The sequence below is a fragment of the Triturus cristatus genome, chromosome 5_2 (genome assembly GCF_964204655.1).
Source record: "Triturus cristatus chromosome 5_2, aTriCri1.1, whole genome shotgun sequence".
Classification (NCBI taxonomy): Eukaryota; Metazoa; Chordata; class Amphibia; order Caudata; family Salamandridae; genus Triturus; species Triturus cristatus.
Window position 1 is genome coordinate 462402736 of NC_140588.1, and position 72089 is coordinate 462474824.

The window sequence follows — 72089 nt, forward strand, 5'->3', positions numbered from 1 at the left end:
CTTAAAACGTGCCACAGGGCGTTTGCAAACGTCACCTCAGGCCCCGTCCCCTCCCTTCACCACTGTGTAAACGCGCCCTGTGTCCGTTTTTTAAGTTTTGAGAATAAGTCCCCTTGAATCCTGAGGGTCCCTAGGGGCAAAATAGCCCACTAGGTATGTCCAGTAAGCGCCATTGCAGAGAGGTGTAAAAAGGGGAGCGGCCTGCACCACCTCTCTGCAACGCAGAGCAGTGGCGCTTACTGGAAGCACCTGGTGGGCTAGTTGGCCCCCAGGGTCCCTCAGGATTGAAAGGGAATTATTTCCCCAACTTAAAACGCGCCACAGGGCGTGTTTGCACACGTCACCTCAGGCCCCGTCCCCTCCCTTCACCACTGTGTAAACGCGCCCTGTGGCCGTTCTAAGTTGAGAGATTAAGTCCCCTTGAATCATAAGGGTCCCTAGGGTCAAACTAGCCCACTAGGTACCTCCAGTAAGCGCAACAGAGCTGCGGTGCATAGAGGTGTAAAAAGGGGCGTGGCCTCAGAACACCTGTCTGCAACGCATCTTCCTGGCGCATACTGGAGATACCTGTTGGGCTAGTTGGCCCTCATGGACCCTCAGTATTGAAGGGGAATTAATTCCCCAACTTACAACTGGCCAGGGGGCGCGTTTGCAGAGTGCTGCAAGGAGGGTGCGTGGCCTCCGGCGCAATGCCGGTCTTTTATTTATTTTATTTTTTTAAGAAGAAGGGGTGTGTGGCCCCCCTTCTTTTTCGAATTTTTTGGCCCTGGGGACCCCATCCCCTAGGGCTTGCACCCTAATTTTTTTTGTTAAAAAAAAAAAAATTTGGCCCTCCCAAGGCCTTAATCGGCCCCGGGGACCCCAACCCCCGGGTCATGGCCTTTTTTTTTTTTTTTTAATACTTTAGGAGGGGGGCTGCGTTGCCCCCCTCCTCAGGCCACTTATGGCCCCGGGGACCCCATCCCCTGGGGCCGGCCTTTGTTTTTTATTATTTAAAAAAAATATATATTTATAGAAACACCTAGGACATGCTGGACAAACCGTATGTACCTATCACCATGACAATTTGTGTGATATTCATTAAAAGGCGACTATGCATACAATGAATCCACGTGGAATGTATTTACACCGCTAATGAAGCTCTGACGTGTCTGATGCCCTACCATGCCTCATCCCGGGGCCCCCACCGGTGGATACTCTCCAAGTAGACACCCTTGTCGTTTATTTATACAAACATGGGTAGCTATTGACGGGCACATTTAATACACACGCACACCAAGCCATTCAAAGGGGATTCGACAAAAATTCGACCAAACTATGCAAGAAACCCCCCTCACGGTTAACAAAACACACATCCACCGCCGTATGTGTAATACTTTTTATTTTACTCTCTGGAAAGGAGACGAACCTCACATGAGAGTCACAGCGTGCTCCTGGCTGAGCCCAATGCTGTGTTACACCCACCAGTGCCCGCAGAGTGCCACACACCTCTGTGTTGTATTCCACCAGCTAGTGCGTATGCTATGACACTCTCTAGCCCATGTGTACTGTAACACCACCCCGTGAATATGTCATGCCACACTTGCCTTCGCACGGGTTATATTGCCCCATCTAATGTGCCTTCCTCGATTCCTATGTTATAACGCACAGCACTATGCCATACATATTTCAATCTGGGATCCATATCTTTGTCACAGTGCATATGCAACGTTACACTCCCCAGCACATATTTTATATTACAACTTTAGAGACTAGTTAGGTTACACAACACTGCCCTGTGCATATTACACTCCAAGGCACATATTGCCTAGCACGCGCTAGTGCCTGTGCTATCTCACGCTCTCCAATGAATATGTCATTGCGCACAATGTATTGCATATTATATTTCACGCCCCGGTTCATCTTATATCACACTTTTTGGTGCATAGTTTATACTATATACTATATCTAGTTTTCATTTTCAATCGTGCTCTCAGGACTATGTTCTCTATAACACTGCGTCCACCTACCCTTTTCACGGGCATTACATTTTGCGATGGGGGTGGAGGGTCAGGGGGTGTTTCTGCCAAGTGAGCCCGGAGTCACAGTCACAAACGTCCTCTTCTTCCTGAATAAAAGTGAGCTTATGCTGCATACTTGTTCATATTTTAAATAGTTCGCACAGACACACATTTTAAAAACAATAAAGTTCCTAATACCCACCTTCTCTGAACAGTTAGCTTGCTGCCCCATCCACCTCCTCCCTATCCTCTGTTGTTTGAATCCATGGACTAGCCTACTCTCTCCTGCCATGCATGGTCTGATGCGCTGCCAATGCCCTCCACTTAGCATGATGTACCAGTCCACTCCTCCTGCCCTCCATTGCCCATTTCTATGGCCCATCATTTACCTCCTGCTTAGCCTCTGTGCTTAGCTTGCTGTCCCTATTCTCCTTCCCCCTGCCCTCCGATGTCTTTGTGCATGCCCCTGCTCCATCATTTTTGCCCACCATGTTCCATGGACCTGCCACTCCTATCTACTCTGAGTGTTCTTTTGAGCTGCCACTCCCCTCCCACCTGCCTTGCATTGTCAGATGACTGTAACCTGTACCTGCCACCTCCACCCTGACTGTCCACATGCCATGCCCCTATCCCCTTCCTCCTGTCCTCCATGGTCCATTTTGCTGCCACACCCTTGTGCCCTCCCTAGTCTGTTGTACTGCAACTGCTCCTCCTGCCTGACCAGTGCGGTCTGTTGTGAGGCCCCTTCCCCTGAACTCTCTTGTCTGTGCTCAGGTCCTGACCCTCCCTTCTATCCTCCATGGTCCTTTGTGCATGCCCCTGCACCCTCCTTCTTGCCCATCATAGCCATTGTGCTGCCACTAACCCTCCCGCTTGCCATGCATGGTCTTCTGTGCTGCCATGGCCCCTCCCACCTTCCCTGTGTGGTCAGCTAGCTTCCCCTGACCCCCTCCCACCTTCCATCCATGGTCTGTGTGTATGCCATCATAGTCTCATTGTTGCTCTCCATGGTGTGTCTTGTTTCTAGTGCCCATCCTGCCTGACCTCCATGGTCATCTTGCTGCTCCTGCCCTGCCCCCTTGCCCCCAGCCCTCTGTTTCCATGTGCAGACCCCTATTCCCTCCCTCCTGACTTGTCTGTTCCATTGTAATGCCCCTGATCCGTCCCTCCTGCCCTTTATGGTCTGTTATGCTGCAGCTTTCTCTCCTGTCTGTCCATTATGGTCAGCTAGCTACCATTGCCTCTTTCCCCTCTGTTCTCTGTTGTCCATGTGCATGGTCCTGTCCCCTCCCTATTGCTTTCTATGGATTGTTGTGCTGCACTCACGTCCCGCATGCCCTGTGTGGTGTATTGTGCTGCTGCAAACCCTGATGCCTGCCCTGTAGGGTCAGTTTGGTGCACCTCTCCATGTCCCTCCTTTCCTATGTTATCTGAGTCCATGTCCCTACCCCAATTCCTCCTGCCTACCATGATCCAATGTACCATACTTGCGAACATTTTGAACTTGGTAAGAGGGAGATTTTGAAAAGAAACTGGGGTATTGATTTTCCCCTTTGAGTTACATTGAAAAAGAGGAGATTGTAGACAGGAGACAGATCAAATAAAGCCCATTTGAGCTTAAAAACATTGGACGTTTCCTGGCTGAAACGGGTCTGTTGGCATGTATGGTTGTACTACCGCTGCCTCTTCCTTCTGCCCACAATGGTCTATTATATTGTCACAGCTTCTCTTGCCATTCCTGTATTGTTGGTTTGTTGCCCCTGCCCCCTTTTCCACTGCCCTCCATAGTCTGTTGTGCTGCCACTGCCCTTCCTGCCTGCCCAGTGTGGTCAAATTGTTGCCTCTGCACTCTCCTACCTGCCTTCAATTTTCAGAATCCGTGCCCCTGGCCTCTGCCTCTCAACAGTTTCCCAATGAACAACTAGATCGCTAACATTCTATATTTATTACAAAAGTGTGGAACGGCTGACGTCATCTTGATGTAATCAAAACTGTAATACCTAGAGCATTTCCTTTAGAAATTACATATATGAGAGGGTCTTATTTGCATCAAAATTATGGTTAGTGCTCTAAAAAACTAAAATGAGGACATATTTTCTGAGTTTTCAAATAGCGACAAAGAACTTTTAAATTATTTGTAATCTTTATGTTTTTTTATCCAGTTGACCACTTGATTAATTGTTGCACCTAGGGGAGAGGATGTGGTGTTACTTCCAGAGCTGCAGACTTTGCAACTGGGGAACCAGCTTGGAGTTTCTGCTTCAGCTCAACATTCTGTGATTCTGGTCAAATCACTTAATCTCCTCATGTCTACAACCAAAATAAATTTGATCTTGTGTGATGTAAACAATGCTCATGTAAAGCACTCCAATACCTGACAATTCTGCACTATATAAAATTGCAAATACACAAAAAATGAGTGTTTTGCACACTTCTGTCATTGGGCTACATGTGGGCTACATCTGGGTGATATTTGTGCTGCATTTGGGCTCTTTTGTCTCTGGTGGCCATCTTGGGAGATTTATTTGTTATGAAGTTTCCACTTTATTCCAATCAAGATGGCTTCAGGTGTGCCATACTTTTGTCACAAGTAAGACTGTTAGCGCTCTAGTTGTTCGTTTGAACACTTTGGGACATTCTGTCATTGGGCTATACTTGGACTACATCTGGGCTACATTTGGGCTCTTTTGTCTCTGGTGGCCATTTTGGGAGACTTATTTGTTATGAAGTTTCCTAATTTCCTCATTTACTACAGTCTCCTCAGTAGGAAATACTTTCAGTGTTTTACTTTGATTCCATCAAGAAGGCATTCAGATGTGTCACACATTTGCCATACATTCAGAATGTTAGCACTCTAGTTGCTTATTAGATCACTGTAGTAAAGCTACTGATCACCAGGGAAGTCTGCTGCTGGTATTGAAAGTGAATGTTTCAGTCTGCATGTCAGAATTTTTTAATGAAATAGGAGAGGATTTGAGAAGTCACTCAAAATGTGCCCTAATTTTTCTTTCTGCAGCACTAATCATACTTTCTATGGCAAAATGAACCCCCTCATTTTGTTCCTTTTTAAATTAAATATTTTAGAGTTACCACTTTATTCCAATCAGGATGGCTTCAGGTGTGCAATACGTTTGTCATAAGTAGGACTGTTAGCGCTCTAGTTGTTCTTTAGAACACTCTGGGAAGCTGCAGTAGAACACAAAGGAATCAGCTGACAGTCTTTGCCCTTGTTGGATGTACATGTTTTACTGAGAATGTCAGACTTCATTCTCACATGACTGAGAAAGATAATGTGAATTTACAGAAAATATGCTCTCAGTTTAGCTTATAGATCACCTTCCAAACCTCTGTGGGAAAATCATGAGAAAATAGTTTTCTCTCAAACATGATTCATGATATCACAGCAGAAGGCTTTTTCACATGGTAAAATCACCTTAGAACACACCACAATTCCTAAAACGAGTATGGTACCATCAACAAATGATTTATAATGTATCTAAAGTCTAAAAACCTTCTATTAACTGCAATTCTTTTTAATGAGGTGCTATCATGTATATTGGGCCCAAGATGGCTGCTAACACTTCTTGGATGAAGTACTGACAGCCAATCAGATCTCACGATGAGATGTGTGGTTAGGCTCCGCCCATATATATCTATCTTTTTAACTCTAATTTTCTCAGGAACTACTGAATGGATTTACACCATTTAAGCAAAAGGCACGAGTCTGAACTGAGGACTACCGATTTGCCAAATTTGGTGTAATTCCGTTCAGCAGTTCGGGCTGTAGCTGCGTCAACAGGTCCCATGGGAAAATGCATGGGGAAAACGTGTTTTGGGACCCCCCTTTTTTCTCGGCCCCCGCTTGACGAATCACTGTGAAATTTTCAGGATAGGAGCGTACCGGAGCTAGCCAAAGTTTGGAAAATTTCGCGAAGATTCGTCAATCGGCGCCAACGTTATTCCAAATAGAATGTTGCGGATTTCCTATGGAAAATAGGTCCTAACCATAACTACCTACTGGCGACTGCCAGTAGGTAATATATATATATATATATATCTACTGAAAAAACTGGTTACAGGAACAATATAGTTAGGAAATATCATTTAAAATCAAAGGTTACAGGGACTCTATAGCTAGGCTCAGGTTTCTCTCGTAGACAACCAGAGGTGTTCAGCAGTTCTAGTTAGCTTAGCTAACTATAACTCATGCCCCTGAGAATGCACTGCTTATGACCTCACATATTACATCACTCATGAAATGGTCAGTGACATCACTGATGACATCAATGATGACATCTCAAATGACATCACTGATGACACCATCCAGTGACTGTGTGTATGAGTGTTAAGTATATATACACACCAAGGTATATTGGTGAATCAGTGGGTGGGTGACTGACTGTATAAGTGAGTGATTAGGTGTCTCAGTGAATGTATGGGTGAGTGACAGGTTGTGTGAATGTGTGTATCAGGTTGTCAATTAGTGTCTAAGCAGTGGTGTAGCAAAGGGGGGCGTGATAAGCTTTGGTGCGGCGCCCCCACTCTTACCTGTGCCACGTGGGGTGGAAAAGGCTGGAATCGATCACCAGCAACCCTCGCTCTTACGCTGTCGCGGGGTGGCAAAGTCTGGTACCGCCATGGGCATCAAAAGACCTAACTACGCCACTGTGTCTAAGTGGCTGCATGGGTGTGTGAGTGAGTATGTGAGTGGCTGTATGGGTGAGTGATTGGTTGGCTGAGTACCTGTATGGTTGTCTGAGTGTCTGTGTGGGTGGGTGAGGGGGGTGTGACAGCATGTATGGATGGGTGAGTCAGTGGCTGTATGGGTTAATGAGTGCATGTGTGAGGGGCTGTATGTGTGAGTGAGTGTATGTGTGAGTAAGTGGATGTGTCGGTTAGGTATATGGGTGAGCAATTAGGTATATGAAAGACAGTATAGGCGAGTGGTTGGTATATCAGTGAGTGAGTGAATGTGATAGTGGCTGTGTGGGTGAGTGTGTGATATTGTCAGTGACTGTATAGGTAAGTGAGTACATGTTAGTATCTATATGAGTAAGTGAGTGGGTGGTGTGGTGTGTATCTGTGTGGGTGGGTTAGTGGCTGTGTGATTGACTGTATGGGTGGGTGACTAGGTGTGTGAGTAGTTCAGTTCAGTTCGTTTTTATTTCGATAATTAAAAATCATCATAAAAATACAATTTATCACATTTCATTCCTGAACTTCAACAATTTAAAAAGAGAAGGATTAAAAACATATACTAGGGACATGATTTGTGGGTCAGGGGCAGAAAGGACATGTAAATACGATTATATTAGTTCCTTGTATTCCTAAGTCTAACAGTAACCTTTAGGAAATTTGAGATAGCATAGAGAGTATACATATCATTTGCTTTTTGTAAAAACAACAGGGCTGCTTTTGCTTGGCGTATTTTCTGGTTTTTCAGTATTTGGACCAGGAAGCGGCGCCTTGGAAATTGATAAAATGGACATAAAAGTACAAAATGAAGGGTGTCCTGCGGAGACTTATTGTCGCAGCCGCAGGCACCCTTCTGCTCAATCGTTGTGGTGAACCCCGCGGGGTAAGCTAAAATGTTAGGTAAAAGATTGAGCCTAAAACGGCACATTAAAAATCTGTCCTGTTGGTTGTACATTAAAAACAAATATGGTTCCATGCCTGCCCTGTTTGCTACCAAGCCATGTGCAGTTACTGTTCTCTTAAGTTGGCCCACTTTGAGTCTAGCACTTGCAAAGTTTTCCAGTAACAGTTTCTTTACTATGAGTTTAGACATGGTTGTAATCTGCGTATGATCCAAGAACAAATGTGTCTGATGAATACTTTTCAAGGTATTTTTAACATATTTCAACCATGGAATTTCAAGTGCGTTTTCCCTTAGCAAACAGTCTTTAACAATTTCCCTGGTTAATTCCGCCTCTGGGTTGGTCCATACTCTTGTCCACATAGTAATTGGTCTGATCTTTACCTCGTCAGAGATATAGCCCATCCCCTGTTCAAGATGAGCAATGTCCGCAGGGGTGGATTTTGGGATTCTGAGAATTCGGCGGAGGAACTTATCTTCTTCGATTTGCAATTTAGTCACATCCGTAAATCCCCACACCTCTGCCCCGTATAGGGCCTTTGACTTAGTGATGGACCCATAGAGTGTCATGATCTGTTCCGGGCTCCACCGACCCAGTCTGTGTGCAAAGCTTAAAATTGCCCCATTGGATGATGTAAGTTTTGAACAATGTTCGTCTACCAAAGGCTTAAAGTACATGTTAGAGTCCAGGAGCAGGCCCAGGTAAGGGAAAGTATTTACCGTTTCCAGGACATGTTGACCTATCTTGAACAGTGGTTTCTTAGCTGGTTTTTTCCCTGCTACCAAGACAAATGATTTTTTCAAGTTCACTGCCAGATCTAGGTCAGCCATTAATTCAACAAACCCATTCACCAAGATTTGTAGACTCCTTGGTGTGCGGGCCAGCAGGACCGCGTCGTCCGCGTACAAAAGGACAGGTATTTGTCGTGATCCTACTCTTGGACAATCTGCGGCTAGAGAGATGAGGTGTCGTTCCAGGCCATTTATGTATAGCGAGAAAAGAAAAGGAGCAAGGATGCATCCTTGTCTTACTCCTCCTGTGCAGGGGAAAGCATCCGTGCAGCCCCCATCCGAGGTGAAACGTACTTTAGCCGTAGTATTCCAATGGAGTTCCTTTAGAATGTTAATCAACTCCGCCTCCATACCCAGGTTAAACATCATGGCCCAGAGTTTAGTTCTATTGACATTGTCAAAAGCAGCTGCCAAATCCATGAACCCCATGAAAACTGTTCCAGTGGAGGCTTTGGTGTATTTAGCTGTTAACAAATACAGATTCAGGCACTGGTCGCTTGTTGACCTCCCCCCTCTGAAACCATACTGGGTGTCCACTAAAGTGCAATGTTCCTCTGTCCAGTTTGTTAGCCTGCGCAATATCACCCGTCCCAGAATTTTCGCTGAGACGTCGATTAGAGAAATCGGCCTGTAGCATTTCGGGTCTTCTCGGCTCCCTTTCTTGAAGATAGGTACTATTAGGGCGGTGGACCAGGAGCATGGTAGACCAGACCTAATCGCCGCATTTAGGACCCTTGTTAAAATAGGGGCCCACAGGTCTATATTGCTTCTATACAGGTCTGGAGGTGTCCCATCTGGTCCCGGTGCTTTGTTGGGGGTGAGCCCTTGAATTGCTAATTTGAGCTCTTCCAGGGAGAAAGTTAAATCTACACTCCTATCCCCTTCCCACCTACCCTCTTGCAATGCCCCCTTCGCATTATTGTACAGTCCCTCGAAGTGACTAACCCATTGTTCTGGGAGAATGTTAGTGCTAATAGTTGGGGCGGAGCTATCTTGAAAACAAGGCCTATTTACTATTTTCCAGAATTCACAATAGTCCCGGTTTTCTCCTGCCTCTCTCAAATCTGCCCATACCTCTGCCTGTACTACTGATTTTCTCTCCTTAATTTTGGCCTTGTAGGTTTGCCTCAGTTTGGCCACTATTGCCGTGTCCCTTGGTTTGCTTTTTAGTGCTTGTTTCAAATTCCTTAAAGCTTTCGAACAGTTGGAGTCAAACCACCGTGGGTTAGTTGATATCTTGCTGGGGCCTTTTATTTCTAAAAGTGTGTCTGCTAATTTTGTTAGTGATTCAAAGGAGGACACTAGATCTGAACCTTCTATTTGGAGGTCTAAGCAATCCTCTACGTATTTCCCCCCTTTCAAAATTAGAGTTTTATAGAAGTCCTGTGGGTTTATTTTCATCCACTTCAGGCGCCTTCCTCGAGCTTCAGGCTGCAACCTCCCCTCCCTTTCATTCGTGTTGTTCCTACGGTCCATGTGTGTCAGTTTTATAGTTAAAGGGTTATGATCACTAAAGGGACTCCATTTTGTTTTTACCTTAGTGACTTTAGATAAACCGAAGGTTGATAAAATTATATAATCAATTGTGGAGGAACAACCTCTGCCTTTAAATGTGGGGATATATGAGTCCTCCCCCACCCGAGGTATCATGTCCATTGTGTGCGCCAGTGAGTAGGTAGCCAACATTGAGGATAATAGTGTGCCCTCCTGCGTATGCTCAAAATGCGGTCCTTTATGCTGCGGACAGCTGTCCCAGTCTTTTTCTAAAGTGGCGAGGTGAGGGCAAAGGTGACAATTAAAGTCCCCTAGCAAAAAGATGATTGGATTTCCCCCCTTATTTGTCTGTTCTACCTGTTCCCTCAGTTTGCTATCTAATTCCCTTAATACTGGATTTTCCCCTAGTGTGGGCCCAGGATTATAGAGGTTAAAGAATTGTGATTTGTGCCTTCTACCCTGGTGCTTGAGTACCTGGAGAGTATGTGATGTCCAGTGTGGAATTGTCCACTTCCCTTCCAGGGTTAAATCGACATAGATAGATAACCCACCTCTCGCTCTTCCTGATCTACTTTCTTGTGCGGGGACCCCAAAGCACTTATAGCCCTCTATTTGATACCTTGCCGGATCAACTGCCCAGGTCTCTTGGAAAACTAATATATTATAACCCTGCAAATCCTTCCTCCATTCCTGATCTTCAAATTTACCAGCTAGCCCTGCAATGTTCCAAGATAGGATTTCTGTCTTGGTCTCCTGGATACTACTTCCGACTTGGCCCTGTTGTGCTGGGCTTATACAATTCCCTGACCCCGCTTTTATAGCGTTAAGCGTCGGGGCATCTGGTACTTGCTTCATTTCTGGGTTCATACGTTCCATAGATCCTATCACTATACTCCTCCCTCCATTATCAGTAGCTATGCTAGGCCTTCCTGGAGACCCTAGTCATTCTGTTCCATCGAGTGAGTACAAGGGGGTATATCTATTTGTCCACTGAGGGCCTAGTTGATGTGGGTAGTACTGTGTACTGGTGTCATTTTGCCTTGCCCAATACTCGTCCCCATGTCTGTCTCTATTCCCCTGTTTTGGATTTTGTGGATAAGCCCCCAATTTTCTGGGATAGAAGTAGGCTACCGGCATGGTCCTAATTGTGCTTGTGGCATTCCTATTGCAGTTCTCTAATATGTACTCCACCAAATTTGGGTTTTTGAAATGTGCGATGACGCAGTTACCCTCCCTGTCTTTCCTTCTAGAGCCTACCCAGTAAACCCTTCTCACGTGTTGGATTTCTCCCTCTTGGCCAGGTTGTAGGGGTCTGTGAAAATTTAGCCAATTAGCAATTTTACCCTTCAATTCCAGTTGTGATTCTCTCTGTCCTATTCTATTTTCAGGGACCCCTGTAAATATAACTACAAAAGGGCTTGCTTCCGGGGGGAGGTTGACTAATGGGAGGTGAGCTTGGTGTCTCTTGTGATCTTTGGAATCATGTTTAAATGCAGCAGAGGGTCCTATTGGTAAGGGCGTAACTAATTCCTGTCTTGGTGGTAGCTCACTTCCCCCATTCCCTTGGTGTTTCCCTATTCCCTCAGTACCCCTCTCTTCTGCTGTGTTTGGCTCAGTGTGTACCTGTACGATGCTACACTTGGCAGTGCTTACGCAATTATTTATCTGCCGGGGTCGTTGCAATGGGGCATTCGTATCTGGTGTGATCGTACCTCCCTGGTTTGAGGTTTGTATGTCCTTCACTTTAGCCTGTTTCTGGATTTCATGTGTTATTTTGTCAAGTTTGCTAATCAGTGGTTTAATTTGATTGGCTATAAATGCCTCTAGATGGTTTTTTAGGTCTAAGACTATCTCATTTAGCCAACCTGGGGGGACAAAACGGGCATTCGTTTCTTGTCTGGAGTGCTCGTGCTCCATAGTTCTCTGTTTGGAGCTTCTAACGGGGCGCTTCTGATGACGTGTTTTTGTGTTTTTCCTCCCATCTTTCCTCCCTTTCGTCGCCGGGGCTACAGTCCCTTCCCTGTTTGTCAAAGGGTCCTCTTCCCTGACTGGCTGGGCACATGGAACCTCGTCACCTGGTTCCTCATGACTGACCCCATGCATTAGGAGACTCGAGTTCTCAGCCCCCGGCTGGGTAGGTGAAAGTGGCACAGTGATTAGCGACATAGATATGCGTTTTTCCGTTCTCTCTATCTCCCCCGCCACCTTCTGTAACATTAGGTCTATTGCAGTGGGGGTACTCTTGTGTGGAGAGGCAATTACATTCTCAGACACTGACTTTTTGGATTTTGCTGGGGTCACTAATTTGCTTTTGGTTGACCTGGTTTTGGGTTTAGTAGACATAGTTGTTGAAAGCACAGTGTTATCCTCCTTACTCCTTGAGTCTCCCTGGGTCTTTAACAATATTTCACTAACCTCTTGCACTGGCGAAAATGGGTTTTAGTGTCACTGTCACAATTACTACCAGATGCGGAGTTTAACCCTCGAGTTATCAGAGTGTGGATACCTGTGCAAGATGTGTTCCGATTCAACCAGGATTCGCGGCCCGTCCCGTCCACCATCGTCCACGGACGGCCACAGACGGCCCGCCCTATGCCCGGGCTTACCCCCGGGCACGGCCCCGCGCTCGGTCCCACGACACGGAGGTAGCGTCGCCTGTTATGTAGCACCTCCGGGCGCGCTGGTACAAGAGACCGGCAGTGCCCCCAAAGCTCTCTGGGAGCTGTAGTCTCTAGCCGCAGGATGCAGCAAAGCGGCGAGACTATCAGCGTGGCCCACCCAGGAGCAGCTCACAGCATCGGCAGGGCAGCAAGTAGGTCCCCGTCACTCCTCCGGCGTTGTTTCCCCCGCCAGCAGGGGTTAGTGGCTGTGTGATTGACTGTATGGGTGGGTGACTAGGTGTGTGAGTAGTTATATGGGTGACTGACTCAGTGTGTTAGTTGCTGTATGGGTTTATGAGTAGATATGTCAGTGGCTGTATTAGTGAGTGAGTGGGTGTGTGAGTAACGGTGTGAGGGTCTATCATGCTTTAGTGGATTTCTCTGTTTGCTCGAGGCCTGCTCTGACTCCTCCATTTTGTGAGTCCCTTAGACCTTGCTGGTCCCAACGTTTGCTCCTTTTCATCTTCCATGCCAGTTGCGGCTACCAAGACTTGGTGGTGCTCCTGCCGGACATCGACCACCTAGACACTGACATCTGACATGGGACAACATGTGCACGGCTCTTGGTCTTCCTCAGCATCTCCTGGTACTCACAGCTGCAGCTACAAGGTTACCGTTAATGCTTCAGAAACTCTTGACATCAGTGTGCATTGTTCTTCTGTGACTCCTGGTCACCTCCGACTCTGTACCCTCTGCTTGCAGGTTCTTAACTTCCAGAATCCACCCTTGGTTTCAACCGGACTCCTTCGCCATCTTCTCCAGAGGCATCTTCTTTGAAGTCTCCCATTGCTGTCTATGTCAGGTTCTGACGTCAATTCGCCTCTATACACCCTGCTTCCTTCTTGCAGATAACCTGGTTCCTGGGGCATCCACGTCTTCCAAAGGGTTTCATTCGGGTCCTCCAGGAAGGGTCCTTCTTCTTTAAAACTGCAACCTCGACTTCTCCATTGACTTCCATTGCTCACGCAGCTGTGGTTCCACTCTACACACAGCCTCCGTGGGGTTCCTGGGTACTTATCTTGGGTAGTTCCTTGTATGCCCTGCTCCTCTGGGTATTATGGCCCAAGCCCCATTCTCCTTTGCAGTTCGCCTTTACTTTCTTAATATATGGTTTGGTCTCCTCCTTGAGAGCAGTGTATATTTGTGCTACTTACCTGATTAATGCAAAGTATTCATGTGTATTGTGTTGATATCTCAGGCTGGAGATATACCAATGTGTTAGCGATAGTGTGTTTAAAGAATTAAACCTATTTTTAGAATCACTGTGTGGTTTCTTTTCATCTAGCTTACATTACAGATTAAAGTTGGTAAAACAAGTTGCTGTACACTCCTTCAGGATACGCCTGAAGGCTGCTCTCCACAGCTACCACTTTGAGAGCTTTCAAAGGCTATCAAAGACTACTAATACCATCCTAAGGGTTGTCTGGATTAGTGCAAGGTGCATCACTTAAACAAGTGCCCCTCATATACTAAGCCAGTCTCCTACATTGGTGTGCAATGGTTAGGATTAAAGACTGCACTGTTTTACCATTTAATCTAGGTAAAGTTTACATGAAGAACCATCACTAGCTAGACACAAATACAATACTTTTATTGTCAATAAGTTCTACTGAACTTTTTGGATTGGTAGTTAAGGGTCTAGCACAACCCTTTCTCCAATGTTTGGAAATGTAGTTTTCACTAGGATAGGTAGGTGCAACACCACACTACACCTAGCACCATGTCTTTAGTTGCTGATTCCAGTGAAGTCTCACATCTCTGGATACAGTGGTCCTAAGTTACAGAAACTTAGGATCCTGGGTACATCCAGAAAATATAAGATAGGTAGCAAACCTAATACAAAGCAGCTCTTAGAGTTGCTCCTGAAGGATGACCTCCAGAATCCTGATAGGTCAGGAGAGTAGAACAATGTGGGTATGGGTGGTGTGGCTGCAGAAAAAGAGTCAGGGGAGTCTCACCCCAGTGACCCCAATTCTAAGCCTGACCAGGAGGAGTCTGGAGACCCATCACTGGTGAACTCTAATCCCCCAGGGAATAGCTATAGAAACACAGAAGGAGGCCCTAGAGTTGGACTCCCTGTATTCCTTTTGGGAGGGTGGAGTGTCCAGGGAAGGTCCAAGTCCTCATCTGTAAATAACCAGAGGGAGGACTCCTTAGAAAGGGAATACCATCTGCTCAAGCTTGAGAGAGCCAAGCTCAGAATCAAGCAGAAACAGTTGGCCCTACACAAGGAGACCCTGGAATTTCAGAGGGCTAGGAGGAATTTGGTATTAGGATCCCTTGGTGGCTGCACTAGTGAACCCAGGATTGGGGAACACTCCTTTGGCACTAGGAACTTGAGCAGGATAGTCTCTCTGTACCAAGAGGAGGATGACATCCATAAATGGATCACTGCTTTAGAGAGGGCCCCAGGGGGAGTGGGTAGCTATCATGTGGTTCTCCTTTGCTAACAAAGGTAGAGATAAACTTCTCACTGTAAGGGAGGAAGATGCAGATAATTATACAGTCTTGAAGAATGCCATCATAGATGGGTTTGGTGTAACCACTGAGCAATACAGGGTTACGTTTAGGTACACACAGAAGGCACACACTGAAGACTGGGCAAGTTTTGTAGATAATGCTATTTAGGCCCTGGAAGGCTGGCTTTATGGAATTAATGTGCATGATGCCATTTGCTCTACGTCTAACACCAAGGACACTACTACTGCTTCTGAAGCCCATAGTCCCCCTGGTAATAGCACTGGTAGTAGTACTGCCCCCAAGAGTTTACTCGGGTTAATCTTAGATACTGAAGTGGGGTCTGGCCTAGTCAGGACTCCCATTCAGGCTGTGTTAGTTTGTGATGGTGGCATGGAACATGCCACCTTACTTGTAAGGCCCACTAACTTGGGCAAGTGCAGACAGCAGCCTCTCGTAAATGGTCAGACACCTGTAGCTTACAGGGACACATGGGCCAGTGTCACTATGGTGATAGAGAAACTTGGGTCTCCAGAGTAAATCCTACTTGGTCAAATTTACCAAGTGACCAGTGCTTGCAATGTCAGGACAGATCATTCCATGGCAGTTGTTAATCTAAGCTGAGGAGGGGTAACTGGCCCAAAGAGAGTGGTGGCTTCCCCAGACCTACGTGTGTACTGTCTGCTGGGCAATGATTTAGAAACGTCAGCCTGGTCTGAAGTGGAGTTCAGAATGCATGCATAGATGATGGGAATCTCAGCCAGTGCTTTTGGTGTCACCAGGGCTCAAGCCATAGAGTTAAGCACTGAAGGAGCTCTGCATCCTGAAAGAATGGACCAGTCAGCTCCCAAGAGAAAGAGCAGGAAGGGTAAGGATTTCTCCTCCTCATAAACTCCCAGTGAGAATCAGCCTCCTGAATGAGATGATTTCAGTACCTGTGAAGGAATTGTCCCAGAGGAGTTTGGGCTGCCAATGCAGAGCTGCTGGGAGCAGTGGGACCTTTCAGGGAAGACTTGAGTTTGGAGCAGAAACCCTGCCCCTCTCCTCAAAAACTCATACAGCAGCTTCTGCTGAGTAGACAGGGAATGTCAGTGGGTTCAATAGGACTTATTTGGAAAATGGTCTCCTGTATTCTGAGAGTAGGGACCCCAAGTCTGGTGCCACCAGGATGTTGGTCATACCTCAGTAATTTAGGGTTCTCTATTAATCCTAGCACACGACATTCCCCTTGCAGGACATCCTGGGCAAAGCAAGTCTTGGGACAACCTTATCCCTCACTTTCACTGGCTCCACATGTCTGAAGATTCTAAGGAGTTTTGTCACTCCTGTGTCACCTGCCAAGCCAGTGGTAAGTCAGGTGGCACTACAAAGGCTTCCTCAATTCCACTCCCAGTGGTTGGAGTTCCCTTTGACAGGGTAGGGCCTGAGGAGAAACATTTATCCACTTGAGGAGCGTGCCAGATTCCTGCATTACAGTCTCTTTCCTCTGGGGGAGGGGGGATAGTGATTTCACACTCGTGAAGGTGCTGCCGGGTGCCTGATGACCTAATCTGGAGGGACGAAACTAAGTAACTTTTTCCTTCCACTTTAGGTGGTCCTGGTAATCTATTCCTTCAATTTGCTGGTTTATGGATTTTTAACATACTTTAAAATATTTATATATGATATTTTTATTATATGATGTTTTGTCAACATCAATTTGTACTTTTATGTGTTTTTTTAGATCAAATAAAGTGTTTTGACTGACTGACTATCTAATCAGCGTGTCATCTGTGGGTGCAACGTGTATCATTGGCTGGTGTAGTTTGAGTGGTTGAGGGACTGGGTCACGAAGTGTAGTCAAAACCTGTGATTTCTTGGCCATTACAACAACTGTACAGGGTATGCGATATTGGAAATGTGTTTTATGCTCATCTGTTAGCAGGAAAGTAGAATACCTCTGAACAGCCTGCGTATGTGTTTCTGTCACTTTTGATGTGAGGGGATTGCTTGAATCGTAAACACCTTGGGGAAGTACGCATATGGGTTTATGTTCCTTACGAGGCTGGCCAGATAACGGGGCAAGTGAACTCCTACAACTAGTACATATAGGTTCATACCGTTCTGCTGCTAATGGGTGAGTTTGACAATTGCATATAACTTTAAAGTATATATCCAATGTGTATATCATTTTGATTTCAATATGTGTGTAATACAAAGACCAGTGATTTATATGGATCACTGACATAATGTCGTCAGTCAGAATATCGAGGTACCAGAATATCGTGTCTAAAATATCGATGGACAATATATTGACTTCCTATCTCCATAAAGGTAAGCACCAAAATATCGATACCAAAATATCGTTGTTAAAAATATAGTTGTATAAAATATCGAGTTTTTTAAATGTCTTAAAAATAATATAAAACGTATTAAATTATAATTATATTTAAATAAAACAAAGTTAGTTATTTAAAAAATGTTAACATTAATAAGTATTAAATGGAATGTAAATAAATATTAAACATGCATAATGTATTTTTAATATATATTAACTTAATAATATTAGTAGATCATTATTAAACTATTTAAAATTAAAATTAAAAATGTAATTATAAAATGTTAAAAACATAATTAAAATTATAATTACATATATATATAAATAAACCTGTAAAAAAAAAAAAAAAAAAAATATATATATATATATATATATATATATATATATATATATATATATATATTCACTGAAAAAACCAAAGGTTTCAAAAACGTTATAGTTAGGAATTAGCATTTAAAAAACCTTTGAAATTCACTGAAAAAACCATGGGTTTCACACACGTTATAGTTAGGAATTAGCATTTATAAAACCTTAGAAATTCAATGAAAAAAACCAAAGGTTTCACACATGTTATAGTTAGCTGGACATTTCACTCGTAAAAAACCAATGAAATTCCCCCGTTATAGTTAGTTCAGCTAACTATAACTCGCGCGCCCGCAATGCACTACTGATGACGTCACATATTACATCACTCATGACATGGTCAGTGACATCACTCATGACATCACTGATGACATCTCAAATGACATCACTCATGACATCATCCAGTGAATGTGTGTTTTTCTGAAAATTAAATATGTTTTATATATGTATATCTCAAGGTCGATGGAAGAATAAATGAGTATATAAGTGTCTAAATTGATGATTTGTTTCTGAAAAATTGATTGTATAACTGACTGATTAAGTGTATCTTTTTTAATACATGGCTTAGTGAGTAATGTTTAAATGTGTAAATACCTGTATCAGTCTCTCACTTTGTATATAAGTGGCTGCATGGGTTGGTGAGTAGCTACATGAGTGTCTATATAGGTTAATAGTTGGTTTTTTGAGTATCAGTATGAGTGTCTGAGTGTCTGCATGGTGCGGTGGGGGGTATTACGTAGTGCATAGATGCATGAATGAGTGACTCACTGTTTGTATGTGTTGAAGACAGCATGTGTGCAGGACTGTATGGGTGGATGAGTGTGTGCATGGGTGTGTTAGTGAGTGAATGACTGTCTCAATAGTGTCTTCATAAGTAACTATATATGTTTTAAACTAGTATATGTGACTATTGGTGTATACAAGTGAGTATATGTGAGAGTGAGAGATTGGTAGACTTCCTGTATGAATAAGTATGTGTTTCTATAAGTGATTGTTTAAAAGACTAAGTATGTGTAAGTTTCTGTAAAAGTAAGTGTGGTGGTGTGTGTATAACTGTATATGCAAGTAAATGGATGTTTGATTCTTTATTAGCATGAGTGACTATGTGTGAGTAACTCTATGGATGAGTGGCATTGTGTAACAGGATGTATAGGTGTATGAGTACATATGATGTGTGAGTACATGTATGAGTGACTGTATAGGATTGTTGGTGGATGAGTGGATGTGTATGTGGATCTTAGAATTACTGAATAGGTTGTTGTAACTGTTATTGGTATGTCCATTTTTTTGAAAACTTTTGTCTCTATTTTTGAATGTTTATATCAAAGGTTATATTAGGGTGAGAGGAGGTCTACCACTCTGTCACAAGGATAATGTCATCAGTGATGTCATTTGAGATGTCATCAGTGATGTCATGAGTGATGTCACTGACCATGTCATGAGTGATGTAATATGTGACGTCATCAGTAGTGCATTGCGGGCGCGCGAGTTATAGTTAGCTGAACTAACTATAACGGGGGAATTTTATTGGTTTTTTACGAGTGAAATGTCCAGCTAACTATAACATGTGTGAAACCTTTGGTTTTTTCATTGAATTTCTAAGGTTTTTTAAATGCTAATTCCTAACTATAACGTGTGTGAAACCCATGGTTTTTTCAGTGAATTTCAAAGGTTTTTTAAATGCTAATTCCTAACTATAACGTTTTTGAAACCTTTGGTTTTTTCAGTGAATTTGTACGGTTTTTTATATGCTAATTTTTGTATTATTTAATTAATGATATTTATTTTTGTATTATTTAATTAATGATATTTATTTTTAAAAAAAAATAAAATTCCTATATATTCATTTATATATTATCTGTATCTTTTTTTTTTTTTTTTTTTTTAAATTTCAATTAGGATAATTTTTTTTTTTATTATTAATTTTTTTAATTATTTTTTTCCACTTTTTTTTTTTTATATAAATTCTTGGGGTGCGCGCTCTGAGCGCGCTCCTAGTACTATTTCATAAGTTTTTTATGAATTCCGTCGTACGTTATTTACGTACACAGATATACGTCATAGTGCGCGCTGGGAGCGCGCACCCAGTACGTATGTGTGCGTACGTACGTACGCATGCGTGCATGTGTCCTACGCGCTCTACGCGGTTTACTTCCGCATACGCTAAAATTACGCGCAATAACGGTCGCGTATACGCGTGTTCAACGTATGCGCGCTAGGTACGCGCATATGACGTATGCACATACGCTCTTACGCGTTCGCGAATACGTAATCACGAGGTGCGCGCTCGGAGCTTGCGCAGTGCGCGCACCTCGGGTTTATGCATAATAAAACAATATTTCTTATTGGTTATCATTACTTTCAGTTTCTAATTGTTTCAACACCACACCCAATCCCCTCATGGCAAGTCATGTGATCAAGAATCATCACTTTTGATTGGTTTGAAGTACTTTCAGTTCCAGATTCTTCCCAAACCACACCTACTCCCCTCATTATTAGTTCTGATTCCTTTGGAGAAGGAGCTATTCTGTTGTTGAGAGACAATGGCTGAACAGCAACCAACTTCAGACAGTGACCAGGACACTCTTGAGAGGCAGAGGAACAGGAAGCAGAAAGACAGCTTTATATGGCAGTTTTTCACTTTTCCAGAAGGTCTGAAAAAGGTAAATGCACCGAAAGTTACATGTGTACTTTGTAATAAAGTCTTATCTCGTGGGAATCCTAACAAGAAATATTCTTTTAGCATTCACACTATGTTGAGACATGTTAACAAAATGCATCCAGTAACTTTTCGTCGAGCTTCTGGAGGAAACCCTCCACCTGCTCAGCCGACGACATCAGCAGCAGCTCAGCCAAGCACATCTTCGGCAGCTCAGGGGAGCACTTCAGCTGCGATGGTGCCTTCACCTGTTTCTACACCTCTTGTTGGTCCACCTTGTTTGGCGAGGTTGTCTACATGGTGCACTGATTGCGGTTCTCTTATTTCTGTGGGGGACACCAGTCTTGATCTCCTTCAGAGAAAATTTGATGCGCATCCGTGCACTAGGCCATAGATGTTTTTTCTTTTTTTGCGTTTTTCTCTTCCTGTTTCCCTCCATTAACTCAAGGGCTCTTTTAAGAGCCACTTATAAACTAAACCCCCCAAATTTTTTTTTGAGATATTTTTTTTTGAATTTTTTTTTGAGGTGCGCGCACCCTGCGCGCACCCAAGGTTTTTAAATTTTTTTTTTTTTTTTTTTAAATTAATATACAAAAAGAGGTGAAGAAATGGAACCACACAGAGTCATGCCATCATTTTGAGCACATAACACAGGCTGCCCCTTTCATGGGCTGCATTTCTTTCAGAACAACAACTTCACAAATTAAATCTCTGCCCACAATTCCTGTGCGCACACAGACTCATGCGATGTTTTTTTGAACAAAACAGTGTCCCTGAATAGTACCAAATTACTGTTACAGCCTGATACATTTCCCTTATTATTTACAGAAGCAGAAAACTGCAGGGATGTATGTAACAGTGCATGTGTGCTAAAGGATAATTTGTGTAAACACAACAGGCTGCCCCTTCCATGGGACTGCATTTCTTACTGAACAACATCTTCACAAATTAAATCTCTGCCCACAATTCCTGTGTGCACACAGAGTCATGCCATCATTTTAGGCACATAACACAGGCTGCCCCTTTCATGGGACTGCATTTCTTACTGAACAACATCTTCACAAATTAAATCTCTGCCCACAATTTCTGTGCGCACACAGACTCATGCTATGTTTTTTGGAACAAAACAGTGTCTCTGAATAGTACCAAATTACTGTTACAGCCTGATACATTTCCCTTATTATTTACAGAAGCAGAAAACAGCACATTTCCTAACTGCTCCTTAAGACCATGTCCATATGTTACAGAGTGAGTGATTAAACAAGATCAATTTAAATGAGGCCTTGGTGACGTTGAATGTGTTTGCATTACACAGTGCTATCTGAAACAGCACACAGAGCTGTGTACTACACATGAGAGTGTTGGAGAAGCTGCTGCGTGTGTGCCAAGAGTGTGTTTCTGAACACTGTGGATTGTCTGGTGCTTGACAGATGAGCAAAGAGACTTCCAGAACTGCACGAAGACTGCAGGGATGTATGTAACAGTGCATGTGTGCATGCTTTTTTCAAATGTGCTGCCATTTTCCTCTCTTTTTTTTCAAAGTGATTTCTGCTAAATGCTAACCATTACAATTAAAAAGAAGCTGTCCTTTTCTTTCAACTGCAAGTCTTACTTTTCAACAGCAACACAAATTAAATCTCTGCCCACAATTCTTCTCTGCACACAGACTCATGGTTTGATGGTAGTCACAAAACAGTATTCCTCATTGTTACCAGTACACATTATCTTATGTTGAAAACATACTCCATAATATTTTACATATTCAAAACAGTTAAATATCTTGCAAAACTGAAAATGTATATCACAACTGTAAACAAATAATCATAATTTTTTTTATATATCAAAATTAACCACAAACACCCCCTCTCAAACTCATAACTCACCTTTAAAATTAGTTAGTTGTGAAAGAAATGTAGCAGTCACACAGCAGTTTATCAGACCAGAATCACTGAGCTCCACACATCTCTCCTCTCAGCAGAACCAGTTAATGGCACAGTTTCCCTCTCTTTTTTCACACATATACATGTTAATTTTCAATCTCAGTACTTCCCAAATTTTTTCAAATGAAATCACACATTTCTATTGGATGAAAACTTCAACCCCTTTCCAAATGTACCCTTCCCCCAACTTAACTTCTGCCTGCTACCATAGCAACAGGTCATAGAACACAGGTGTGAGCAGAGAGGTCAGAAGTTCAACAGACAATGTTTCATTTCCAAAGAGCAAGAGTGCTTGACTTTTCAAACCTAACAGCAAATCCAAACTAATGTTCTTTTTTCACACTTTTTTCTGAACCAATGCAATACATGCTTTTTAAAATTTAAACATACAGCCTAGTTTTTAGTGTAGAATGGTTTGAAACAGCCAATGAGTTCTTTTTATAAAAAAAGTATGTGTGCCTCCATTTCCAAACTGTCTTTCATTTCTTTTTGCCATTCTACTGAAAGACACCTCCTGAGTGCATCCAGATCTCCTTGGAAGATGTTCACAGTGTGGATTGTAGGACACAGCTATGTCTTCTGGAGTGAAAAATTTGCAGAAAAAAGAGGTATGGTGAGAGACCTTGCTTTGCCAAATGTAGACATTAAATGGATTGGTCAGAGAGGGTTAAAGTGGCACCAATTAATGCCTTTGGTGAAAACCTTTCTACATCTCCCACAGCCTAACCTTATTATTGTGCACTGTGGTGGAAATGACCTAGGCACTTTAACTGGGGTAGGTCTGGAAATGCTTATTAAGGACACCTTTGTGCAATTGATGACGCTTTTTCCACAAACTGCCTTCGTATATTCTAACATATGCCAAAGGCAAAAGTGGAACTGGTCCAACCAATTTTGTCCGCAGATTGACAAAGCAAGGAAGCACGTCAACAAATCTATTTCTGCTTTCCTCAGAGACTATGGTATGGGTTCTATATACCACAACAACTTGCGTTACAACATGCAAGACATTTATAGAGGAGATGGTGTACACTTCACTGATGAAGGCAACAGAGTCTTCCTCTTGAACTTTAGACTCTGCATCGGTACTTACTTGTAGGTACCAAAAAACAAACAATAAACACAAGGGCTCTTTTTAGAGCCACCTTATATCTAAACACTTAAATGCGATTTTTTTTGATTTTTTTAATAAAGTTTTTTTTCGGGTGCGCGCTGGGTGCGCGCACTCGGCGATATTTTTTAACAAAATATAAATCTTTTTTTTTGCCCTACAAGGTCCAACTGTGACCCCCTTACAATGCCTACTGGGTTAATTTCTCCCCACTCTGCCCCCTTTTCAAGTTCTCCCCCTTTGTTTATCACCCCCTCTTTATGCGATAGACAAAATGGCGGCCACCGCTTCCTGATTTCCACCGATTCGAATGTTTACTAAGATCTAACAACCAATCAGAATTGCGCTCGCGCACGGCAAGGTGCGCGCACCCAGCGCGCACGCTGCGCCCTTACAGATATATATATTGATTTAAATACTATTTTCTCAGGAAATACTGAACAGATTTACACCAGACCTGCAAAAGGCACTTCATGGACCTTATGGCTACCTCTCTGCCAAATTTCACATAATTCTGTTCAGCCGTTCGGGCTGTAGCCCTGTCTAAAGGTCCTATGGAAAAATGCATGGGAAAAACGCGTTTTGGGACCCCCCTTTTATCTCGGCCCCCGCTTGACGAATCCCCCCGAGACTTTCAGGGTAGGAGCGGAGCGTAGCGCCCCACCTATTTTGAAAAATTCGCGAGGATTCGTCGACCGGCGCCAAAGTTATTCAAAATAGAATGTTGCGGATTTCCTATGGAAACGTGGTCCTAACTATAACTACCTACTGGCGACCGCCAGTAGGTAATATATATATATATATATATATATATATATATATATATATATATATATATATATATATATATATATATATATTATCTACTGGCGGTCGCCAGTAGATAGTTATAGTTAGGACCGTGTTTCCAAATCTAAAAATTCTATTTTGAATAACTTTGGCGCCGGTTGACAAATCTTCGCGAAATTGTCAAAACTAATGGGGCGCTCCGCTCAGCTCCTACCCTGAAAGTCTCGGGGGGATTCGTCAAGCGGGGGCCGAGAAAAAAGGAGGGTCCCAAAACGCGTTTTCCCCATGCATTTTCCCGTAGGACCTTTAGTCAAAGGTACAGCCCGAACGGCCGAACAGAATTACTTGAAATTTGGCAGAGAGGTAGTCCTCAGGTCAGGGATGTGCCTTTTGCATATATGGAGTCAATCAGTTCGGTAGTTCCAGAGAAAATTGCAGTAAAAAGCACATACATATCTAGAGCCGCGCACCGTGCGCGCACCGTGCGCGCACCCTTACGTGCGCGAGCGTAATTCTGATTGGTTGTTACATGTCAGCCAACGTTCGAATCGGTCGAAATCAGGAAGTGTCGACCGCCATTTTGTTTGTTTTCAGTGCGAGAGTGGAAAAGGAAGGTGGCGAACGTGAAAAGGGGGCAGCGTAGAGAGTTCCTGACCCCCTAGCCTTGGTCAGGGGGTCCCTGAAGGACCCCGAAGGCAGAAAAAAACATTTAATTATTTTTTTTTTAAATCGCGGGGTGCGCGCACCGTGCGTGCACGGTGAACAACCATAAAAAAATATATATATTTTAATACGTAGTTTATTGAAAAATAAATATATAAAAAAAATAATAATACATACATAACTTAGCATTTAAAAAACCATACAAATTCACAGAAAAAACCATAGGTTTCACACACGTTATATTTAGGAATTAGCATTTAAAAAACCTTGCAAATTCACTTAAAAAACCATAGGTTTCACACATTTTATAGTTAGGTGGATATTTCACTCGTAAAAAACCAATGAAATTCCCCCGTTATAGTTAGTTGAGATAGTTGAGGGGCAAAGGGAGAGAAGTACTGAAAGACGGCAAAAGATTCTATGATTGCTTCTGTGATCTTCCACGAGTAACCGTATTTTACAAATGATGCAAGGATTGCAAAGTTTAAAGTCTGCTTTGTTAGGTTAGCATGGTATGAGTTATTACAAGTATCTCGATTCATATCATTGGTGGGGAATATTGCTGCATCTAACTTTGTCCCTTGTTGACTTGTGTATTTTTTAATAAAACCATTCTTAAAAAACATTGAATAAACCTGTATCTGGAGTTTCTTCTTTCCAGTTTATCTCCACTTGAATTCGTACAAATATTTTCAAGTTTTCTTTCATTACTTCTTAGACCGAGGCAGTGGCACTGGAATTAGGGGTGCAGCGCGTAGCGCTGGGGGTACGCACCGTACATACACTGGTGGGGGTACGACTCATACGTACATGGGTGTACATACACGGGTGGGGGTACGACTCGTACGTACATGGGTGTACATACACGGGGGGTATGACTCGTACGTACACGGGTGTACATACACGGGTGGGGGTACGACTTGTACGTACACGGGTGTACATACACGGGTGGGGGTACGACTTGTACGTACACGGGTGTACATACATGGGGGGGTTCGCCGCGTACTCACGGGGGCTGGGGGGAGGGTCGGCGCGTATGCGGGCACATGTCTCCATGGTTGCTATGGGAGTTCGGTCCGTACGGTGCATTTTCCATACGGTTGTAACATCGGACGCACGGGATGGATCGTACTTGCGCGGTCGGACTTCACTTTTCACATTTGTATGGTAAATCGTCCGGGGACGTGTCGGACACTTTTTCCGACCCGAGGATGTGTGGGGAATTATTCCCAATGCGATTCGTATGGACTTTTTCCCATGCGAATCGTACTTGGCAGTTTGTACGGAAACTTGTACGATTCGTACGGTAAAAAGACCGGATACGAGTCGTACGGGGAAATTTTTTCCAGGATCCGAATCGGCACCAAAGTAGTTTGGCTAAGTGCCTGGTCCTAGTATGACAATGTGTACTTTTTGAGGCCAAAATCATGTATTTCCTTATAATCACAGTTTTAATTCTTTAATTTAATTTAATTTGAATTCTCGGCAGCGTCCCAACAATACAGTTTTGCAAAAACCAAGACAAAACAAAGCAAGCAGTGACAAAACCAAATGTCTGTTTATTTGGTAACAGGCTCCATGCTATGGAGACCCCACTGGAGTTTGTCAACCTAGGGCCCAGGAAACCATCTAACAAGCCAATTTGGAGGACTTCAATACAGTAAATTTCAAAATGGCAATAATGTTTGTTTATCTTCAGGTTTCAGGGCTATCGAAATGTCTCTAGAAATTTAATAAAAATTGGAAATAAATGTAAAAAAATATTTTGTTGTTTTTACATGGCTACTTAATGCATTGAAAGAACCCCGTGGGTGTTTACAGACAAGTTTATATTTCTAATTAAAATAAATGTGAAACAAATTGCGATCTTTTTTTTCCGCAGAATCAAGAATAAATATGGATATACACAGAGTCAGAAAAATAAATACTATAAAACCAGGACCCAAAACCATTAAACACAGTTTAATATTATTCACGACAACAGAGGGGGTGGGAGACTGCTCTGTACCCCACTATCAGCCTCATGCATCAAGCCAAAATCCAGTTGGTAAAATACCGATTCGCTAATAGCTCCCGGTATTGAGTTAAAAATACCCAATTCCAATGCATCAACCCAAAAGCAAAAATCGCTATTTAAGGAATCCTTAAATAGCGATTCCTTAACTAGCAATAGCATTTAAGGAATCCCAAATTGAGATTCCTTAATTTAAGGAATCTCAATTTGGGATTCCTTAAATGCAATGCATGAAAGTTAAAAAATTAGCGAATTCGCTAATAGGGGGAGCAAATTACCATGAAGATGAACTGCATGGTAAATTGCTAAAAGTTTGAAAAATGCACTTTTGTGCATTTTTCAAAGTTTCATGTTGCGCACACACATGCCCTTAGAGCATGTGTGTGTGCAACATATGTGCACATATCAATTTCAGGGGTGCAATAGGGTGTCATTTTGACACCTTTGAACCCTTGAAATTGCATGAGCAATTTACGAGAACCTACTGGTACTCGCTATTTGCTCATGCAATCTCCAATTCATTCCTATTGGCCTGGAGGCCCATAGGAATGATTGGGATGGCATTCCTTAATTGCTACTCGCAATTTGCTAGTAGCAAATAAGGAAAGTTAAGGAATCGCTATTTGAATAGCGATTCCTACATGCATAGCCTTTTGCTATTCCTTATTAGCGATTCCTTATTTTTCGCTAATAAGGAATCGCAAATGGCATTGTTGATGCATGTGCCCCTATGTCTCCAAAACTCTTTGTCTGCTCCCTTTATTTAGGAAAAGTGTTTTGCACTGGTTTCTAGTCGTTTTACACCAAAGACGTTGCCATACATGTACCTTCCTTCAAGCAAAGGCAAGCATAGTTTCATAACATGGACGACCAGTGGTAAATTAATATTATAAAAATAAAAAGGAAAATTCATGGTACACTATTGTTCACTTCCTCCTATTTACCCGTAACTGTAATTAACCAAGCAGGCCAAATCTATACTGCTACAGGAAAATAGACCACAGGCTGATCAGTCTTGTAACAAAGTGACAGCGCATCTGTAGGGCATTAAATGAGAAAGGTTTTCAATATCAGTAATAACCCCTTTTTATGAGCAATTGGCATCTTTGTATACAATAGCATGAAATGAGTTACAGTTTGTTTGCACCGCATTTGAAGAGCTGTTGCTACCGAATACCCTAGGGTGGGACTACTTCGCCCTTGGGCACATGTTCACCTGCGGAGGCAGGGTCACCAGCCCTCATAGCGCTGAAACGCACAGGACATTTGTTTGCACCCCAGTTAAAACAATGTAGCAGCCGCATGTCCTGGGGAAGGACTACATCCCCCAGGGCACTGTTCACCTGCAGAGGTGGGGCCACCCCCATTTTTTAAACAGCTGCTACCACTTCAGTATCCTTCCCGGTGGACAGATGGGCAAAAGGAAAATAGGGAGCAGTGCTATTGCAGGTAACATGATTGCAACCATTGATTCCTTTTTTGGTGCAGGTGGCCGGGGAGGGGCCCTCTTAAGAGGGGGCTGGAAGATGCTAGGAGGGACCTGCCAGTATGTGTCTGCTGTGATATCCCTGAGGTTGTCAATGTCCCAATAGACTCAGCCCATCCGTCCATTAGCCCGAGGTCCATTGATAATGCTGTAACCGAACATGCAGATATTTCAGCTTTATAGGGATGGTTTGTAAAAAGGCTTGTTTGGGCCAGAAGGGGGCAGAGGTCAATTTGGACACAGAGACATTCACTCCTGTAACATTGATCCCGGATGAGATCTGTAGTAGGCTAGAAACTATGCCTGATTGACTGTTAGGGCGTCTCATATTTATAAATTCATTTTTCTTCCCTCTTTCCTCTCGTCTGTTAGGGCATCTCATATTTATAAATTCCTTTTTTTCCCTCTTTCCTCTCGTTCCAAAACTAAGATTCAACTTTTATGGGAAACAGATCTACAACAAATTTTTCATACTCACACTTGGGACTCTCTTTGGACTCGGATACATCACACTTCCTGCAACGCTAGTACCACTCAAACGCTCTATTATTTCTATCAGAGAACTATATCAAAATTTAGTTCCGCCCTATCTCCTAACTGCTGGTCATGCCAAACTACCCCCGGTACATAACGACACGCGTTTTTTCTCTTCCCTAATATTTTCACTTTTTGGACAAAAGTTTGTAGTTCCATTGCCTCAATTTGTTCTTTGATTTTTCCCTTTGATATAATTTCTATTTGTTTGGGTAGTTCCTCCACACGTTGGTTGGTAGTTGTAACATTGGCACTTTCATAGATTTAGCAATTGCAATTGCCTTACAAGTTATCACCTCGAGCTGGAAGAATGCCTCCAAAGTTTCCTTTACAGCTTGGTGGAACTTACTCTGCCAGCATCATAGGCTGGATAGAGCTTTTGTAACCACATCTCAGCAACTTATTCGCAAGGAGACGTTTTGGTCTCCTCTCACTAATTATGTTTCCTCTTCTGCTTTACGTGCTTCTGCTAGTAGTTTTGTTTTTAAACCTCCATGATTTGCATTGTTATCTCTACATTTGCCTTTTATATTTATGCATTACATATTCTCTATTGCTTTTCACTAGTCATTGGAAAGTTTTATTAATTATATAGTTTGTGAATGACAATACCCTCCCTTTATTTTCTTATCTTCTTTTTCTTCTTTTTTACTGCCTATTTCTTTTTCCTTTTTCTTTTTCTCTTTTCTAGTCCTTTCCTCCTTTTTTCTTCTTCTTCTTTTCTGCCTCTCCTTTCCCTATCCCACAAACTAAGTAAAATCAAAAATGCTATGTTTAGTATGGTACTTTGTGATTAGGTTTTCCTTTTATAATTTTTATCTTTAATATGTTATGATGTATTAGATTGTTCTTCTTTCTTCTTCATAAGACGCTTTATTGGTTGCCTGATGGATTTGCTCTTATTCACAGTATTATATATTTGTACCATGTTTCCTTTCTTGCTTAATAAAGCTTTCTAAACTTAACAAAACTGCAGATTGACTGCCAAGAAACCATTGAGGCAAGGTTATCCTTTTTGTGTACACATTGGAGTAGTAATCACAGTGGGGTCCCCTCTACCACAACCCCCCAGCTCTGCCTCCTGCCCCTAGCAATATAGATGAGGAAAGAAATAGAGGAAATGTTGAAACAGTATGTTTACTACATATAGCAGCCCAAGAGGAGCCACAGGGACCAAGACCAGTACTATTGGAATCTTCTAGGGGTCCTTGCTATCTCAAGGGGGAAAACAGGGCAAAGAGTGCCTGTATCAAGATGCTGATCTCCCTAGTCTGAACACTTGCCAGATGACTAGGGTCAAACAGGTGTCCATGCAGGGCCCCGCAGCTGAAGTATAACTATTGTGTGATGTCTACTAGATTGGATCTTCCCCCTGCTGGGTTTTAGTGGATTTGCTACCTTTGAAAGGGGGTTTGCTGGAGTCAACACCTGAAATAATGTTCAAAGTTAAAAACTGGTGAGACGCCATCTTAGAGAATGGCTTTTATTGGACCCCCATATAATTATGATGTGGGTGAGGAGACTGTAATGGAACAAGGTGGTACCAGAATGTTTCATTGATAATTTCTATTCTGACAATGCCTGTGATATTAACATGTGTCAAGACAAAGCCTCACAAGAGGATGAGGTCCTGAATGCATTTAACAAGTCATATGGGCAGATATCTAGTAATCATAAGGCCCAGAGGAGGAATAACATGGTAGGGGGAGAAAAATGGTTTGATAGAAAATGTTCGAAGGCCCATAAAAATCTGTTGATAGCCTTGAAACAAAATCCAAAGGACAGGAGTAACATAAGGGCTTGTAGGAAAGCATATACACTTGCTCAGTAGCTTGTCAGCAAGAAATTAAAGAACAGGCTTGGAACGATCTCCTCTAGACAAGCATGTTAAACAAGAGACCCACATTTTGGAAAATAGTTAATAGACCTATTTCCGTAGGGTAGGGGAATTGGTTGAAAGATTGCACCATTGCTCCAGAAACCTGGGTATTGCACTTCCAGAATATTTATGGAAGAGTTGTGGCTGAAGAACATAATATAAAACAGTTGTCTTTTAGAGATTGCCCCCCATGATATTTGATGAGGGTGAGATTTATGATGCCATATTAATGATGTCGAGCAGTAAAGGCCCGAAAAAGGGTACTCTCCTCCCCTCTCCCTAGCACCTTCACTGAAATCAGCTGCCGTGTGCCACGGAGACACCTTTGCGCCATGGTGCAAGGGTGTCTCCATGAGTCTAGCATAGGTTTTGCACCAGAAGGGAGCCTTCCAGTGCAAAGTAACATGCATGGACTGACTTCAATCGTTTTCCGACTTTGTATGTTTGCTGTACGGTGCAGCACAAGTACAAAGTCAGAACAGGAAGGTGAAATCAAAGCATTTCTCCTTCCTTGCCCTTAATACCTGTCTTCTTTGACTAGTAAATTGGGTTTAGCATCAGAAGCCTTGGGTGGTTACATGGGAATGCCCATGCACCACACAAGGTACGCCCCCTTGGCGCTAAGTAATACAAAGCAGTGCTATTTTTTTCACTTTATTTCCATCGTTGAACAAGTTTAGCACTGGAATGCAAATAGAAAGAAAAGATTTTGCGCCGATTTGCGCCACTTTTGATGTCGCCTCAGTACGTTTTGGGCCCTTGCCTGTTGTGAGTCATTGGACCTCCCACACGAGTATGGCCCCATTTTCATTGGGAGGCCTGCGGGAACACTGGGTGGTAGAAAATTTGTGTCAGCCCGGTGATGCCACAACTTTCCCACATACAAATGTGTGGAAAAAGTGATTTTTTTCAGCTAAATTGAGGTTTGCAGGGGATTCTGGGTAAGAAACAGTTAGGGTATCCATGCAAGCCATACCTCCCTATAATCCCCCGGGTGTTTAGTTTTCAGAAATGTGTGGGTTTGGTAGGTTTCCATAGCTGACCGCCGAGCACGGGGCCAAAAACCCAGGTGATGCCCCTTGCAAAACCAGGTCATTTTGTGATAGGCAATTTTGATGTCGCCTCAATATGTTTTGGGTCCTAGCCTTTCGCGGTTACTTGGGCCTCCCACACAAGTGAGGCACCATTTTTATTGGGAGACCGGGTGGAATGCTGGGTGGTAGGAACTTTGTGTCAGCCCTGTGATGCCACAACTTTCCCACACAAAAATGTGTGGAAAAAGTGATTTTTTAATCTAAATTTGAGGTTTGCAAGGGATTCTGGGTAAGAAAATGTTGGGGGATCCTCGCAAGCAAATACCTCCCTGGAATCCCCGGGGTGTCTAGTTTTCAGAAATGTGTGGGTTTGTTAGTTTTCCCTAGCTGGCCGCCGAGCGCGGGGCCATACACCCAGGTGACCCCCCTTGCAAAACCAGGTCGTTTTGTGATAGGCAAATTTGATGTCGCTTCAATACGTTTTGGGCCCTTGCTTGTCGCGGGTACTTGGGCCTCCCACACAAGTGAGGCACCATTTTTATCGGGAGACCTGGGGGAACGCTGGGTGGTAGGAAATTTGTCTCACCCCGGTGATGCCACAACTTTCCCACACAACAATGTGTGGGAAAAGTGATTTTTTCAATTAAATTTGAAGTTTGCGGGGGATTCTGGGTAAGAAAACGTTGTGGGATGCATGCAAGCCATACCTCCCTGGAATCCCCTAGGTGTCTAGTTTTCAGAAATGTGTGGGTTTGGTAGGGTTCCCTAGCTGGCCACCAAGCACGGGGCAAAAAACCCAGGTGACCCCTTGCTTTTTTCTGCTTGGCCGGATGCACCTTATACCTCTGTGTGTTGAGGAAACTTCTGCAGCCGAGTGGTGCTCAAAGCTTGTCGCCTTGGCTTCTGTGGCCGCCTCCTCTGCTCTGGCCTGGATGATTATGCCGGTACAATTATCTGGGACTTTTTCACATAATCTTGAAAATCCCTCCGAGAATTGTGTCAGTTTTCTAATCTAATCATGAGCAGTCATTCACTTTCGATACACCAGTGTAAATATACGCCGGAGCGTAGGGGCGAGGAGGGAGAACGTGCAGAAGACAGAGCTGGGTATGGATCCTGAAACAGTCATATCTGCTGCTGTATCATGTCCGTCTAAATGCATGCATCAATATTATGACTGTTTCTGTTCACTGTTTTTGTCTCTCCCCGACATGGGTTCCTGCATTAGGCACAACAACCTCTCCATCTCTTGGAAGTTTAGGAAACCAGTTATTAGTGTGTCATTGCAACAAAAGCTTTTACATCTCTCAAAGTTATGTGTGTGATCAAAATGTTCCCGCATTTAAAGCTGCCTTGAACCCTTTTAACGTGTCCAATGTCACAAATACAACCATGGGCGAGACTGAGAAGCAGGTGAGTAGCTTCAACAGGTTTCAGATCAAGAGACGACACAAGGGGCATATTATCAAGAAACGGCGTTAAGATTATCGCCGCTTTAGCGGCAGAAAACTGCCGCTAAAGCGGCGATAATTCTAACGAAGTGCAAATATTTTGTAAATTGCCGCATAATCAAGTTGCTTCAGATTTCTTCTTGTCTGGAGAATAGTACTTTATTGAGGCTGAGCAGGATGCACACCATCCTGTAACCAGTGATGACAGTCTGTTTCCATCTCTGGGCTTTACAGGGCTCTTATGGGCTGATCTAATGTCTGTAAATACTATTATATGCTGTCCAACACTAACTGTGCACAAAGTGAAGACATACACACCAAGGGGAATATTATCAAGAAACGGAGTTAAAATTATCGCCGCTTTAGCGGCAGAAAACTGCAGCTAAAGCGGCGATAATGGGCTTGATAATATGCAGCAGAGAATTTCAATAGAAGCCCATGTTTTAGAGTCAACATGGGCTTCTATTGGAATTCTCAAGGGCATATTATCAAGCCCATTATCACAGCTTTAGCGGCAGTTTTCTGCCGCTAAAACGGCGATAATTTTAACTCCGTGCTTGATAATATGCCCCCACGAGTTAAATGGAATAAAGCCACACTCGGCTCTCACAATATTCGATTTAACTGGAGCATGCATTGGTAAACCACCTGCTCCCTGAACCTCCAAACTCTCTTGTAAACTAACCATCATGGCAGGCAAGAACAAGCCAAACCATCATGCTACATTTTTAGAGAAAAGGCCGCCATGTTGTTTATGAACTATAATTGCACAAAGGGCACTCTCACAAAGATTCCCTTTGATCCCAGATTTCGAGGCTGGGTCGGAAAAGGATTAATAGGGATAATAATTAGAATTTACAAATCATTGTAAGACCCCAAATAAATTCATAAGCGGCATTCACCAATCGTTGTTCCTTGGTTTATTACTGACACACACCCATCTAATCGCACACAGTAGACAGACCACACGAATCTGCTGTTACAAAAGCTAATTGCACCAGTCGCCCTGCCACACCACCGTCATAACATAATTTACGTGGCACTGTGGCATGTATGCTTAGTGCTTTGTACGCTCAACGGAACCCATCTTTATTAAATCCAATGAAGGCAACATTTCTCCAGGTGTTGAAATTATCTCAATAATCTCCATTTCTGTCACCTATATAAATCTGCCACCATATTGTAGAAAAAAAGTTTAACTAAACTCACTTCATAATCGGAACAGGGAGCAGGGCCATTGAGGGATTCCATAAATTCTAGCAATTCTCACAGCCATACCCTCTCCTGACATAAAATCAAGACGTTGCACATAGATTGTATATGGTGCATACCATCCCCCAAAACAATCTGAAATATGGCAATTTGTGGATCGCCTGAAACAAGCAAATATGGGGCTGACTTTAATGTCTTAATAGTCAGATAATAATAAATAATTTGAAGTCTCTTTCGAAGCAAAGCCCTCAATTAAGTGTCAATAAGAGTGTTTATCAATCACCTTTGCAAGTCAGCCGGCTGGTTGATGGTGAGCAGCAGTCTGTCAAGTATTAAAACATTGTAATAAAGAAGTTCAAAAGGAAACCCTAACTCAGTTCTCCAAAGCATAATGTTGTGATCTATGAAGATAGACACCTGGAGACAGGAGGTATTATTAAGTCTTCTTTATTTAGTCTCCAGTACAGGTCACATCTGTCGTGACCCCAGCCAGCCTAGTGTGGTACCAGCCCCACCAGGAGCAGCCTGCCTAGCTGCTCAGCCCATCTCTAACTGCCAAAACTCATCCACTCAGACACCCAGGCATTCCACGCATCACAGACACACCAACATTCCATGACCATCTCATGCTCTGGCTGAGCAGCTAGAGGCAGCAGGGCTGGAGTACATGTTATACAATTAAGTAAGGTATAACATTATCCCTTTTTCTTCCAAGAAAATGAAACATGCAAGTGATATAACATCAAGCAAGAACTATCAACAAGGAAAATGAATAATGGTACAAGTCTCACGGATGCAGAAATAAAGACAACACATGCAGGAGAAAGAACCAATAAAGCAAGAAAGAATGGATAAGATACATACATTTGAACAGCAATATCTCCCACCCTTCCCTAAAAAGAGATTATAAAACCAGAAATACATTTGTAGCATTTTGTAACATACACTGTGACGTAATGTTCTATAACGCAACGGGTAAAAGACCCCACAACACCCATGCCCAAAAGCAAAACCTTGAGTAGCGCTAAAGGTAGAACACCCTGCAACTACGACCCCAAGAGACAGGGAAACAAACATGAATATGGGTCGTCACCCATAAAAACGCCCATGAAGGGATGTACATTAGTACTGCGCGCAACTGTTAATGGACTAAGCCAAATCCCAACCCAGTGTAAGGGTTAACCTAGGTACTGTGTATGTATGGGAACTGAACCCTTATCCCAACCTCCTTGTGGAGATTATGTACCCCCATGTAGGAGTAACCAAAACAAAACTGATAAGAGCTCCTGACCCCCTAGTGGAGGTTACATACCCCCATGTAGGAGTAACAAACGTAACTAAACAAAGGGCTGTTACCCACAATCTTCCCTCGTGTGTGAAAACAATGTGATGACACACCACAGGACAACATGGAAGAACCATCCCTAGTCAAACTAAAGCCTGTGGCATCACAACATTTGAAACTTAGACACGACTAAACTAATGCAATTGCACTATCAGTAGAGCACTGGTGCATGTGCCCCACGCTGGTGAGCGATCTCAGAACCATAAGATGTACACTTTAAAGTAAACATAGCAAGCACTGAAATAACCATAAAATAACAAAAAGTCTGCTCACACAAACACAGAATAAAGAGTCTACCCAATGGTTAATCTTTCAATACTTCACCTCGAAGAAGTGAGACCAAAGCATAGCAAAATAAAATGCTAGCTAGGAACAACACCATATCCAATAAGTGTTCGGTGTCAACAGTGGGAGGATGCAGGCATGTAACTCAGTACCGCCAAATACAGCAACTATCCGGCGTGATGTACACTGAAGGAAGAAAAATTACTAGTAGCCGGAATAAAAAAAACAAGTCATCGCATGGATCGCGGTTGCGACAAGTAGCTGGCTTGTACACTACTGTGGGAAGAATTACCCATGTACCATACCTCCGACGTCCATGAAACGAAGATTCTCAAGAAACAACTATTCCAGAAGAAGTTACAGTCATAAACCCTCATGTTGACTTTCACAAACAAAAACTTTATTGAATTCAGCACGAACACCGTGGTTGGCTAGAAAACCAGAGAGCAACACAGAACGTGATATGATTATGTGCAACCACCAACCCTAAGATGGCGGCACGTTTTTTACGTTGCACCGGGTGGCTCCCGGCATGTAGATGCTCCAAAAGCGTCCTGTGTGACACTCGACCGTGATAGAGGATCCCACGAAGATGAGCATGTCATGCAGGATCCCTCGAGGAAACATCAGGTAAGTTTGCGCGTGCTGTTTGTGACTCGCGCCCAGTTTGAATTTCAAACGAACAGTTAACCTAACCGTTAAGCGCTGCCAGACACAGAAAATAAATGAAAGGCTCACCTAAAAAAAACGCTGAAAAGTGTGCCATTGGGCAGTTCCCTTTGTATTTTACCGCAAAACAAGTTGAAAAAGGGTAATAAAAAAACTGTAGAAAGATATGATATGCCAGCTCGGCACTGACAATGCCAAATGTAGCGCAGCGTTGCGTGTCACCCGCAAAGCAGTGTGCACACTCCATGTCCTCCCACAACTGTGCAGCAACTTCAACACGCTGCCCATACTGCCCCTGCAAACTTCTGTGCAAGTCCCAATCCGAGTGGATCTCCTCTCCAATGCAAACAGGAACCAAAATCAACACGACCCAGAGTGCCCCAAGAGTAGACATCCAAAGGTTGGCAAAGTCGGGGCACGTCCGTTGTTCCTTTTAACATACTGTTGCATCGTAGCACTTGGTTTAAAATCCTTGTCAGGAATCACACATTGTCCATCTGTGCTACAACTGCACGCAGATCATTTATGACACTCCCATTGCTTGTGAGAGCTTAATTGAGCATACCACACGTCCTCTATGCCCAAATCTTGTGATACCACACCGTAACTGTGTGGTGCATGCAGGTACAAACGTTGCTTTAGATCCCAAAATGCTGCACATGTCCCAATACACCAAAAACTCTCCATCTGCGCACTAACGCTGTTTTTTCTGACCTCTACTTGACGAGGAATCACAAATTGTGCCTTTAACTTAAAAACTGCAGACTCTGTAGAGCACTGTGGCTGGAACACCAACAACTGGCTGTAGAGAAGCTACCCATCCAACTCTCCAAACCTTTTTGAAGGTAACAACGTGGCTGGAACACCAGATGTGGCTGTAGTGCAACTACTCCACCAACTCACTGTAATCCTTTATGTGGCAAACGTTGTGGCTGTAACACCAAATGCAGTTGTAGTTGAACTACTCCTCCAACTCACTGTAATCCTTTAGGTATGATGTCGCTGGAACACCAGATGCGGCTGTAGCTTAGCTACTCCTCCAACTCACTGTAGTCCTTTAGGTGGCTGTAGCATTCCCAGGCTGTAGTGTCCTTTGGTGATGACACTGCTCTGTGGGGCTGTCCGTTGGTGAAAACACTGGTGGGGCTGGCGCTGGCTTGCCTGGAAATACATTCTTTGTAGATGTAGTAGCTTGTAGGATCGCTTGTTTTCTCTTGTAGTTTCTTTGTAGTTCCTTTGTTTCTGTGCTTTACCAAGAGTCTCAAGGGTCCAAGTCCGCTCGTCGCCAAAATGATGTTGTGATCTATGAAGATAGACACCTGGAGACAGGAGGTATTATTAAGTCTTCTTTATTCAGTCTCCAGTACAGGTCACATCTGTCTTGACCCCAGCCAGCCTAGTGTGGTACCAGCCCCACCAGGAGCAGCCTGCCTAGCTGCTCAGCCCATCTCTAACTGCCAACACTCATCCACTCAGACACCCAGGCATTCCACGCATCACAGACACACCAGCATTCCATGACCATCTCATGCTCTGGCTAAGCAGCTACAGGCAGCAGGGCTGGAGTACATGTTATACAATTAAGTAGGGTATAACACATAACTTGTGGACTATACCTTCAACAAAAAAACCAGGAACAAATAAAATTATTTCTTATTTGCACAGCAGACACGACAAGCTAGAAGGGCACAAATGTGCAAAACCACACAGTCCTCAAAAGAGGGTTTGGGCAATATACAGCCATTTGCCCCATTGAGCCTCACATTCATTTTTAAGCATTTCTGAAAATAGAAACATCAGATTTCAAGAAAGTAAGGGGCATATTCTCAAGCCCCTATCACAACCACACCGTCACTTTCAGTGACGTTGTTGTGGCGATAGGGGCTTAGCCCCATTCACAAGGCAGCATTAAGACAGGTTCAGTGGCTTAACGCGGCTTAATGCTGCCTTGTGAATAGGGCCCCCTTCACGCTGTTTTTAGCATGAAAGGGGGTTGCAGTGGGCGTTCCACTGCAACACCCATTGGGGCATATGCTCAAGGACTCATCGCCGATTTAGCTTTTCCGCCACGAAAGTGGCAATAGATTTATCGCCCTATTCACAAACCGGCTCTAACAGCCAACATCGTCAGTTTACCTGCGATAGCTGCCGCTAAAAACATCACCAAGGCTGACAGCGACAACTAATGCTAATCATATGCAGAGGTGGCGTTCCCGTCAAAAAACTCTCGATAACACCACTTCGCGAGATTCTCAACGACCAGCAAGATCAGCGATGCGGTCGATAAGGCACGTTAGCAGCAGGGACTTAAGACTTGGATTTTTCTGGTCTTAAGTAGGACAAAACCCTGCAGTATAAAGGGAGCCCAGCCCAGAGCCACATCTGAAGACCAACAGATGCCATGGAGCTACTAATAATGCAGCTTGGAGACCCAAGAGGCCACACCACCCACCACCACCACCCCTAGGACCACCCCCCTGGACTACCACCGAGGCAGCGCAGAATAAGACAGCAGACCTTTCAAAAACGCACCAGCCTCAGAGACTTAACGCCACTGGATGTCATTGCCCACTACAGGCTTCAAAGGACAACCATCCTCCGCATCCTGATCCACATTGCCCACAGGCTGACGGTACCAACACAGCGGACAACCAACATCCCTACGCAGACAAAGCTGCTGGCTGTGCTGCACTTGTTGGCCACTGGCACCTTCCAACCAACAACTGCGAGTGTTGGAGGAGTCTCACAGACAGCCCTATCAAAGTTCCTCACTCCTGTCTTGGATGCCATCATCAGCTTGATACCCCAAGCACCTTCACTTCTCCCACACTGCACAGGAACAACTGGAGACAAAGCAAGCCTTCTACACCATAGTTGGCTTCCCACACGTGTTGGGGGCAACTGACTGCACACATGTCCTACTTGTGCCCCCCGCCAACACTGCACACAATTACCGCAACAGAAAGCACGTGCATTCCATTAATGTGCCGGCAATAGTGGACCACCGGGGACTGATCACCAATGTCATTGCCAACTTCCCAGGCAGTGTGCATGATTCCTACATCTTCCGACTGTTCATCATCAACCAGCACTTTCAGGATGGCCCCTATGGAAATGCACTGCTCATTGTTAAGTACCAATGGAACACACCACACACCACACACCTCAACTCCCCAATCATACAACTCACAACTGTGGGAATGCACAAGCAACAAAATCATATACAACATGCCAACCAACATGCCCACCTACCAGACACGACAACACAAGTAACTGTGATAACAGTGGCAAGACATGTAGACATACCGGGGCCGATTCACAGAACTAACTTAAGACAAAATCTTAAACTTACTACTTTTGGTATTCGCAGAAGTTAGGATTTTGTCTTAAGTTTGCCTTAAGACAAACGTAAGACAGACTTAAGACAGACTTAAGACAAACTAAAGACAAACTTAAGACAGACTTAAGACAGACTTAAGATAGACTTAAGACGGACTGAAGACAAACTTAAGACAAAATCCTAACTTCTGTGAATACCAAAAGTAGTAAATTTAGGATTTTGTCTTAAGTTAGTTCTGAGAATCGGGCCCTCCATCCACAAAGGCATAGCCCCTCTGTCACACAATTGCAGAATGTGGGGAGAGGTGGGAACCAAGAATGTGCGAAGGAGGCAAGTGACCCATGAATAAGAATGTACACAATGCCAAGTGTGGCGGTGATGTGCTGGACAGTCTTGAGTATGCAGAGCACAGACATGTCCATGTGGACATACACTGCTGGTGTTTGTAGTGTTGTGTACAGTGGACACAACCATCGTACCTCAGGCAGTGGGGAAGACCGTGTACATGTAGCTATGTCGCTAAGAGTAGTGGGCTGGGCCGGCATACCCCAGTCCAGCGTAGGAGTGTGAATAAATAGCCCGGGGCTCTGGGCGTGGGTCACTTCCGGGATGGCCACCAAAGTAACTAGTGCGTGTGTCTCTATGTCTGCCATATCCTGACCATAGGCCTACACACACGTGGACGACCACCTTCAACGGCCAAATTTACACCGGGAACAAGGTGACTACGTCACATGCCGCCCGGCACACATCTCGTCATCGCCTGCAGAGGAATGTCTGCCAGGGCGGCGCCCTTCACCCTGCCACAAGGCCGTCGCCATGACACATTGGTGCTGGCGCGATCCTTTGTGCCTGCTGCACCCCAGTCCGCTGGTCCCCGGACACATCCAGCGCCCAGCGGTGATTGCCCGCTCCTGTGCACCCAGGCCTCACTGCTCACCTGCCGCCACCAGCGTGTCTCCAAGAGGGCCCACCACATGCAGGTGCAATCTTCAAGGCTGAGGCCCGCAAGCTTTGTAGCCTCCTCCGCCGATCGCTGGTCTCCATGCAACAGGACACCAGCGAACCCTGCGGCACCACACCGTGGAGTTCTGTGTGTGCTGATGGCCCCCAATGGCCTACACTGTGGTCCAGCAGGTCTCATACAAATCAAATCCAGTCTGGACCTCCAGGCCTACAGCATCATCACAGGCTGCACACACGCTCAGCTCTTCAGGTGGGCCTACCTCAGTGCACCGCCAGTCATCGCCACGTAGCGGTAGGCCCGTGCCGGATACAGTGACTCAGGTGCCACTACCTCTGTGCACCACAAGTCTTTGTCCTGTGGGGCTACCCCGATCGCTGGTCTCCATGCAACAGGACCCCAGCGCACCCTGCGGCACCACACCCTGGAGTTTTGTTTGTGCTGATGGCCCCCAATGGCCTACACTGTGGTCCAGCAGGTCTCACACAAATCAAATCCAGTCTGGACCTCCAGGCCTACAGCATCATCACAAGCTGCACACGCGCTCAGCTCTTCAGGTGGGCCTACCTCAGTGAACCGCAAGTCATCGCCACGTGGCGGTTGGCCCGTGCTGGACGCAGTGCCTCAGGTGCCACTACCTCAGTGCACCACAACACCGCCCAGCCTCCAGGCCTGCAGCATCATCACAGGCTGCACACCCGCTCAGCTTTTCAGGTGGGCCTACCTCAGTGCACTGCAAGTCATTGCCACGTGGCAGCAGGCCCATTTCGGACGCAGTGCCTCAGGTTCCACTACCTCTGTGCACCACAAGTCACTGCCCAGCCTCCAGGCCTACTGCATCATCACGGGCTGCACACCCGCTCAGCTCTTCAGGTGGGCCTACCTCAGTGCACCGCCAGTCATCGCCACGTGGCGGTAGGCGCGTGCCGGATGCAGTGCCTCAGGTGCCACTACCTCTGTGCACCACAAGTCTTCATCCCGTGGGGCTACCCCACAAGTCTGCGTCCAGCAGCCAACAGCATGTCCTCGGTAACACCACTGGAGCATTTCACAGTAACGGGGACACCCCCGTCCCAGCCAGGTCGCTGGAAAGCCTGGGTGGAATGTCTGGAGAAGTACTCCGAAGCGCATGACATCCCAGTGCCGTGTCGGCGGCCCAAGCATAGGCGTGTGAGGATTGTGAAGAAATGGCCTAGGGCTCTGGGCGTGGTTCAGTTCTGGGCTCTGGGCGTGGTTCTTTTCTGGGCTGGCCACAAAACTAACTATGGCGTGTGTCTCTGTTGTAGTGTCAGTGCCACCCCGCGCTTAATCCATAATGTTGCAATGTAGCATGCACCCGGAGGGCGGGCTCGCCCAAATGGATAAATAAAGGAACGCAAGACCACTAGGGGTCTTGGCTCATACATGCCAACTGTTGTGTGTGTATCTTCATTGCTGCAGCATAAGCCAAAGGCCTAGTCTCAATCGCATGCTTGCTTGATCATAGACATGACACATCTGTGGGAATTAGAATGTTTTAATTGCATTTGGTGGAGTGTTGAAGCTGGACCAGTACATGACCATGCAAACCTTACTTTACATTTTTGCCCCGTGGAGGGCCAGCCAGAGTCCTTTAGGGATACAAAAGTTAATCGGAAGAAGAAGAGTTCAGTCTGCAGTCTGATTGCTGTGTCATTGGTAACCAAACCAAATATGGCAGTCCATGTCGAGGGCCAAGGTGAGTGTCGCAGAGTGTATCGGGGGACAGTGGAGGGTGTTATTACAGGGCATGGTACAGAGGGCAGAACCAAGCTGAAACAGGCCATATGGCAGAGATGAATGCTACTGCTTCCTTCTTACCACAAAGACAGAATCATCCACATCATCGTCCTCTGATGTGTGATGTGCCTCACATGTGGGTGGTGGTGTTTTGTCTGCAGCACTGTGTGGCACTGACACATCAGGGGCCAGAGGTGGAATGTCTGTCGCACTGTGTGGCAGTGACACATCAGGAGCCGGAGGTGGATTGTCTGTCGCACTGTGAGGCACTAACACATCAGGGGGTGGAGATGTGGATGGAGTAATAGCAGCAGGATTCCTCTGCACCAGGCCTTGTGACAGCAATGCCATGATGAGGATCTGCAGGGCATGGAAGATCCCAGCTACATCTCGCTGGTGTGCAGCCGTGGCAGCCATTCATTCCGCCTGCATCCGCTCCATGTTCTCCATGATCCTCTGCATGAGTCCCAACACCCGGCTGACATCGCTGGAGCCACTCTGACTACACAGTTGTTCTTGTCTCAGAGTGATGACTCCAGTGATGTCAGCCATGGCTTGTTGGAGAGCATGGAGCGGACTGTGGGTGTCCGTTAGGGACTGTAAGTGGTCCCTGATGGGACTTAGACACCCACGTATGGCATCAAGTATGGTTACCATGAAGTCAAACCCTACCTGCACCTGATCAGCCATCTCCTTCTGGCCCTCTAACACACGGTGTTGGAATGCCATGTGTTGGTCGTGGGGGTCCTGGGAGACAGCCATGGTGGTGGGTGCTTCCTGCTGTGTGGTCTGTGCAGGGGGTGGGGTCTACTTGATGCAGCTGGGCTGCCCTGCTCCTGGGATGGGGTGCTGAGGGTGTCCATGAGCTGTTGGAGTCGGTGTCGATGGTGTGGAGGTCCTCTTCATCATCAGTGAAGAGATGTACAGTCTTCTCTGCAGGAGGTGTTGATTCTCCCTCTGCAATGTAAAGGGGAGATGCATTTTAACAGTGTGTTCCATGTATGTTTACGCATTGGACAAGTTTACAAACAGACTGCATGACAATGTTCATTGTGACTGTTTGGGAGGAGATGCCTATTTGATGCGGGACAGTGGAAATTTCTACACCATCAGGGATGTGAGGTTGTATTTGTATATTACCATCTCATAGTTTCCCGCTATGCCAAATGTGATTGACCAGTTTCTACACACAAGCGGCAGCAGTCTGTTCTGTTGTGAAAGTGTTGCAGTTTGTACCACATTGTTGTCAATGTTGATGTGCTCTGATTCTTATGTGTATGTGCTGCATTGTGGGATAGTCGCCCCTGCAGCTCTGATTTTGCTGGCCCATATCCCTTTCAGACGGTGTGCCTTTCACTTCTGTGCTTATACAGTGCTGGGTAAATTGGGCTTTTGGTGGTAGTTGGGACTCTTGGGCATGGTTTGTCCGCAGATGTCTTGTTGACGTTAGGGGTTGTTTGTGCACGTGGATGTGTCAGAATGTGACCTGCTCCTTTACGGATGTGGTCCACACTCAGCCACCTCAATGTCGTGGCGTGCACCATGTCATGATAATTGGACTGCACCCATGCTAATCGTCATGCAGTGTCACTTGCATTGTCAGAGTGGCTCATGGACCCGCAGCTTTGCTGGGTTCACCACATGTGCATGGGTTTGTTGTGAGATTAGTGATGTGTGGGAAGGACCCCCTCTGGGCATATTGTCGACGGGGGCCTACTTGCTGTTTCTGTTTGTGCTGCAGTATGCGAAGGAGATCAGGGACATGATCCAGAGTCACTGTGGGTGTGCACTGTGCTATACTTAATTGTGCATGTGTGCCATTGTGCCCATCTCCCCTGTCCCCCAAGTCCCTGTTCGTTATTCACCCTGCTGCTGTTGGGTCAGGTCATGTTGCACTGTGTCCAGTCCCCAAACTCCTGCCACAGTCTCCTCACTGATGACTGTGGACACCATTTCCTCCATCTCATCCAGCTCCTGCTGTGGCGTTGGATTCCCACCTCCAGTCTGCATTGCTGCTTTCCGGTTGTTAGCGAGTTTCAGCTTGGTTTTGTGCTTCACATAATTCCAGCGCTTCTTGCAGTCGTCCACTTCCCTTCTCTTCACTCCAACTGCATTCCCCTTGACCAAGATGGACTGCTATATTGCATTTTTAGTTGCCAATGACACAGTGGAGGTGATGAACAGTTGTTGGTGGTGTTCTATCACCTCCGTAATCAGGATCTTGTTATCCTGCGTTCTGAATCGAGGGTTCCTCTTCTTCTTCTCCTTGCCCTTCTGCTTCCCCGAGGTCCCTGCCTGGTCCTCCGGGGGTTTGTGGGGTTCTGGTTGGCCTCTGTAGTTGCTCCAGCTTCCTCCATGGTGCTTCTCAGTTGTTTGGGTTTTGTTTTTTGATGTTGTTTTTTTGCAACTTTTATGGTGATTTTTCCCTCCTGATGTGGGAATAGAAAGCCTGGCACTGCTTGTTGCTGATATTTTTATCGCTGTTGGGCCCATCGCCACTTTTTTCACATTTGGGTTTCCTTTTTTATCGGCATCCCGGTAATTTTAATGCAGACATTTGGCGTGTTATCAGTAAACTATAGCCTGTTGCCGGCGTGTTGAGAATATGCCATCAACACGGCATTAGTTTCTCGCGATAGATGGTGTTATGTAAAATTTCGTTAACCTAGGTTGGCGATAATTATCGCCCGTTCTTGATCATATCCCCCATTGAGTTTGACGCTACCTCCTATTCTCAAGAGCAGCATAAATAGAAGGCAGCGCCAAACTTAAGCCCAGGAAAAATCTGGTCTTAAGGTGTCGAAACGAGGAGAAATGCTTTATTTCTCCTCGTTTTTGCTTTTTCCATGTGGGCTGCCTTGTGTAGCACACATGGAAAAAGCAACATGCCATGGTGTGTTCATGTACAGGAAGGTGTCCTCTCCTGTACAGAAAGAAACCTTTTTTAAAAATGCTGTTTTGTAACTTACATGTGGGCTGCACCAAGCAGCACACTTGTAAGTTACAAACTGTCATTTTAGGTTTGTTTATGTGCAGGAAGGGACACCTTCCTGTACATAAACAAACCTCCCTGCTTGCAGATACCCTTGCACTCTGGTGCAAGGGTGCCTGCGCTGGCGCTTAGTTTGGGAACCGTAGCGCCATCACAGGGGGAAACGCGAGGCTGCACCATATCCTTGAGAATAGGGTGCATCCTCGCGTTTCTGAAGTGGCGGAGAGAGAAGTTAAGCGAAGAAGCCTAACGCCTCTCTCCGCCACTTTATTGAGAATATGGCCCTAAAGTTTTTGTACTTAGTTTGACAAAGAATGTATTCTATGAAAAAGCTTATACAGAAGAAAAATAACTGCAGGACTACCATCACACTGTCACTTAACTTGCCATTAGTGGTACAATTAGAGCGATTTCACTCACAACCTCATAATTGTAAGGAACTGTGAAGGCTTAATATGTATCATCCTCAGTAAATGAGGCTGCAACCAAAAGAAGAAGCAGGCATAGATACCTCTGCCTAGCCTCATTTAATTAACTTGCTCCCGATCTTTGGATTAGAAACCATTTTAAATCGATGGAAACAGTTCCTGATAATAGAAGAGCGAGGTACATGGTAATCATGTGACGACAAAGAGATGTATTTCCCCGGGTGTCTGGGGTTTCTTCCCTGGAAAACCTGCCTCTTGCAAGAAAGGGGACAAGTGCGATGTAAGGAAAAGAATGAAATAAAATGACTAGACGGTTTCCAGAGATGGGTCTTCCAAATAACACATATATAAAACAATGAAAAAATAGCTACAGATCACATTTTGATCAAAAAGTATCTTGGCACTTGAATAGGTCACAGCATGTGAATTCAAACAAGCAGATTTTCAAAAATAGCTTTGTTTGATTGCTTCATGAATGCAACATCATTTGGGATATGATGACCATGGCAAGGCAGAGAGTTCCAGAAGTAAGGAATTAGAAGTGAGAATACTCAGCAGTTAATGCTAGAGTGCTTACAAGTAGGCATTACCAGGACACTTAGAGTGGAGAAAACAAACATAAAAATAGTAGGTACTGTTTTGCCAAGAAAGGACAGGCCACAGACCTGGAGTCACAGGAGGAACTATAAGAGTATCCTGTACTCTCTGTGTGGGGTAACAGAAGTCAGAGACGTTGCCCTTTTGGCGAGTGAGAGAGAGAGAGAGAGAGAGAGAGAGAGAGAGAGAAGCTGTTTACAAATATATACTAACCTTGAAACATGATTTTGAATTCTTTGGTATTTGTTCACCAAGAAATTGGACAGATACAAATATAGAACATTATCCTAGCCCAATCTGACACAAATATAAGCATTGGCCAAGGAAATGTGATTGGTCTGGAAGAGTAAACGGACATCTTTCCTGATGAGTCACAGCTTGAATAAGCAAGTAGAGTATACTGAACTAATTTGAGATGTAAGAATAATATTGTTATTAAATATTTACAATTGCAGTTCTGCAGGAGCAGGAGATTTTCCTAGCAATGTTGGCCACATAGATGGATCCAGTGAGATTTTTGCCATTGCCTACCAGTCGGACTTCTGTTTCATTGGAATGAATCTTTAGGATAGTGCCAGCCAACCAGAAGAATACAGTAATCACATACTCCTCAAAACTGTAGGTAGTGCAGTATGAGTGGTGGCACAATCAAAGAAGAATCAGGGTGACAGTAACATTTCCAAATAATTTTAAACAAATAGAATGCATTTGAAGAGTCAAAGGCTGAAAGTATACATTAAACAGATTTATCTAACACCAAGAAAAGGAACAGAATGACATGTCTACATTATGTAATTGATAAAGAAAGGAACAATGACACATCACCCTTGTTACCCTCAATTGTGCTTATCTCTTACAGCATAGCCACAAGGGTTCAGTTCCTCCAGAAAATGGATGCTTGCTCAGAGACTAGGAGACTGCCTATTCATACAGTTTAGTTGAATCGAAAGGATGTAGAGGGTCTGTACTATAGGAGAACATTAGAATATAGGGGACAGATTTACAAAGCATTTTACCAGCCGTTTGCGACCAGTAAAATGCATTTTACCATGTACAGGAGGCAAAATGCGACTCAGCAACTTGTTACCAAATCACATTTTGCTTTTGTGATTCGGTATGAGGAAGGGGCGAGTTTAGGACATCCTTTCCCAATACCGAATAGCACTGGTATTTATGAATGTTTTGCGATCGGGAATGCAGTTGCAAAACATGCGCAGTTACCACCAACTTCAACTTGGTTGGTGGTAACCGACTCGAAAACCGGAAGGTGTTCTAAATGGACTGCTTTCCCTTTGTGAATGTGGGTGCCCACATTTTTTAAGAGCAGGTAGTGGTCCCATGGACCACTGCCTACTCTTAAAAAATGAAGAGGTAGCTTTTCATTTTTATTTTTGAAAAGCTTCCAGTTTTCCTTTAAGGAAAACGGGCTGCATTACAACAACAAAATATTGCTTAATTTAAAAAGCCATCAAAGACATGATGGTCTACTAACCCCAGCACGCCACCATCCCTATGATTGTAGCCATTCACATTGGGTCGCAAATTGCGACCTGCCTCATGAATATTGATGAGACAGGTCCATTTGCAACCGATTGCGAATTGCTAGCAGTGTCAAACACACTGTTGTACATCACAGTCCGAATTGCAAATTTCTGAAATTTGCTTTTAGGACATCGCAAATACACAATCTCATGCATCTGGCCCGAGGTTTCTTTAATGAGATTGGCCACAGCCTTAACACGGCCATGGGAGATTTCCCGTTAGTAAGGACTTGTTACAAACATGGTTGGTTGATCATGGGGGTCACTGCAGGAGAGTAGTTCTTAAGAAAATAAACTTGGCAAGGCAGATCATGAGATCCTGATTAAACTTTGGCTAGAAGGGTGGATATATCATATTTAAAAAATGGGGCAAATCTGTTACTATGGTAGAACCCTGAATGATTAACTTATTTTTAACTTCAAGTGTGGATGATTGGAGGATAAAGTAATATTTCTGATATTTCGTATCAGGGTGGTGGCTATTCTCTCATCTCACGTTTAGAGTGAAGCACTTTAGAGAAAACAATGAAAGCTTGAGGACATTGAGTTCAACAGAGGGATTAAATCAGTGATCAAGCTAACTTCACAGTAAAGGGCATCAGTTTCGGCTTACTTTACAAATATTCTACAACACTAAAGATATAGGGACAGATTTACAAGCCCCTTGTATGACTTTTGAGCTGCAGTTGCGTCACTTTTTTGACGCAACAGCGACGCAAACAATGCAGCCTATTTACAACATGACGCATCTAGGGAGGTGCGTCACGTTGTAAAGCCCTGGGTCACATTATACCTGCGTCAGGTATAATGTATGCAGGGTGGGCGTTCCCACGCAGGAAGGCCTCGTAAAAGTGACTCAGTGAAATCTACAAGATTTCACTGCGCCACTTTTAGGACGCCACTGAGTCAAAACCTTACGCCTGCTTCAAGCAGGCGTAAGTAGTGAAGCACTGTAGTGGGAATAGGCCTCAACACGCATTGCTGGAGTTGCGTCGTGCTTGCAACACGACTCCAGCAAATGCGTGACTTTTCCGCCAACAGATGCGTCAGAATTTCTGACGCATCTGTCAATCCTTGCACCATAGTGCGCCGTATTGTAAATACGGTGGGGCAGATTTATGAGCCCCTTGCGCCACTTTTGCGTCACTTTTCCCATGTTAAAAGTGACGCAAAAGTGGCGCAAGGGGCTCATAAATCTGCCCCGGTGCATCTAGGGTGGCGCAAGGGATTCTAAGGGTGGAGCAGGTAAAGTGACACATCTGTACAGATGCGTCACTTTCTTGTAAATCTGCCCCATAATCTTTAGGCTATTACTATCAAGTCAGAATAAGTATACCATCATCCAAGATAAGATTGGTGCATTTAGAGTGTATCCACTTGGAGGACGAGAACCGACCGTTACTTTTATTTATATCACCAGGTTTAGCAAACGTAAGTAAGTCACTGGAGCACTCAAATAACAGAAAAAATCAGATCATTCATCATCACAACATTGTGAATTGGCCAAAGCAATAGATAAACTATCTGATGAATAGTGCTCTTTGTGTATTTCGAATTGCTGGAATGGCAGATTTTGCTTCTCTTTGTTTTACTTGCATCATGGGAAACCTCCCTTCTCTTTCTCCTTGCTCCATAATGTGTCCCATGAATTCAGAGAAGCGTTTACTCTGTTATGGTCCTAAACAGGGTGTTTTGTTCATATTTACTTTAGAGCAGAGATATAAGATTGATCTGGTGTGTCTTCTTTTTATGTCTGTTGAAGTTGGTTTAATTCTGAATCTGAGGTTATATTTTTGGCCATACAAATTTCAAATTCCAGAACCGTTTTTTTCATCATTAAGCCCCTGATATTGGATTTTGCTGCTACCCACATGATGTGGTCGAAGATCTGTAGGCCCTCATTCAGTGGTAGTTATTCTTGTACTTGTTTACTTAATTCCTTCTTTTTCACGGTTTGTCTCTCATGTAACATGTTGATCTTCCAGATATTTGTTTTAAATGCAAAGATTTGTCGGTTCGGTATCTGGCAGATTGGAGAAGGGATAAATCTTCCCATTATTAAAATGGTGCTGTCCTGAAGGTTATCAAAAAATAATCTGTTCTCATTTTAGTGATAGTTAAGCAGGAAAGTAATAGATAGTCTCTGGCTGTTGGGTGTTGTGGACACCAAGGAACTTCAAACGAGTGATCTAACACCAGGTCTGGGAGAATCCCATGGGAATGCATCAAAATCTATATGGCCCCAGGTGCTAAACCCCAGAATTTTGCTTTTAGTTACCCACCTGTTTCCCATCATACACTTGCTAATAGGTATCAACTGTAGCCACACAACCCAGAACTTGGCGGGCTATTTAAAAAACTATGACAGGGCGTCCACGCAACTTCGAATTGGAAATCTGTCATCGTCCTGTTCTTCACCTTGTCGGCACATACATGCCATTATGGAGTTGCCTGACTCCTTGTAGTATGGGTGCCATCTTAAAGTGGGCTTGTACCCTATTTTATTGATTTTATGGTTTAATTTCACCCTTTTTTATTTAGTCTTCCTTCCTTTATCAGTATCAGCCCTCAGCAGGGGAGCCTGCTGAAGAACTGAAGGGGTTGCTGGACCCCAGTTTTGTGCTTTTAGTTACTCACCTGTTCGACATCATACGCTTCCTAGCAGGGTTCCACTGTAGCCATGCCCCCGCACTCAGCAGGCTATTTAAACAACTATTGCAGCACGTCTGCGCAGCGGATGTGTGCATCTGGTGCGGTAAAGGCACGCCAAAGGCAAGCCTGTCTGCGCCCATCCGTGCCTCGATAACTCCCAGCGCCAGTCCTCTTAGTGGTTTCAGAGCCCAACAGCCACATAGGATACGGTACTCCTGCGAGGCACTTCTAGCATTGAATTCTACAGATAAGGGCAATGTCTGTGCTAAATTTAACTTCAATGTCCTCACCAATAGCACTAATTTAATCTGCCATAGTTGCAAATCCCAGATAGAATGCGAGGCACTAGCATTCAATATTGAAATAACTAACACCCAGACCAGCAAGGGAATGCTAATTTACCACCCTCCAGGTACTAGAAACAAGTTCATACAAGAGGCCACCACTCTCCTAGAACCTTGCCTACATTACCCTGAATACACCATTCTAGGAGACTTTAATTTTCATTTAAAGGTCTTAACAGAGAAAGACACAGAGTCCTTAACAGAGATGATGTCCTGCTTTGGTCTCTACCATAGGGTCAACGCTTCCACCCATTTGGCATGGCATCTATACAAATAATTCTTCCTTAATGATCTTAAACATTTTAGCCCTAACGTGGCTAGACCACAGTGCAATACTCTTTGAATTAAAATTGGCCCACAATGGCACCAATATTAGTCAGCCCCACAGGTATCAAATGCTCAAGGCATGGCATAAAGGTCATACTGCTCAAATCAACCAGCTTTTAGCAGAGCATCAGCCACCTAAAACTGGTGATTTAGAGCACCTAATTGTTGGTTACTCAAATCGGCTTTGCTCAACGGTCTCCACGCTAGGCCACACAAAACAGATCAAGTATCACAGAGGTAGACAATCTACACCTTGGTTCTCAGACAGACTTAGAGCTCAGAAACAAAAATGTAGGAGACAAGAACACATATGGCGAATGAACTATGATAACATTGAAAAGGAAAAATATAAACACTATCTCACAGAAGACAAGCCATTAATAGAGGAAGAAAAGTCACACTACACTCAAAAAATTGAACTAGCAAAAAACTTCACAAAGGAGCAAAGAAAGTAAAGAACCTGGAATTTCAAGTGGATAGCAAATCAATATATGGCAACCACATGAAGACTGTTCTTTTCACCGCGTGCTACACCATTAAAGTAGTGAAGAAAATTGTCCCATGCCTTCCAGAGACCTTGCAGAAAACAGTCATGACAGCTTTAGCAAGTCTAAACTAGACAACTGTAATGGCTTGTATTTGAACATCCAACATCAATTACCCACTAAAATTCATGTCCTCCAGAATAAAAGCAACACTTTTGCTACTGGGAATCCCTAAATATCAGTCAGCGAGATAAGCACTATGCAAGCTCCACTGGTTGCCGGTCAGCCAGAGAATCACTTTTGAGGCTTTATGTATCACGCATAGGACACTCCATGGCAAAGGCCTGAAACCCCTGAAAAAAGGTTTCATTTGGTACCTCCCAACTGGACAACTGCACTCACTTTGCGCCAATGGCGTCTTTGTTCTCAACTGTAGACAGGCTTTTTGGGGCGGGAGAAGCTTCATACAGAGTGCAGCTGGGAATGACCTCCCAGCACATTATAAATCCATCTCAGAACTCTGGCCTTTCAGGAAAGCTCTGAAAATATGGCTTTTTAAGTATTAAGGACTTAACCTATCATTATTAGTTGTCAGATCTTAGAAATTCTGAAGAAGTGCAAGTAATTATGACATAAAATAAATACGATGCATTCCTGCACTTTTCCTTTCACACGACGCAGTGCAGCAAGGTGACTTGCTGTGTTGTGCTGCGTGAAACAATCTTAAATCTGCCCCCTAGTTTTCAGAGATTTGGCTTTCTGAGTTCATCATGGGGTTCTCAGTCATTTTCCCCACAAGTTGGAAGCATGTCAAAACACCATAAATAGGAATTACTGAGCACTACTTAAAGCATTCCTAAACAATACTAAAAATAATTTAATTTTTTTCCCTCCTAACCTAATTTAGAAAGGGGGTGAAAAGAAACATTTTAGTACAGCAAACTTTTTTCCGAAAGTTTGGGAAAACAAAGCATACGCTACCATGCAAGGAACATTTCACTTTTATTTAAGAAAACAAAACAAAATGTTGCTATATTTTGATAATTTTTTCAGGCTGAACACAATCCAAGGTAACGATTCAATAGCCAATGAATGGAAAATGGGAAAATGTAGCCTGAATATCAGTTGAGGAATAAACCTAGGGAGGGTAATGCGCACACTGTGCCAAATGTCTTTTGGGGGTCATGGGAAGGAACCTTACCAGTAAAGCGGTTGAAATCGCATCCATTTCATCTTTTTTGCTATGCTTATGGCATAATCACTACTAAAACACAGACTGAACAACAATAATAAGCTCATTTAACTGCAGACAATATAAATTATTACTATAATTTTGAATAAAATAAACTCTGATGTAGAATAATGATATCTACATCCGAAAAACTGAAACAAAGGATTGAGTTAACAGGTAACATATAATTATTATTAGACTGCTGTTATACATGAGATGACATATCTAACACTCAAATGTCTATAGTAGTATGGAAGCGGGTCCAGCACACCTACCTATGCTTGGCATAAATAGTTGCTGCCCTTCCTCGTGTGCTTCATGAAAACGCTACCTTTAGTCTCTATCATAGATGGTATTCCATGGTTCATTTAAATGCACTCACCTCCTGACCTGTTCTCCAATCTCAAACAGCTTTGCTTGATTAGCAACATTAAGGATAAACTCAATCAATCAATCGATCAATCAAGCACAACTACTCACCTGTGAGGGTCTCAAGGCGCTGGGGAGAGGTGGGGAGCAGATCTGTCTAAGTGCTTACCTGTTTAGTTATAACCTTCCCTGCTATTTGATGGATCCACATTCTATGTTCTCTTTCCATAACCTGGAAGACCTGACAGAGTGCCTTGGAAAAGATGAAGAAATATATTTCAGGTGCAGGGATTTCATGCTATTTTTAATTATGGCTTCAGCCTTTGTCTCCTTTTAATATCTGTTCTTCCTCTTGAACACAGTGCTGAAAACTAACTAATAGCATTATCAGTCTTTCCTTCCCCGGAATGAACCTAACACAATTGAGTTTAGAGTGTTGCGTTTGCACACCCACTGAACACAGGACAGTGAGCCTAAACTAAAGATCATGACTTTTACCCATCTCATACTCCATTTTCAGATGGTTAGCTTTCAAGTTCATTGTTTCACATCTTCTTCTCTAAGTGCTTCTACTTTACCATTAATGATAATCCTAAGCAGTAAAGACCTCAGCATGAACTCCAGCTCCACGAAGACCAGAATACATCTACTATGATTAGGTTTAACTGTTTCATAATATTTAAGTGCTGAATAAATATATATGGAAGGAGATGTGACTGTTCAGGTAGGTAGGGCCTGAGTTGTGTAGTGCCTTGAATGTGTGTGTGAGGAGTTGAATTGAATACATTTGTGTTTCAGTAGCCAATGTAGATCCCTGAGGTGTGTTGTGATGTGAGTTCTGTGTGGAAGGAGGAAGAGGAGTCTGGCTGCTGAGTTCTGGAACGTTTGTAGTCTTCTAGTGAGTAGCTTGGTTATCCTGGTGCAGAGGGTGTTCCCATAGTTTAACTTGCTGATGACTAGGGCATGAGTGACATATTTGTATGAGAGGGTGCAGCCTCCTAGAACAGAATTTAGGAGTGTATAGTTACTTCTAGTAACTCTTCATCTGTTGGTGGAGATCATAGATATCAAATTATGAGTGTATTAAATAGTGAAACAACTTAAATATATTCATTGTTTAGTAAATGTTAATTTTCAGACAATAATTAAAACAGTTACCCACCCTCCCTAAAATTGTTCTTTTCAATTACTTTTTTTATAAAATAAAAACCCTTCACCTAGAGGTGGAGATCACCAATTTCAAATTAAATGTGTATCTAATAGTAAAACAAATGAACATATATTCATTTATTAACAATATTTAAAACAATTATTCACCCTACCTAACATCTTTCTTTTTAATTATTTTTTATAAAACTTGGTTAAAATATGTATTTGAATAATTCAAATACTTGTTAAATTTTTCAAAAATGTTTTATATTATTTTTGTTAATTTTTAAAGATCTAACATTAGTTCCCTTTGAGTGGTTTTTTAATTCCTTGCTTCCTTTGTTTTAAATTGAAGTGTGCTGCAGAACCAGTGGTTGGCCATGTGTGGTGCTTAACTTACTCAAAGGATGGCCTATAATGTACTTACACTTGTTTTGACACTTTTACGTCTGTTTTAATCTTAGAAGGTTATTTTGTGAATTACAATCATCTTTCTCTGTTATGGGTGTTGTTTTGTATTAGCTTATCTATCTATAACCCCGCCGTAATTTTCACTTCATCCCACCTATCGTTGAGTATTGATTGCCAGATTTCCCACCATTTCCAATTGTTTCTCCTACATTAACTACAAAATAGTATACTTATGTATATGGAGCTCTCCGTCACTGTGCAGAGAGATTCACATGGAAAAGATAGAAAAGGTGGAGGTATCTGGCCATACGTTTGTGAATCGCATTGTCTACTATTTGAGTAGTACTTCTGTACTACTACTTTGTATAATAAAAATGCAGTTTGTGAATCAGGCCCAGGATGTTTTTATAGAGTGAAAAACTGTTTATTTTCTTCTCAAAATAGCCATGGGAATGTGGTGAGATAAATGTGCATCTGGCTATAAGAACACAGTGTGTGAATTTCACACATTATGAGGCACACTGTAAACCAACACATATTTTGGATAGTTATTAAAGCATTAGTCATAGTTCATCACATATATAATAATGCAGGTATAAAAAAACATAAAACATCAGCATTTTCATAGAGTGAGAAAAAGAACAAAAGCCCCCATATATCTAACCTTATTAGTGAGCAAGGGTCTATGATCATAGGTGATGTTCCATGAGAAAAAGCTGTGAAAACATGCATGCTTGGCCAAATACGTCTCGTATGGACCCCTTTGTTTTACCCCGTAGGTTGCTGCCCACATACATTCCATGTAACCCTTCCTGGATAAAGGAGTGTGTGGTACACTGATTTAGTACTTGTGGTCCTTAAAGCATGGGGGCATGTGTTCATAGTGTTTTGGTTCCTAAAATAGGGACCGTAGCAGAGCACACTCCTATTTTGCCATCATAGTTTGTGCCTCTCTGGGTCCTACCCTGAGTAAAAACAGCGACTTATGTGGTCCTAATGGCACCTAGGCAGACTGGAATTTAAGAGCCTACGATTGCATGACAATATTTAGTCAAGATTAAGTGACAATGTGGAAACTGCACCTTAGGTTCAGTCTGTAAGAGCAGTAACAAGTAATTAGTAGTCACTGGAACATGCCGATAGCCCTAGGCACATATAAGCAGAACCACTGGTAGGTTGCCTAATTAAGGATCAAAGTATTAATATTTGCAGGGAATACTTGACTAACATGCAGGCATTTATTTGAAGCACTGTAGTAGTCCAACCTAGGGCCTCATTTATAAACAAATGATGCACTGCAAACCATTTTGCTGCATCAAGCTGCGTCATTTTAAAAGCACAGGTATTCATCGTATTACAATACAACACATCTGTGTCCTTTCCCCTGCGTTGGAGCACAATTGGCTGCCATGCGCCATCGCAGGCACCCTTGCGTCATGTTGCAAGAGTGCTTGCATTGCAGGGAGGATTGTTTTTGTGCAGGAAGGTGTACCTTCCTGCACAAAAACAATAATTGATGGCATTTTTCTATTTCATTGTGTGCTGCAAAATGCAGCACGCCTAGAAAGAGGGTAAAACTAGGAGAAATAAAATAATTTCTCCTCTTTGCGCCACTCCTACACCTCCCTTGGGAGGCGTTGGATTCTGACGCAATCCCAGCTTTACAAAACTTTGTAAATCTTGGAATGTGTCAGGTGTCATGGATGTTGCATGGGAACACCCACAGCTACACCCCTTGAAGTCTCCTTTCACGCAGAATAATGTTTGCAAGGGGCCCATATTTACAAACCCATAAAAAGGCATGCAGGGTGACTTTACGTGGCCTTGTAAATATGTGCAGGCACACTCTGCTGCCGGTGCATCAAGAAAAGTGACACACTTGTGGCGCAATGGCCTTGTAAATGAGGCCCCTAGTATTTAATGTGGTTTTCTCTTGCCTTAATATACACTTGGGGTATCATACCACATGGGGAAAACTGTATCAAATAGATACTGCTTTGTAATGGCACAAGTATTTCTTAATGTCGCACGTAGCATTTCTATAACTCACACATTCTTCTTATAGACCATTTTTGCTGTGTGGGCAAATGATGTTGCTGGGTACTGGTCATATTTATAACTAGGTTGATTACCTTAATCACAAGCACCAAGATGGAAGGTGGGCAGGGGTCAGCCGGTGAACCTGATTTACAGTTCAGTATTGTCATTTCAGACTCCTTAAGAGAGATAGGGCTGAACTAAGAAAGATTGCAAGCAGGCATGTAGGCCAGCAGCTTTTCCTCCCGCCAAAGAGAGGGATTGTGCAAATTCCTCTGAACAGTAAGGATCTTGTCCTCAAAGTAATCTGCAAGCCCGCTGCAGAGGTCATGGGAATGGAGTGGTATGCCTATTACAAGTCTTGGGTGCCAGGAATTCTTTAGCGATCTAAAACATTTCTCAAGAGCCATTGGCAGCTGAGTTTTAAAGCCTGAACTGTTTTGATAGCGTCATGATAAGTAGTCAGGGCTGCCTTATAGATGGCCTTATTTAGCAGAGAGTAGTTTATGTGCCCAAGGGAGGCTCCTCCTCAGGAGAGGAGGAGCATCGCCCCGCCTGCCGCAAGTGCAGAAGGCAAGCACAAATAAATAAAATAGCATAACATGGCATTTTATTTATGTGCCACCACACTGGCTCCTGCTGTGTACAAGGGTGGAGGCGGGGTTGAATCCTGCAAATGCAGAATGGCAGCACGGGTCTACAGTGCACATGTCGGATTGGCCGGCTGTCTACAGCCATCCTATCCGACATGCTCACTGTAGACCCGGCAATCCAAAGGCTGTCAAACAACCAACATCAGGAGGTTAAAAAATATCATATCAATTGCATGTCCAGCTTGGTGGGTGGCGACGGTTACTATTTTGGTCAAATTGAGGGAGGTCAGCTTTTCTACTATAACAATGGATTTCATTTAACCCAGATCTCTTGACTTGGGTGAATGTTTGATTCATTCAGCATTCCGACCATCATTTGTTGCAGCAACCCTTTTCGCCCTAAGTGGGACGGGTATGCCCAGACGTTGGGCCCTTGTTCACTGTGCCACTGGATTCATGCTAGCCTGGCTGATGAGGAGTGTTACCACGAACTGGTCAAGGACGCTTGTTTATGGTCCAGGGAGCACCCAGCTTGGCAGTTTGGGCTGGACTGTTCCCATGAGGAGCAGGCTCAAGACTGATTTGGCTATGGCTGGGTTCAAACTGGTGGGGCGTAGTGAGCAAAAGAATGATGAATTTAACCCAGATCTCTTGACTGGGGGTGAATGTTTGATTCATTCAGCATTCCGTCCATCATTTGTTGCTGCAGTAACTTGACTACCAATGCACAGGCAAGTTTGCCTGCAGAGTTATCTGTCTGTAGATAAAAAAAATACCCTAGTAATGTGAAATTAGCATATTGAAGAGTTAGGTCAGCCAGAGCTTCATCCAGTGAATTAACAAATTCCCCTGCATAGATACAGAAAAAGAAAAACCAAGACCCCCACCCTCCAATAGTTTGGGCAGATGAAAGGAGGTACAGTGAACAACCTGCTTGTAAGCAATCACTGACCCCCCCTTTTCTGTTGACCCTGTCCAAGTGCACCAAAGAATAACCATCAGTAATGGCAGTTGCTGTGTTCAGTTCATCTGAATCATTCATCCATGTTTCAGTCATGAAGAATAAATCAGGTCTCAAGTCACTTAAAAGACTATGGGGCCGATTACGAGTCTGGCGGTCCATGGACTGCCACTCATGGGGACATGGCAGCAGCGGTCTCCCGATTGCCTCATTATGATTAGGGTGGTAAGACCACCATTTCCCCGCCTCAGTGGTTTTGCAGCAGTCAGGAGGCATCAATATGCTTCGCGGGACCACCACAGTCCCACCAAGCATATTAGGAGTTTCCTCTCCACTGATGGTGTCATGGAGGTTCCTACTCCATGAGCACCGTGGCAGAGAGAAAACTGCCTCATCTGCATGTGGGTGCATACAGGGAGACACAACACGTGTCCTCTCTATTCATGCACCCCAGTTCCTGCATGGTATGGACTTTCAATTAAAATGACACCTCTCGATCACGAGGAAAGAAAATGGTTGCCACACCTCGTCTCTTCACTGTCAAAAACAGAATGAAACAGAGAGCACCACCAGCGATGTTAAAAACCCCACCATGGGAACCCACAGTCATCCCCACAAATAATACAGGTTCCCCCCAACTAATTTCGCTGCTGTAATAAAAGCGTAATTGCAAAAACTGTAGCTAAAAAATTTTATTATACAAAACTAGAACATAAAACATAAAAAACATAAAAGCAGCAAAGCCAGACAAAAAGCAGTGTTTAAAAGCTAAAATATATCATACTCCAACTCAGTTCATCCTACTCCTCGGACAACGAGAGTGCTAACTTCCCCAAAATGGCAACTCTAGTCGAACACTAGAAGGAAAAAAGGCTGCATCCCCTCTTCTCTTCTCCTGCGAAAAGAGAATGGACTGGACAGCCTCCATAGCAAGGTAAACATCCCTATCACAGGAGCACACACTCAGCCCCACAAATAATGCAGATCGCCCCTACAGAATACATTTCTCTGCTGTGATAAATGTGCTAGTGTATAAATTGCAACTAAAAAAACTGTTTTATTAAAAACTAGGAAATTAAAACCATAATAACTATAAAAAGTTCAACACCTGAATAAAAAGCAGTGTTTGAAAACTAAAATATAGCATCCTCCAAATTAGATGAGGCGAAGATTTGTTAAAAATATCGCAATCGAAAGAAGAGCGCATTCACTATTTCTGACTCTCAAAAAAAAATCTGAAAGGGAATTTAGGAGAAAATGAACTCAGCAGGAGTGACACAGTGTACCATCAAGGAGATACGCAAACGTTGGTATGATCAGCATTCCAGAACCCAAAAATGACAAATTGGCTGTCAGAGACAAGTGGAAGAGGTGGTGGAACCCCAACCCAGTCCACACCACTCCCACCGCCGAGGATGGTGTTGCCTCTACTTTACAGCCAGAAAGCTTTGCAGGCCTGACTGGCATTGATACATCAACACCACCCAGTAGAGCTAAAGGTAAGTATTAAGGGGCATATTATCAAGAACGGCGTTAAAATTATCGCCGCTTTAGCGGCAGGAAACTGCCGCTATAGCGGCGATAATGGGCTTGATAATACGCCCTAGAGAATTCCAATAGAAGCCCATGTTCTGGTGTGAACATGGGCTTCTATTGGAATTCTCTAGGGCATATTATCAAGCCCATTATCGCCGCTTTAGCGGCAGTTTCCTGCCGCTAAAGCGGCAATAATTTTAACGCCGTTCTTGATAATATTATACTCATACAAATACATGGTAAATTTCAAAACATCAATATAGACATTTACAAATGTTTTAAAAAACACTTTATAAGTGTATGTAGTAGTTAAAGCAAAATGTCATATAACATTAACAAAAGTACCTTTTGCTTTAAAGTTAAGCCTAGTAAAATGTATTTTTATACATCACAGATGTACCATCAGAGAGGGTGAGCATCTGAACAAGGGTCACTTCAAGAAGGTCTATCAGGAATGGAGGAAGCAAATGGCTCCCCCATCCACTACAACACCACCTGTGTGGGTTAGAGGCCTCCATGTTGGGAGTGCAGCTCCCATAAAATTAAAACATAAGAGCTGGTAATAGACAGTTAATGGGCATGAATAAAATCATTTCAAAGATGGCATAGAGAAGCTCACAAAAACAGTTGAGGGCCAAAAAGCTATAGCTGACAAATTTGATCCAGTAATTGAGGCTGTTATGTGAATTTTATAGCAAGAAATTGTTACACATAGTTGCAGACATCATCTGTTTATGACACGGATAGATGGCTTCATCAGGCCGGTTAACTACATGGCACATACAACGGTCACTTTGTTAAGGCACATGGGAACCATGCTGGTGCAGATGGGGCGGCATAGTGGGGATGTTGCACATGTTCTTATGCAAGTACGAACTGGTTTGGATGATTTAATAACATCCCAGATCTCTAGTACTGATGAACTAGGTGAGGTGAAATTGAAGCGTCTTCAAGCCCCAGTAGTCTGTGCACAGGTTGCATTGATCTTGCAGCATGCGTCAGGGATATATTGGGGGTACGACCACTATTGTGCAGACAGCAAAATGTTCCTGGTATAAGGCCATAGGTTCTCTCTGCAACAGAGCGTGTGCATGTGTGAGCAGTGTTGTACTGTTGCTCACTTCTAGTGGTTGGGTTCAGATATCGTGTCAAAATCCATGGTCTCAAAGCATAAGGACTGCTTCCTAACAACAAACATTTTTATATTAGTACTTATCACAATGCATCCGATGCTACATATGTATGACTTATGATTTAATACACTTACTAAACAAATATCCATCACTAAAGTCTCTAATAGATAACCGATTACATATCCCAAAAACATGGTGGAGTTGTGTGTGCTGCCTGCAAAACATGCAGCACAGTCTGTAATAATAGAGGATGCATCACACATAACCTTTATAGTTAATGAGTGAACATTTTTCCTATTACAAAATTAAAACTCGTTTGCAAATGGTGGTATATCGATACATGAGTCCCATCTAAACACCCCAAAACCGTGAAAATTGAGTAATGCTTTAAAAAAATAATGTTGTCTACTTTGAGTCCTGTTGTGTGTTAGGAAAATGTATATGCTGATGTATTTGTCCCAACATAACATCTGAAAACCTTCAACGAATTATGTAAAGCACTTTGGGATACACCACCTACACCTGCAATTACTCCCCGGTAACTTCCAGAAGCTAACAGATGTAGGGAACAGAGGGGCATATCAGCAAGGGCTTTATCTCTGCTTTTTTGGCTTTAAAAGCCAAAAAAGCAGAGATAAAACTAGCGCCCTATCAGCAACAGGGTGCTAACACGCAAATTCGCATGTTAGCACCCTTTTACTTACCCTTACCCTTTTCCAGAGTAAAATAATAGGAGAAATGTCACTAAGCGACATTTCTCCTATTATCAAGGATATCGCTAACTCTGTTAGCGATAAAAAAAAGCAGCGCTAACCGCGGTTAACGCTGCTTTTTTACGTCTGGTATTTTTCTGACTTAGCCATGATATCCTATGTAAGGTGGATATCATGGCTAAGTATGTCTATCCCTATCAGCAAGCTATCGCCAAACCTTTTGGGATTATCGCTGTATTTCCAGCTATAATCTCACAATTGGCAGCTTGTGCTCTGAATTTTATCGCTTTGGAGATAAGCATTGCTGATAGCACGCTATCTCCGCGATAAAATTCAGAGATGGCCGGCGATAATTATCCTCGCACTAAGAGCGCTGAGCGATAATTAGCACCGGCCCTTGCTGATATGCCCCAAAGTACTTGAACATGAGTTGGTATAGCATTACTTCTCTCTGTATTCCTTTTTAGGAGGGTTTTAAACTCAGCAATTAAGTGTCAAATAACCTGACCACTAAGCCTATATTTATCAAAGAGTAGTAAGCAGAGTCTGGCTGGAGTCTTTAGAGGTAAATGCTTATTTCAGCAGTAATCCAGACCTCAAGAGTTCAAAGCCCAGTAGCGCCATCTCAGCTTTTTGTTCCTCTGAGGATGGTAACATTATTAAAATTAAACTGAGTAACAGTAACACCTTTAGCTTACTTTATTCTACAGTACTATATTAGAATGTATTATTACTGCCATTTAGAATATTTAATAGATTGGCACCTGCATCGTCTGAGACAGTTCTGTTTGGTTAATGTTCCTTAGGATGCCTGTCCATTGGGGACACAGTCACCTTGTTAACATAGGAAGGGTCAAGGTGACAGTAATTACCAGTGGCTGAGAATAATTCATGCATTCCACCCATCACTTTTTTGTTCTTCTAATTGAGACGTCCTAAGTGACCAGGCTGCCCCATATGTGGTGGTCCTAACCGGGGTTCCACCTCTGGGAACTGGTACTAGGGAAACGTATTGGGACTTAAAGAACAAATGTATATTTTGGCTCAATGCTAAACGTCCCTTGCCGGTCAATATGCGAGCTGAAATCTTGTATGCCAGGAGGGTAAACTGGGTGGGTAGAAAACCTAAGTCAATAAAGGGGGACTGTGTCATCATCAACTTTAGGGACAGGTGTTGTGTTGAATATATTTGTGGATGGTCCCATGATGTTGATTCTCCATCTTTAATTAGCACTGTGCCATTGTCTTACTTCTATGCACCGGCTCCTTTGCCTTTGTTTGGGTTACCTGGAGGGAGATTCATGAAAATGGGTTACCCAATGGGGGATATAAGGTCTTTTAATCGATTTGATGTATTATCCGGGTTGACTGACTGTGATTGACAGAAGTACAGTAGTGGATGCCCTAGTCCCGAAAAGGCATACGTAGTCTCTGAGACAGAGAAGGCTAAAAAACTGGGTGGGATGTTCATAACAGCCAACCCTAGTGGTGGCAGTGTTGAAAATGTGTTGCCTGTCGTAATAAATACTAATATGGAAGTGGAGCAAGGCCCCTGCCCCGAGCTTGGACAAAAAACATCAACTATTATTCCTTCGGTGTTAAATATAGGACAATCTAAGGGGATCCCTAACACTGCAGGTTGCACAACGTTTTTATCCTGGAATGTGGCGGGTATGGGATCTAAATTAGCGTCACCCCTATGGTCAGATTTCATCGATGACCACAATATCGCCTCTTCCAGGAGACATGGTCAGTAGAGCCCGTATTTAGGCTAGGCTACCTGAATTTTTTTGTCCCAGCGGTTAAAAGGCCAAAGGGTCAGCCAGTAGGAGGCTTGGTCATATGGGTCAAACAACGTATAAAGTGCAATATCCAACTTATCCCAAACCAGAACAATGACATTCTAGGAATTAGGTTAAATCTTCCATCAAATTTGCACATAGACGTATATAATGTCTATGTCAGGGGCTTACCAGGTGGCAAAAAGTCGGAGGTGCTATCAACACTAAACTCCCTTGTCGAGTCTAGACCTACTGATGTGTTCCCACTCGTAGCAGGTGATTTTAACACGACCTTTGAACCATTGGGCCATCACGACCTGTTCTTAACGGAGGAGGAGGACCTAAGATGGGGCATTCCACAGCTCGAGATAATGCCAGTAAGTAAATGGACAGAGGCCGCCCTGAACTTAAAGGGGTTCTTCCTGGCCAACCAATTGAGGGCGGCCAATGGCAGGACCCCTTCTGACAGGGCACGGTGTAAAACCTACGATAATGGCACTAGGTCCAGCACTATAGATTATATCCTGGTCCATCTCGGGATGTGGCATGTTCTCGAGGACATGATGGTTAAACCTCGGATCGAAAGCGATCATAACCCACTAGTAGCCTTTTTTAGATCGGGCTTGGGGGATGGATCGGAAGGGGCAATTGTCATGAAAGGTCCGACTACTCGACTATCAAATGATGAACGTCACCTTAAATGGGAAAAAGTCGCAGAGCACCCCGACCTTGTGGATAGTATAAAAATTAACCTCAACGAGGCATTGGCATCAATGAGGGCTGGCTGCATTAATAGTCAACCTTACTCAGCCGTAGAGAATATACATAGCATACTTTTCGCCAAGCTCAAAACTTACTTCTGCAGACCATCTCTAGCAAAACGAGTTTACAAAAGAAAGCAGGAGAATTGGTTTAATGTCTCCTGCAAACAAGCTCGGGAAGAGCTAGGATCTGCACTTAAGTCTAAAGATCCGAATAATATAAAGTTAGCTCGTAGCAACTATAAGAGGACACAATGGAAAGCTAAAAAGGATTGGGAAGTGAGCGAGTGGCAAGATCTCAAGGTAGCATGTAGTGGTAAGAACCAGAAGAAGTTCTGGGATATTTTTAAATGGAGAAGGGGAGAAATAATTGAAAGTCCACACAATTGCGTTCCCCAGGACTCTTGGATAGAGTTCTTCAAGAGCCAATATGCAAAGGATGCACAGGATACTAGTTTATCCTACCAGGAATGGGGCTTTTACAAGGAGCCACCCTTTAGCAGCAAGGAGGTCGACAGGGCGCTTGATACGGTGACCCAGGGACGCGCACCCGGTATGGATTCTATTCCCGCAGATGTGTTCATACACAATAGGCAGAGATGGCGCCTTTATATTACCCACTTGGCCAATGCTATTGCCCAGGGCATGGCCATTCCTCAATCCTGGAAAGGCGCTGAAATTGTCCCGATATACAAAAAAGGGGACAAATCTTTGGCTAGCAACTATAGGCCCATTAGTCTAATAGACGCTATACAAAAAGTTATGGGACGGCTGGTCTTGGGCAAAATCCAGTCCTGGATGGAGGATGGTAATATCTTGAGTCCTCTACAGGCTGGGTTTCGTCCCAAGACCAGCACCATTGACCAGGTTTTTAGGTTTTTGATACTTTATTGGAGGACAGTGGTATTAGAAAAAGGTGTTCTGTATGCAGTGTTTGTCGACCTGCGGGCGGCTTTCGATCTAGTCCCGCGTGGCAAACTGTGGCGAGTACTCCAGGGACTGGGGATGGCACCGGAGTTGTTAACACTTGTCATTCGCTTACATGAGGACAACATCGCTCGGGTACGTTGGGGCCGGCAGGGAGAGGTTACGGATACCTTCCCCGTCGAGCAGGGAGTGAGACAGGGTTGTGTCTTGGCACCCACCCTGTTCTCGCTCTTCGTCAACGGGGTGGCCGAGTTCCTCTCCCGGGTCCCCACGGATGCCCCAGCTATGGCTGATGCTCGTGTCCCAGTCCTCATGTTTGCGGATGACACTCTGCTGATTTCGAAAACTCCGAGTGGCCTCCAGCTCACCTTGCGGCGCTTCGAGGAGTTTTGCCTATTGCGTGGACTAGAAATGAATGTCGCCAAGACCAAGTTTATGGTGCTCAATGGCCCCAGGCCCAATAAAATCTATAGACCTTTCAAAGGCGCAATTCTTATGAATGGATCCTCCCTAGAACAGGTTGATGCATTTACATATCTGGGAGTAACCTTACAGAAAAACATGCGTTGGAATAGCCATATAGATCTCTCATTATTGAAATATCAATAACAGACTGGCATTCAATTGAAACGATTTAAAACCTCGCAGTCTCAGCCAATGGAGCCACTTCTTGAGATCTATACGATGAAGATCCGTAGCTCGTCTCTGTATGGGTCTGAGCTATGGGGGCATGGCAAAAACCCACAACGACTGAACGCCATGGAGAACGAGTTTATTCGGAAAGTCGTTGGCGTCCCGCAAAGCACTCCCCTGTTACCCCTCTTCTGGGATCTCGGCCTGAAAACTTTACAGGATACAGCTTATCTGCCTCCTTTGCTGTATTGGTGTAGGATATGGTCAACCAAGGAGCTTAGTCATTACGCCTTGGGTCTAAAGGAAATCATAGAAAAGGATTCCTTCCACAAGATAGACTGGTTGAGGTCTGTAAAACTGTTACTCTATCGCATGGGATTGAGAGACCTCTGGGACGACCCTCACAATGCGGTCTTCCCTTCAAAAGAACTTGTGAAAACTAGATACTGGGAGTTGATCGGATCGGAATTATTCACCAAGGGGTGTTCATCCCTTATATCTGGTAGATTTCTGGAATTCAAGGCTTACGCCAGACTGGAACCGTATTGGGGTCTAATTGAAGTACCGTCTGATCGTAAACCCTTTTTTCAGTTTAGGATAGGTACACTTCCGATACGATCATTCACATCTAATTGGGTAGCAGGGTCCCAAGATAAATGCCCAAAGTGTTGTGACAAGAACGAATCTATGAGTCATTTTGTTCTTTTCTGTCCTCTTTATACCATCCCACGCAAGAAATGGGTACTACCCGTCTGCCGATTAATGGGTATCCGAAGGTATGAGGAGGCCATAAGAATCCTGTCTACAGACCCAAGTCCGACAATTTCAATCGCGATGTCAAAATACATAAAGTGGGCCTGGGCAATTCGATCTAGATTGATTAGCGCTAAAGTGACTTGCGACTAGACACCTGATTAGCTTGTTTTACTGTGTGGACTGTTCATTGTTGCATTTACGTGTAGTGACTATTCTTTTTCATATCTTATTTTATAATGTTGTTTCACAAATGTAATTTTGTATTGATATTATGTGCTGATGTATTCTGTTTTTATATATGGCTGTTATATGTCACTTTTACGACTTAATTGTCGAATAAAGTATTTGAATTGACCAGGCAAAGGGTCCTACACTCACTGTGCCATTGGACTCAAGATACACTTCACAGCTTTGGACCAAAAGACTGAATCCGTTCAGGCATTGCTTGTGTTTACGTCTGAAAGTGACATTGCCTGGCAGTTTAGATAGACTATGTTGTAGTTTCTCACATATGTATTTATGATTCTCCCCTTTTGCTTTGGCTCTAGTTGCTCAGCCAGTGCAGTGTGAATGTGCTGCGTGGAATGTTGGAGTGGTGATGATAAATGAAATGTGAGGGGAAGTGTGACAATTGGAGTATGGGCTGAGAAGCAGGTAGGCTGCTCCTAGTGGTGCTGCTGTACCAACCTGCAATGAAGACTAAATAAATCATCTTAAACTAAACTTCGGCTACCTGAACTTCACTGGTACATATTTCTAATAGTACAGGTCGAAGACTGGTTTGCATATGGTTTGCATATGGGTGGTCTCACTTCAGAATAGCTTAGTGGGCAAAAAAGAATGGACTAGAATGCGGCATCAGTAATTACCACCTGCTGAGCTAAATTCAAGCATTTTGCCCATTACTTTTTTGTCTTTGAGGTGCCAGTTGAGGCATGAAAATCATCAACTAACAAAAGCAGCCATTAGTTGAATTAGTTGAATCGTTCAATATTAGGAATTAGGATAGCAAAAGGTATCTAAAAATATATACTGAATCTGATTTTAAAGATCAATTACACAATTTAAGTAATAATCACAGACTCATTCTGAGTCCTGTACATAAAATCAGAATTTAGACACAGTGGCGCAGATCATCAAAATTTTCACTCGGAGCAGCAACAAAAATTGATGGACTGAGCTGTGCTGCAGGAAAAGGAGAGGACAGAAAAGTGCTGTATCTATTAAGATATGGGGCTGTTTTCTTCTCTGCCTGACCTGTTGCGCTTTATGCTGCCAGTCACCATATTGCATATTGTATGTGCGCTGTACAAAGCAGCGCACATACAAAGTTGAAAAAATGTAGAGAATTTTAAAACTTACTTCACAGTTATGCTTGCCTTGAGGAAACAAGTTTCTGGAAAAAATTCCTGTCTACTGGGGGCATGGCGGGACAGTCCAACATGGTGGACGTGCTCTAGACGAGCTCCAGGGGCCTGCTGATAAATCCTCTTGTTATCCTGTGCCATTAGCACCCATTTTATCATAGACCCACCCTTTATCTTGTCTACTCACGCCCAGCATGCCGCGGTGAAGCCTGGAGACCGATTTGATGACGGTGGTGCCGGTTGGAGAAGCCTCTCTCAGACTGGGGCTCACTGCTCAGGCCTCGACTACACTACGCCCTGGCCCCTCTGGCATCTGGCCGCCGGATCGCGCCCGAGCAGGCAAAGAATTCACGGAGCCGACCTGAGTGGTCCCAACAGCTGGGCCACCCCTAATCTTGTGGAGCGAACGCTCCGGGGTTGCTGTGTCACCTGGCTGCCCCTTACGATGAGGAAAGTAGAACCCGGGGTCTGTACATTCGTGCTCCCCGCTGCTGGCTTAGTGCGGACTGCATAGGTGCGGGCTCCGGTAGCTGTTGAGCCCCCCCGCCTGCCACCTCCCTGGTCACGGACATGCTCCTCCCGGGGCTGCACGGATCTGGACTGGGCCATGGCTGGGCGTGACTGCCATCGAGTAACGCCATTACCGGCGACAGCAAGAGCTGCTGCCATCGGGCGGGGCGGGTCATTGTTAGGGAACTGGAGCCTGTGCTGTGACCCTCCTCGGCGGTTGCAGTGAGCCGTATCCAGGGTGAGTGAGTGGGCCCCCACTTGTCCCGGATTCACAGCTGAAGTTGCTAGCTGCCTCTCTGACAGCTCCTGCCTGGGCCTCCCGGCTTTGCTACCTGCGGGGCACATTGTGGCCTTTGTGCGATACTCCCCTGTCTTCCAGTTTGCTTGCGTGACAGTAATGTTTCTCGATTGTTGACATGTGAGAGCATACGCCAGGGTATCTACATTGCCTCCTTCATGAGTAAGGCCCCCTCGCCATGCATTACCTTCTGGGCCGGTGACCTTTCGTGGGACCTGGAGCTTCTTCCATAGCCAGGTGGGCAACAGAGGCAGCGTGGCAGACTTTTGCCTCACGCTGCGTTTTGAGCGCAACTATCTTTCAGTGAAGATCCAGCGAGAGGCCTGCCCCCCTCCCTAGCATCATATGGGGCACAAGCAAGTGCTGCTATTGGAGTGAGCTAAAGCTTATTGCACTCCCATTGCACTTCTTGGGCATTACCCCCACCCACAAACCACGCTGCACAGTCAGAATACAGCCTGACAGTGGCACCCGTTAGTGGAGTGGGGAGTCGCCTGCATGCAGAAGCAGCCAGGCTAGGTCCCGGTGCGGTTTGCATGCGGGTTGGCTCCACACCTGCCTCTCTGCCTGTCTTGGAGTGACTGTTTGCTGGTAGGGGGCCTCCTCTCCCCTGTCCCCCCTCTGTCGCTCGTACCATTCCAGTGGTGGGCTGGGGTTCTGCTGGCTTTGCGAGACCTATCTGTTGCCACTGACCATGACCCGTGACAAACTGCAAAACGCCACACAAAGCACGCTCAATCGCTATGCCACCACTGGGGCGCAGTCGGCGGATCCAACGAGTCAGAGCTCTGCTGGTCCGGATAACGCTACATTGATGATGGCTATAATGCAGTCGCAAGACGCTCTTGAAGCCAAGATCGGGGCGGTGGGGTCAGATGTGATGCTGATCCGTCAGGATCTTCGCAAGGCGGTCGACAGGATAACAGAGGCTGAAACCCGGATCTCCACCACAGAAGACACAGTTGTCTCCCTCCAAAAGAGGGTGTCCTCTCTAGAATCCATCACCAAGGGGCTCGCGCTCAGAGTGGAGGACACTGAGGGCAGGGTCCGGAGGAACAATCTTCGCTTTGTGAGGTTTCCTGAGAGATGTGAAGATAATAATGTGGAATGATTCCTTACCACGTGGATAAGGAGCTGGATCCCTCAGTTGTCCCTTTCTTCATGCTTCATCATCAAGCGCGTTGATCCAGAAACCCCCGCAAGGGGCTAGGCCTCGCTCCATTATAGCCAGATTCTTACATTTTCATGAGCGAGACGCTGTCATCACGCAGGCCAGATTGGCAGGCAAGCTCCAGCATGACTCTCACCACATCCTCGTCTTTCCCGACTACACAAAAATGGTGCAACAACGTCGGCAGTCCTTTACGCCTGCAAGGCCCAACTGCAAGATCTTAAACTTCAATATGCCCTGCTCTTCCCGGCCCAGCTGAGAGTCATCTATGAGTCGTGCACTTTCTTTTTTGACACCCCTGAGGAGGTTTGCCTGGACAGACGAACGGCGAAAACTCAGGCCACACACCCCACCACGTCTTGATTCTGAGTCGTCCTCTGGAGAGGCCACGCATCGCTCCCCTCAGACTAAAAAGACCACAAGCCGGAGATCACGTTCGAGGCGCCACTCAAAATCCCTGGGCTCCTCCGGCTCCCGGGGTGATGGCCTTTTCCGTGACTCCTCACCGGCACATCATGGAGACTGAAGACGGCAAGCCACGGCTATATATGGATCAGACTAGCTGGTGATTGTTACGTCACTTTCTCTATTTTCTCTCTCTCTTCTGATTATACAACACTGTCATGGGGTCTTTGAGTACTGTGACTTGTTTACATACTACACTATTGGCACTGTATATGGGCATACGTGAGGCCTCCTACCCACTCTTCTTTTCTCAGCATCTGAGACTCTAATACTTGTTTGGGGATAGTTCTATGGGGATCCATTGGTGTAGGGCTGTGCCTTGCCCCCATTGAGGCAATGGTACGACGCAGACCGCGACAGGTACTTCTACTGTTTTGAGGTATAGAGTGTGATGGGTGGGGGCAGGACATGATTTCTTTGTTTGTTATCGCCACCACCTCTTATGCTATTTTTACTTTTGAGATTGCTAATGCCATCCATTCTATTAAGTTTTAACTATATTTCATCACCATATAGGCCACAAGACTTAACCAGGATCGGGAGTAGAGAGCTCCGAATCCTTAGCTGGAATTGTAATGGCCTACTAGATAAGATTAAACGGGGTTCTTTCCTGCGTCAAGCCAAGCGACATAGGGCGGGGGCTCTCTGCTTGCAGAAGACTCACCTAGCGGGCACCAAGGCACCTTTCTCATAGGTAGTGTTTATGCCCCTCTCGTGGTCTCTGGTTGAAAAGTTAACAGTACTTTGGCCCGACCTTCCGTCGGTGGTAAAAATAGTTGGGGGGATTGGAATGATGTTAAGTTCTCATCAGAAGATAGATGGCGTACCACGGCTCGATTTGCAGAGCCTCCAGATTCCAAACTACTGAAACTGGTCCGCGGCTTGGGGTGGGTTGATTCATGGAGGCCTATACAACCTGATACATGTGCATACACTTATTTCTCTAATGCTCATGATTCCCTCTCCCGTTTAGACTACATCTTCCTTTCGGAGAAACACACGCATAGACTGACTGAAGCTGCCATTCTCCCTAGGGGGCTAAATGACCATTCCCCGGTGTCCATTCTCCATTCTCCTTTCCCTGGATCCCAGGCATTCCCGATTTCGGT